The sequence below is a fragment of the Sphaerodactylus townsendi genome, linkage group LG07 (assembly GCF_021028975.2).
Source record: "Sphaerodactylus townsendi isolate TG3544 linkage group LG07, MPM_Stown_v2.3, whole genome shotgun sequence".
Lineage (NCBI taxonomy): Eukaryota > Metazoa > Chordata > Lepidosauria > Squamata > Sphaerodactylidae > Sphaerodactylus > Sphaerodactylus townsendi.
The window spans coordinates 104,932,566-105,001,844 of record NC_059431.1 but is presented as its reverse complement, the minus strand read 5'-3'; the positions used below and the strand labels follow the sequence as shown (position 1 = coordinate 105,001,844).

The window sequence follows — 69,279 nt, the reverse complement described above, 5'->3', positions numbered from 1 at the left end:
CTGCACATAAATTGAACAGATAGGGATATGAAATATATAAATTAAAGTAATGGAAATAAAACTACAGTAACTCATTACAATGGTTTAAATTATTTTGATCTACCTTTCCAGAATGTCATCATACATGTGAGTTTTAGACACTTACATTAACTTTTCTTGTCCATAATATAATATCTAAATGGCAGCTTTAATAATGAATGAGTCCATCGTTCTCTTGTAGATAGATGTTTCATGTGCTTGTAAAATTTCCTTTTTTTCTTAATCAGCCAACATTTCCCACAAGAATCAGGTAACTCTGAAATGTTGATTCTGTTGACAACACAAGATTTTTAAAGCAATATTTGTATTTTTAAAGCAATATTTGTATCTCACCTTTTTCCTCGATGGGACCCAAAGCAGCTTACAAAATTCTCCCCTTCTCCATTGTATCTTCACAACCTTGCAAAGTAGATTAGGTTGAGAATATGTAACTGGCACATAGTCATCTAGAAACCTTCCAGGACAGAGCAGGGTTCAAACCTGAGTCTTCCAGATTCTTGTCCAGGAGCAGCAGTGGTGTAGGAGGTCAAGAGCTCGTGTATCTAATCTGGAGGAACCGGGTTTGATTCCCTGCTCTGCCGCCTGAGCTGTGGAGGCTTATCTGGGGAATTCAGATTAGCCTGTACACTCCCACACACGACAGTTGGGTGACCTTGGGCTAGTCACAGCTTCTTGGAGCTCTCTCAGCCCCACCTACTTCACAGGGTGTTTGTTGTGAGGGGGGAAGGGCAAGGAGATTGTCAGCCCCTTTGAGTCTCCTGCAGGAGAGAAACTGCAGGAGAGAAACTGCAGGAGAGAAAATCTTCTCTTCTTCTACCCACCATACCATTCTGGTTCAATGTTATTACCTTAATCATCAGCTCAGTCTTTTTATGACAATCTTATTATTTTTAAGCCAGCATAGTGTAGTGGTTAAGAGCCGATGGACTCTAATCTGGAGAAGTGAGTTTGATTCCCCATTCCTCCACATGAGTGGCAGACTGTGAACCAGATTTGTTTCCCCACTCCTACATTCCTGCTGGGTGACCTTGGGTCAGTCACAGTTTTCTCAGAACTCTCTTAGCCCCACCTACCTCACAAGGTCTGAATTGTGGGGAGAGGAGTTTGTAAGCCACTTTGAGACTCTTTGCAGGAGAGAAGGGGGTATACATTCAAACTCTTCTTCTTCTGGTTGTGGTGGGTTTCCCGGGCTGAGTGGCCGTGGTCTGGTGGATCTTGTTCCTAACGTTTCGCCTGCATCTGTGGCTGGCATCTTCAGAGGTGGATCACAAAGAAAAGTCTGTTTCACACTATGTCTAGTGAGAAGGGAAAGTTTAGTGAGCTATATTGTCCATGTCCCAGGGTGGGAAACCAATCAGTAAGTGTTTGGGTGGAACTGGCTATACAAAGGTGAGGTTGAGTATTGTGGGTGGGGTTATCAGTCCATTTTTTAAGTACTGGTAGCTAACCTTTGCTAATTTTCAGAGTCTCTTCTTTCTTGTTGAAGTTCTTACTGTTTGTGAATTTCAATGGCCTCCCTGTGCAGTCTGACATAGTATCCTTCCGAATGGTCCAGAATTTCAATGTTCTCAAATAAAATGTTATGTTCAGTTTTGTTTAACACATGTTCTGCAACTGCAGATTTTTCAGGATGGTTAAGCCGACATAGTTTCATGCTCCTTAATGTGAGTCTGAATGCTGCATTTTGTGGTTCCTATGTAGACCTTTCCACAACTGCAGGGTATGCAATGGACTCCTGCAGAAGTGAGGGGGTCTCTCTTGTCCTTTGCTGAGCGTAGCATCTGCTGTATTTCCTGGAAGGTTTGAAGATGGTTTGTAGGTTGTTGTTTTTTCATCAGTTTCCCTCTGTGATTTCCTTGAGGTATGGTAGAAATATTTTTCCTGTGGTGGGCTGTTTCTCCTCAGTCCTCTGGGTTTCTCTTGGTCATAAAGCTCTTCTGATTTCTGTTGAGGAGTAGCCATTAGCCTGTAGAGCCCAGTTGAGATTATTCGACAATACTTCTTCTTCTTCTCTTCATCATAAAATAACAAAAGTGCCTTCAAAGTGCCTTATGTGTACCATCTCAGACTTCCTTCCAAAAACCTCATAAAGTCGGTCAATACTATTATCATATTACAAATGGAAGACATAGGACAGGGTAGGAATTTTACACCTTAGGATAAAGTTATGGATTTACTGCTTCTGCCAGCATGGCCAATTGGCCATGCTGGAAGGGGCTGATGGGAATTGTAGTCCATAGCATCTGGAGTGCCAAAGGTTCGCCACCACGGACATAGGATATCAGAGAGCACCAACTGCAGCTGGATCCACACATCTTTCGATATTCGACTGTTGCCGTCATTCTCCTCTTGGGTTTTCCCATCCAGGAACAAAAATCCAGGACATGATTACAAAAGTGGAACATCCAGCAATGTGTGCATCATACCTTTGTGGCAGAGGTGAGATTTGAACCAGGAACCTTCAACTTCACAGCTCAGTTACTTTGATTTAAACTGGAGTAGCCATCACTGATCCTCTCCGTTTCACAGCAAATCCAGCCAAAGGTCCATCATTTTGGTGATTTCTAAATTGCTTTTCTGTTGTTGAAGTGTGTTTTTTTTTAAATTTAGACCAGGGCTGCTTCCATACCTTCATGCCAGGAAAAGTTCTGCCTGTTTAATGTCTCTCTAAGCATAGAAACAGGGACAGTATGCTGTAGATTAGCATGAAGTGGCTCGTTTGCTTGCTGCTTCCAAGTCACGACCTGTTTCAAACTAGAAAGAAATCTAGGCTTTTTTCAATTCAGGCAAAGTTTTGAGAAGACTGCAAATGTATATTCTTCCATTTCATTCATTCAGGATCCCACAACATTTTGTTTGCCTGTCTGTTTACCGTTACTAGGTATTGGGATGTTGATGTCAGTCCATTTCCCATGGATCTTTTCCCAGTTGCTGATGTCTTCCCCATCTATCATTTATTCCCTTGGCTGGCTCTTTAATTTCAGGCAAATAATTATCGTATTGTTTTTACAATGAGTTGTGCCATCTGCTAGCCTCAAATGCTCCACTAAAAGCGAAATCCCCTGGTCTTTGTGATACTTTTTCATTATTTCCTTCTACTCTGATTTTTTTTTTGTAACCATGGCTATAATTTCAGAGTCCAAATTCTGCTTTCAGTTACACCAGCATAAATCCAAACAGGTTTTCCAAACAGTTATTTGGCATACATTCTCAACACCTTTCTCCAAATAACTGAGGAATGCATGTTAATTTATATGTAATAGACACATTATGAACAACAGATGTCCTAAATCAGAATACTAAGTAAGTGTAACTTGTACTTTTGATATGGTACCTGGGGCACAGGGTTTATTTATGTCATTAAAAAAAAACTAGTGACACACTTCCAGTGCAACCCTAAACATTGCTACAGCTTTCTGAGTCTGTTGAAATCCATGGGCTTAGAAGGGGGTACTGCTTATGATAAGAAGTTTTGCTCTGGTTTAGGATGCAAATTATGACATCCTTTCTCTATTCCTCTGGTGCACATTCCGTTTGCCAGCACTCGTTCAGCAGCTCTGTCCGTTCTTGAACGATGCAATTTCCACCATGCTGGAGAAGTTCCGCTGTGATTTGGTCCAGACCAGCCACTTTGTTGTTGCTCCTAGAGGGCTTTTAAACAGAAGCAGCAGTCGCCATATAGCAATTCATCCAAATTCCCAGCTGATGATCAACGGAAATAGTAAAATGTACATTTTTCAATATTAGTGCTCAGTACAATGGGTGACCATCTTCTTTGCAACTGCAGAGCAGTCCAGTTCAAGATTTGAAATGTACAAAGCTCATAGGCTGCAGTCTTCAAAGGAATACTGAAACTTCGGATGTCTAGCATGACAGTCTCCTTACTCTTTTTTTTTTGGTATATTTAATCTAAATTTTAATACTATTTTAAATGAAATTGCTGAATGTTTTAAAGTGAAACCATTTTGATATTATATAGTGATTTTATTGTTTGTCATACACGATTTTTTTACTGTTAAATCTTGAAAACTTCAAGGTAGCCCAGTTAATCCTGAAATCTCACTTGCCCATCTTGAGAGTAGGGTTGTGCTTTCTGGGCAATAGTGACACTTATGGGATTCTTCCATACTTACCAACCATCAGGGAATCCCAATACTTCCTCATTCCTTCTTTAAGGATGATGTTCTGCCCTCCAAGTGAATCTTTTTTGTGCCCTGTACTTGGCTAGGATAGGCCGTTTCCACACGGAGGCGGAAGGGGTCGGGTCTGTGTAATCCACGCGGACCTGACCCCTCTGGGACCGTTTGCATGGACGGTCCCAGAATCGGCCGAGACGACGGCTCAGAGCTGCGCCGTTGTCAGAGTGACTTACTGGTCCTGCAGCCCTCTGGCACGTCGCCGAGGCCAGGGGACACGCCCCCCTGCCCTGCGCGACCGCTCCAGGGTCGCAGGGCAAAGGGGGCATGTCCCCAGGCCTCGGCGAATCACTGGAGGGCCACAGGACTGATAAGTCGCCCGGTGGGGGGGGGGAAGGCGCCTGGAAGCCGGCGTTTCCCAACAACCGCAAACTTGCCACGCAGCAAGGTTGGAGGAAACGCCGGCTTCGTGATGCCGTCGAGGTGAGTCGCGAGGGCGGCGCTGGCTGCGCGTAGCAGCTGCGCCCCCAATGTTAATGAATGGCTCCCTTGGGGACGGGCGTTTTTTGCGCCGGTCCCCAGAGCTCCTAAACCACCCGATAGCGAGAAAGGGCCATAGAGTGGGGGAGACACAAGCCAGGTTCAATAGTTCATACAATAGATTTATTACTTAGGAGAATTAAGACCCTAACTCCCCCCTTGGGTCTGTCTAAATCAGAGTACTTGCTTGTCCTGAGCAGATTTGAAGCTGCAGACTGTGTCTTCTCTTGGTTGCTTTCAAGAAAGTCCACGGTGTCTTGCTTCCTTTTAGTTCCTTCAGTCTTTGTCTGATTCTAATTGCTGTTAACCTTAACTTGTGCTCTCTATATCACCATAGACTACCATATACTACTATGGACCACCATATACATCACGAATATTACAGTCTCCAGCTACCCTTGGCACCTTGCTCTGACTGACTGACTAGAGCTAAAACGGGATTGCTGGGTAAAGAAGGAAGACTGCCTCTTGAGAAATGTCTTAAAGGGACAGGGGATAACTAAAATTCCCTCCCTTAGGAGACTTTACAATGAACTAACCCCATGCTAACTATGGGGAAACTGAAGCTTATTGGGAAATAACAAAAGCCTCTGTGGGGGCATGACAGATGTTGTTGCCCTGACCTGGATGGCCCTGCCCAGCCTAATGTTGTCAGATCTTGGCTGCTAAGCAGGGTCAATCCTGGATAACACTTGGATGGAAAACCACAAAGGAAGTCCAGAGTTGCTCCACAGAGGCAGGCCAAGGCAAGCAACACTTATTGCCTTGAAAACTCTACTGTTGCAACTTGATGGCACTTTCTACCATGACCAAGGATAATCTGTGCTCAGTGCTCATGTATAAGTGAGAGAGAAGCAGAATCCGTATTTTATAGGGCCTTCCTTTGGCAGAAGCACACAGTTGGGGAATAACTGAAAAAGGGGAATTCCTGAAAAAAACCCTGTTTTTAATTACTTTGTGTTTCATTTTCTAGGTTATGTTATTACTATTCGTCCCATAGTTTTGCATCTGGTCTTTTATGGAAGATCTTAAGCACAGACAAGGTCTGTCTGAATGAGCTTGAAATCAAAGCGTACAAACCAGCCAGGCTGAAGGAATTTTAAATTCAGTCGATTTCAGTAAGAAGGGCCAAAGTTCATGCAGCAGTTTCATAGAACTTGGGCTGGATCCTCATACACCTGGATCCTCACACATCTGGCTAAAGTCCTTTTCAGACATTATGGTAATGCATTATGGTAATACACTGTGCCTGTTATACGCTGTTGTACACAGTGCATAACAGACTTCTCTCTGTGATACACCTCTGAAGATGCCAGCCACAGATGCAGGCAAAATGTTAAGAACAAGATCTACCAGACCAGGGCCACACAGCCCAGAAAACCCACAACAACCTAATTGCTAGATTGTTCACAGGTCTTGTTTATGCTTGTCGAAATTGTACCTGCCTGTCAAATCATATTACTATTGCACCTGTTCACCTGTTCAGGCAATACTACAGTGCATATTGGTAAAGTACACTCCTGATACCTGTGGTTCCCAGGTTACTGCAATGTGGCACCTGAAAAGGCCTTCTTATGAATTTGGGTTACTATGTTTTGACTTAAGAACACACTAGAAGACTGTTACATACTTAGTGTATGTGTAAATGGCAACAGAAAATATAATAATATATAAGACAGTGCTGGAGTGTGCATCGTGGGACAGTTGTTTATGGTACAGTGAGGAATAAATTGTGAAATGTCTGGGAAACAACTTGACTACGTTAAGTTTGATGATGGTGTGGAGTGGGGTAGAAATGAAGCAGAATTGCTAAGCAATTAATACAATGCAGCTTTCTCCTCCCTCCCCACTCCCCTGAGAAATGGCAATTTGAGAAAAGGAAGTAATCGACCACATCTCACCTCAACACATTTCCCTCTCAAGTTTCCAGGATGAAGACAGTGGTTTCATAGCCTACACTTCCCTCCATGGGAACAGTCCCAAATAAACATAAGAAGCCATAGAGACGGAAAACGTTCAGGGTCTATGATTCACTTACTGCTGCCTGAAGGTCAAGAAGCTTGCACAGGAGTAGGCTGGGCCATTGTTCCTGAGCAGTTGGCAACCCTAGGAGGACCATTCCAGTTTGCCTTAATGCTTTGTTTTAGGCAAAAAAAAATGTTGGCAACTCTAGTCAGGGGTGTTAACAACTTTACTTGAACCCAACCCCCTATGATCTCACAGGATTTCAGTTGCTGTTTTCTTAGCTTGTAATGTGTGTGGCTATCTTTCAACATTTCCCCACTCACCCTGACCCCCACTATGCAGCAGCGCTGCTTAACTCTCAGTCTTAGCCCGGCATCATCCTAGCAAAGCCTTGTAGCCGGGCATCCCACGACCCCGCAGCTCACTGTCGCGGGGTCATCAAAAGGCGCCCGTTTTTCTTTCCAAGCATACCAGGAATGCCGCGCGCTGAGAGCGTGACAGCCCATTTAGCGGCAGCGAGGAGGGTGGCTAGCTTTAGTCACCACTCCTGTCGTGGGGAGTGCCCTGGGACCCCGCACTTCTTGAGGAGAGTAGCGCAGGGCTTAAGCTAAGTGGGGGAAAGCCCTTTGCTTCTCCATTGGAGGTAGGATATGAACCTTTGTCCTCATTGCCTTTATGTTTTCAGCACAGTAAAAGTTAACATAGTAAGGAAATAAGAACAACCCAACAATGCCCTTGAAGCTGAAAGGGCTTTTAACAGGATGAATCAAAAGCAACTCAAGGGAGAGGGGCTGAAGACTGTCATTTTGCCTGCTACTATTTTTCACAAATCTAACATCTCAAGAGGGATAGGAAGGTTAGGAGGAAATCTCAAGGAGAACTGCAGCATCGCAGTTACTTGGTACCTCCTTCCAGTGGTGGGATTCAGCAGGTTCGCACCACTTTAGCAGAGCCGGTTGTTAAAATGGTGCTTGTTAACAATAACAAACAGTTGTTAAATTATTTAAATCCCACCACTGGAACCAGTTGCTAAATTATTTGAATCCCACCAGCAGTGGCGTAGGAGGTTAAGAGCAGGTGCATTCTAATCTGGAGGAACCGGGTTTGATTCCCAGCTCTGCCGCCTGAGCTGTGGAGGCTTATCTGGGGAATTCAGATTAGCCTGTGCGCTCCCACACACGCCAGCTGGGTGACCTTGGGCTAGTCACAGCTTCTCGGAGCTCTCTCAGCCCCACCTACCTCACAGGGTGTTTGTTGTGAGGGGGGGAAGGGCAATGAGATTGTAAGCCCCTTTGAGTCTCCTGCAGGAGAGAAAGGGGGCATACAAAATCCAAACTCTTCTTCTTCTTCTTTATCCCGACTGCAATCCATTATGCATTTGCTGTGCGGAAGCGGCCTTTGTGTTCCTTCATCTTGCTTCGAAAGTAGCTGTTGGGAATGACTTTTTTTCTACTGAGAACCACCATCAATCAGAATAGATAACACTGAGAACCAGCGTGGAACCGGGTTTGTTTCCCTGCTCTTCTACATGAAGCCTGCTGGATGACCTTGGGCTAGTCACTGTTCTCTCAGAACTCTTTCAGTCCCACCTGCTTCACAAGGTGTCTGTTGCGGGAGAGGAAGGAAAGGAGTTTGTAGGCCACTGAGACTCCTTATGGTTGAGAAAAGCAGGATATAAATCCAAACGCTTCTTTTCCAGAGCTAGAGGAACCATTAACCTGACTCTGTATAAGGCAGCTTCATATGTTCAGGTTATACCCAAACCATCCTTCACACACCGCCGCTGCAAACCTTCCTCAAAAGAAGAAAAATTAAGCTGCAGACTTCATCAATCGTTAACTCAATTTCCTGGCATTCTGGTGTATCAGCAGCTTCCTGCCATCATGGCATTCGTGCAGTACGTCCCTCTGTTCTCCCCCCACTCACCGCAAGCACTTTTCAATCCCCCGCCTGCCATTAAGTGCTGTCAGAAATAGAACAAACCAGGCAGATCACCCTCTGTTTCTCATACTGCCGCAAGATCAAGGGACAAGGTCAAGAGATGTCTCTCCTTGTCCGAGAGAAAGGGAAGGAGGCACGGTGAAGCTCTAGTGCAGAACAGCAGCAGCAGCAGCGACAGGACACGAGCAGCAAACAAGGCAGCGCATTAAAAACACCAGCACATTTATTGTGATGCTTCGTCAGTCAGATGCATGGTGTCTGCAAGTTGGCAAAGAGAGGGAAATCTGTCAGGGTGTTGCAGGTTGGCCTCTTGTTATAATCTCAGTTGTCGTCGTGACTGGAAGGCCAAGTGCTTCCCAGCTGTCCTCCCCACTGAGGGTGCCAAACTATCCCTGATGCTTGGAAGCTGCACAATGGGGATCATGGTGCTGGAGCAGGGAGGGAGAACACCTCCGCCAGGTTGTCGTCAAAAGCGTGGAAAGACATACCCAATATGGGTACCTCATTTCCTCCTCTTCTGGAACATACAGCTGCACTGGGGAAGATGAATGTGACTGGGGAATCAGTGTAGAGCAGAGGTGGGATCCAGCAGGTTCTCACAGGTTCCCGAGAGTAGGTTACTAATTATTTGTGTGTGCCAAGAGGGGGTTTCTAATTGGTGATTTTGCCACGTGATTTTTGCCTTAGTTACGCCCCTCCTCTCACCAGTAGCGTGCAGAACTTGAAGCAGTCTAGCAGGAGGTACACCGGCGTGCGTGGCAGCCTGCGCCTGCGTGCATTTGTTTCCCGCCCAAGGACCGGTGCAGCGGCTGCGTCCTCACCACAGCCCCGGGCAGCAATGCCCCGCCCCGGAATGCCCGGCCACATCCCCATCGTGCCCCGCCCAGCCCCATTGGTGCTACACCACTGTTTGAATCCCACCACCATGGGAACCTGTTACTAAAATTTTTGGATCGCACCACTGGTGTAGAGGTGAGGCCCTCCTTTTCCTCAAATGCTGTATTATCCCAGTACATACTGTTCCTTCCCCGAGATGGTTTTTGCAGCTAAAATATTAGAGATGTCAGCTTCCAAGTGGGACCTGGGCATCCCCCGGGAATTACAGTTCATCTCCAGACAACAGAGATTAGTTCCTCCAGGGGTCTGCAACCTGTGGCTCTCCAGATGTTCATGAACTACAATTCCCATCAGCCCCTGTCAGCATGGCCATCTGGAGAGCCGTAGGTTGCAGACTCCTGTCCTTGATAAAATGGATGCTTTGGAGAGTGTACTCTATGACATTGTACCCCACTGAAGTTCCTGTCCTCCTCAGGCTCCAACCCCAAATTTCCAGAAGTTTCCCAACCTGGATTTGGAAATCCTCCCCTCCCTACCCCACACTTGTGGCCTATAAAATATAAATCTGGGGATCTGATCATGGATCTACATCATCCTATGCATTTGGGCCCTCACTGAATCTGAACGCTCAGGAAGGAAATAATGTGTTTCTGTAAACCTTTTTGAAGGCCCCATTTTAAGGTCTAGTTCAGAGGCATGGATGTCCTTTTTTTTGCAGCGCTTTTAAAGACATTTCAGGAAGCAATGAGGATTAACTGTGCCAGGGGCATACCACCACCTAGGGCAGTGGTGGCAAACCTTTGGCACTCCAGATGTTATGGACTACAATTCCCATCAGCCCCTGCCAGATAGGCCAATTGGCCATGCTGGTAGAGGCTGATGGGAATTGTAGTCCATAACATCTGGAGTGCCAAAGGTTCGCCACCACGGACCTAGGGGGACATATGGAGTCAAATGTCCCCAGCTGCAGCTATTTAGTCACATGGGGGGGTGATATTTCAAGGAATAAGGAGAAGATGCTGGGGGGAAGAATTAGGACTAATAAAAGGAAACACTTCTTCACACAACGTGTGATTGGTGTTTGGAATATGCTGCCACAGGAGGTGATGATGGCAACTAACATGGATAGCTTTAAAAAGGGCTTGGACAGATTTATGGAGGAGAAGTTGATCTCTGGCTACCAATCTTGATCCTCCTTGATCTGAGATTGCAAATGCCTTAGCAGACCAGGTGCTCAGGAGCAGCAGTCGCAGAAGGCCATTGCTTTCACATCCTGCACGTGAGCTCCCAAAGGCACCTGGTGGGCCACTGCGAGTAGCAGAGTGCTGGACTAGATGGACTCTGGTCTGATCCAGCAGGCTTGTTCTTATGTTCTTAAGATTTCGATTTCTGTTTTGGACCCAGAAAAAGAGGAAATACTGCTCAATAAAGCAAAATATGGGGCAAGACATATCTAGGAAGAGCTTATCTTGATTAGTGTGGAAACATAATGCTTAAACATCTTTTCCTGAGGGTAAACTGTAGTTCTCTCTTAAGAAAGTTAAGGAGAACAGTATACTGAAGAACATATGTGTAATTTGAAGCCTAAAGAAAGGAACTAAGAAAACACCTTCATCTGAAGAATGGAACTAAACTGTAACAAAATAATAAGCTAGCAACATCAGCTGCTTGTGTATATAATATCAAGAAACCTGCTTTACTTTTAAGTTAATTCTTACTTTGCCAAAATATTGTTGTTGCTATAACTAAAAGCTTATTCTAGTTCATCCTTTTAATGTTACAAACCCTCTGGTGTCTTATTTTGATTTACGATTGAGGAAAGGGATTTTTATTTTGTTTAAACAGCAAAAAACTCTGTTTTACTGGAAGGTGTCCAAATCTGAGTCGAAGAAGCCCATTTTATTTATTTTATTACAAAGGTGGGGAAAAGAGTGAATTATCAAGAAAAGTCAACCCTCATACGCTACATTTTATTTAAAATCTGACAGTCAAGAGACTGCAGCAAACAGCAATTGGAATTTTGAAAGGAAAAATCTCCTGAGGGTACGAGTGGGCAGAGGGTACTTCACAAGGTCCCTTCCAGCTCTATATTTGTATATTTCTAATGCCCATTGTTTGCACCAACTGAGTTGTGTGGCCCTTTAGCTCCAGCTTGTAGCATCATAGGAGCCACACAGTGTGGCTTGCTCCAGGGTCATTTTTACCACTCTGTCTGCTGTTTCCTCTGTCGGTCAAAGGTCAGTACAGTCTGCAAGATTAATTGTTCTCCCACCAATTACAGTGGAACCTTGTTTTTTGTTGGTAATCCGTCCGAAAAGAATCGATGAAAAGCGAAACCGATGAAAACCGAGGCAAACTTTTCCATAGGAATCAATGTAAATCCAATTAATCCATTCTAGGCACTCCAAAAAACACACCAAAATCACATTTTTGGTGAATAAACATAGTGTTTAATGCTGAAAACAGAAACAAACAATCACACGAGGACCAGCTTCAGAGCCAGTGGACCCATGTCGCACCAGAAAGCTGTCCAAAGAGGTCTGTTTCTGACGCCTCTTTAAGATGTGTCTGAAATGGGGCAAGACATTGTCATTAAACAAGTTGCAGACACGGCCTGCAACAACTTTGTCGGGGTGATTTTTCTCCACAAATCCCTGCACCTTACTGCAAATCGCTGAAAACCGAAGAAAATCGATGAAAACCAAGACACATTTTTCTCTGAAAAAATCAATGAAAACCAAAACCGATGAAAACCGAAGGCAATGAAATCCGAGGTTTCACTGTATGTTGAGTTGCCTGTTATGGGCAAATTTATATTTAAATCTGTCTGAATGTGGCTTAAAAGCCTGTGTACCATAGGTTGCCCAAGGCTTCAGTCTTAAGCACTTAGAAATCCCATTGGTTTCAGTGGGAGAGGCCACCGCTTTCTTAAATCCCTCTTTGTAATCAATAGGATTTAAAAGTGGCTAACTTGGCTAGATAGTGTTCGGATTAAACTAATCCTGTTTGGAACTTCAGAGTCATATCCCACATCAGCTATGCCCACCCCGATGTGTAATTTTCTAATATAGTTTATTTCTAGCATCCCCTTAAAATTATTAGCCTGCAGTGCTCAATTTTGAATGCCATTAGTTAATGTTCCTTCCCTCCGTATGGCGCTTCTTGCCGATACCTTTCATAAACCAGCCTATAATTTTGTCAATCTAAATATCTTAGTACTCTGTGGGTAGCAATTAACCTTTCCCCAACGAGCTCATTTATCACGTTAGGTTGCCTGTCGAACAAAATATCTGGAGCCTGCTGTTTTCAAATAAGATCTGCAGTACACCGGAATCACTGAGAATGATCTATAGAAGTTGATTACGCTCACATCTCATCAATTTCTCAATCAAGTATTGATGTCCTATTGAAGTTCAGCATGCTCAAAGCTCATTGATTTCCCAATCAAGTATTGATGTTCTGTTGATTGAATAGTGCAGGAATGTGTTTACCCATCTCTGGATTGTACCTGCTGTGTTCAGACTGCATCTATCTAACACAGGGGTCTGCAACCTGTGGCTCTCCAGATGTTCATGGACTACAATTCCCCTGGCAGCCCCTGCCAGGGGCTGATGGGAATTGTAGTCCATGAACATCTGGAGAGCCACAGGTTGCAGACCCCTGATCTAACTGTGTGCAATTATGCTGTAACAAAAGTGGGAACATATTTCCCCTTCCCCACCATCTCCACTCTGACACCCCATAACCTGCTCACCTTCCTCGCAGCCTTCTGCTGACTTACACTGCCTGTTTTCGTCCTCCTGTTGTGGTGGCTGATGCCTGGCAAATGGCAGTTTTCACATGACATTTTGGGCTACACTGTCACTAAAATTCTGGCCATTTCTTTTCCCCAATGTTCAGATGTTTGAGATAACATGGGGGTAGGGGATTCATCCCCAAATTAATCTTTTTTTAAAGGAAAGAGTTGGATTTTTAAAAAACTTATTTGGAATTCCTCCAGGTTTGCAGAACCTTTTACTGACATGGTGGCTTGGCCTGCTCTGCAGACTGGGATGATGTCATGAGGACTGCAAAGAGGAACTGTGTCTGTCTGTCAACAGCAAAATAAAACAATGTCCACTGGCACCTTAAAGGGCGTTTCTGCACGGCACAATTATACCTGGTTAGAATTGGTTTCTTACAATCCAGGTCTGTTTTATCCCAGTTTCTTCCTTCGCATGGCTGCTTGTTTCTGTGAAGTAATCGAGTGAAGACTGGGAGGGAATACTCCGGTTTGTTTTGCATGAGCCCAGGTCTTTTGTATTTACATCACAAGTGTATCCGCATATGCCCAGTGTCCCTCATTCTAATTGGCTGTTATTTTTGAGTGGCAGCTTGAATTAATGTCAGGAGGGGAGATCGGGGTGGGGGGAGCAGGGAGATCAGGAAAAATAAACTGGTTCTGCTCCCATGGTGTTTGCACGATAGCAGGCTCACCCCAGGATTTTTTAAAAGAAGCATCAAATTGGCGATTTTTGAAAATCCCAAGATGAGGGAAATATCGCAGGGCAAACCCGCTTTAGGATACAGAACCGTGTGAACTTCTGGGCCAGACCGGGATATTTTCCTCGCTCAACCCAGGATATTTGGATTGTGCAGAAGTGACCAAAGACTAACAGCATTTATTTCAGTGTGAGTGTTATGAGTCAAAGCTCACTTCTTCGGATATGTGAAGGAAAATCATGCTGGAATGCAGAAGAGTTCACTTGGTGAAACAGGAGTACAGCGTGAATTCTATCATGAACGTTTCTAGTGTAAATTCTCAAAGTCAAGGGGAAAGGGAGGAGTTCAGGTAGAAAAAAATAGGTGTGAATCCTGCCATAAATCAATGGAATTAGCAGTTACACTTAGAGGATTATGGGAGAGATTATAGCTTTGAACAGATGAACAAAGTGAGAAAGCTGGATAAATAGGGAGTATAACTGCTTAGGGGGAAGTAGCTCTTGTACATGAGGGTCAGCCCACTATTAGGTGTTGTGATCTTTTCAAAAAGGTGGTCTTCCACAAACAGGCTCCAGTGGATTCCTACCTGCTAAGTTGTGAGCTCTTATAGAGTCATCATTTTTGGTTGCTTTTTGGAAGGATCTGCTGCTAGTGTGCGTGCGTACAATGCAAAGGTGTGAGGTAGGGACACTCAGCAGAGAGTCCCTTTATAGCCCTCCATTGCCCTCACTTCCCCCTCAGTTTATCTTCCAGTTTTCTGCATCATGCGCTTTTCCTCAAGAAAACTGATCTTTTAAATTTGGGGGTGCTGTGTGCCTCAAGGGTGGGGGAAGAACATTAGATTTTTAAAGGCCAGACAGTGCAAGTCAAGATGGAGGAGATGACAGAGAGTATTTTCAGAGAGAAGGAATCCTACAGAATTTCTTAGACAGCCTTCCAAGTCCTGATGCCTAAGGGTACAATCTATTCACTCACAGGAGTAAACCCTATTCAATTCTATGGGGCTTAGTTCTGAGTTAATAACATAAGATTGACTGTACCTTCTCCTTTCTGTCTCTGTTGGGCATTTTCTGTGGTGTTTTTCCAATCACACTAATTTAAAATTGTAAACTCCTTGGCGGGAGTGCCATGTTCCTTTTGACTTGTTAACCCATAAAACACTACAACTATTACAGAAGAGCAGCTATGTTTTATCACAAGTGAATCCACTAAATCATGACGGTAGAGTGATCTGAAGGGTCACTGCCTTTTTCCTGATCATTGTGAAATGATCTAGAATGGTGAGGCAATTCATAACTCATAAATGAGCTGCCCTCTTTCTGATATGCTGTTCTGTGACAGTTTGAGAATTCATCTACAAGTTGTGCAGAACCCACAAGTTCAGGATCCAAAATGTAAAGTATTACTTATATTTGGGTGCTGTGTGGTTTCCGGGCTGTATGGCCGTGTTCTAGCAGCATTCTCTCCTGACGTTTCGCCTGCATCTGTGGCTGGCATCTTCAGAGGATCCTCTGAAGATGCCAGCCACAGATGCAGGTGAAACGTCAGGAGAGAATGCTTCTAGAACACGGCCATACAGCCTGGAAACCACACAGCACCCAAGTGATTCCGGCCGTGAAAGCCTTCGACAATACATATTACTTATATTGTAACTGATGTAGATGTATGTTTTAACTTTATGCATAGTGGAGTGCACTAGTATGAAGACATTGTGGATTTTCTTGGTCTTAAAAATTCCTTTCGTTGCCTAATTAATACCACACCGTTTCATGTTGCATTGCCTTAATTTTGCATTCTTAAGCATTGTTTGGATCTAAAGCGCTTTCTCCATGCAAAATTCCTGATTTTTAAAGAACCCCATGCTGACAACCACGGCTTAGAGCTGATTTAAAGCATGATATCATTGTTTTCCTTGCAGTAAATAATGGAAGAGAAGGGCAAAGAAAAAATATTTGTTTCAGCTGTGCAAGTGTAACCCCTATGCCCAGAATGGGTTGGCCCAGAATGGGTTGACCCAGTAAGGGGGTGGAGACTCGGAGCAGCAGAGAGGCTGCAAGAGCTCTTTTGCAGAAGAAGCAAGGCTACCAGACTCGGACCTTGATTTCTATAAGCCCTTAACACCTTGTTAAGGGTTTTCTTTTGTGGTTGTAATGGGTGAGAGTTCTCCTGGAAACCTTCATCATGTTGCAACCTGTTCATCAAGCCCTTGGAGTCTTCAGGAGCCAGCCAACTTGCAAGAAGAAATTGGACTTGGCAATATCAGTAGACTATAAATAGAAGGACTTGAAATGCAACCTGAACAGGACCTTGAATTGTAACGTTGAATGTTGATGTTTTAAAAGTGTTAATTGTAAAGAAAAGTAAACCATTTTGTTGTTTAAATTTGGTTCTTTGCAACTCATTCCAGGTTCTGCCCCACAGAACCCACAGAACCCACAGAAGGAGGTTACACAAGCATGAAATGAAGTGCCCAAGCTAGCAGGAAGGAAAAGGCAGAGGACACAGTGAAAGAATTGTGACTGCAGTTGGGATCCCCCCCCCCCCGCCCCCGTCCAACTACATACAATAAAATGGGTGCTTTTATCAAAGCTTGTGGGGTTTTCCAGTGTTGAGTGGGACCAATGCTTCCTCCCTGAATGTTTGCAGAATGAGTCCTCGATCAAATGTCAGCCATCGTTTCTTCATTGTGCCACATTTTGATTGCGCTGCAAGTCTTCACAAATGTGTTATTTCACTGGGTTGGATTTTTTTTTTTTTGACAATCTAAGCAAAAGGCATGTTCTCAAAGGTCACCGTAAAATCTTCATGGACTGAGAACACGCTCGCATCTCACAGACTTTATACTGATTTAACAATTTCAGCATTCCTTTCTGATACAATTCAATAAGCCTTTATTGGCATATACACAATATTTCCAGTTAAAATATAGGTCCAGTTAAAAAATACAGTTCCAGTTAAAAGTGAATAGTAAAAAACTTCACGTTTGTCATACATTCAGTTTACAAACTTCTGACAAAAACTTTGCCACTATAAGGCAACAATGAAAATCCTGACAATTTAAAAGCATAACTACTTTATCTGATTCAGTATAATCAATCATAGGGTCTGTAGCTTGGGATAGCAGGCTGGATCGGAGTTCTTGGTATAATACGCAGTTCAGGAGAATGTGTGGGATGGAATCCAGCTGTCCTATGCTACAGGTACAGAACCTCTTATCTCTTGGAAGACCTTTAAGTCTTCCTCTATGTAGTGGAGATGGCATGACGTTAAATCTAGCCAGCATATAGGCTCTCCTGTGAATGGGATTTGTAAGCGCTGTAATATAATAGGCTGGGTGTAATATAATAGGCTGGGAACTGATTTAACATTTGTTCCCTATTTTCAGGGGGAAATGGGAATTGTAGTTCTGCAAGAGAGGCTAAGGAGGGTCTCTAATAGAGACTCACTTTTAGCAACTCGCTTAACTACAGTTCCCAGGATTCTTTGGGGAAAGTCCCAACAAAGATAAGACAAAACCAGTATGTTAGTGTAACTGTCACGTGACTGCCTTATGCTTGTCATTTACTTTAGACCCATCCAGTTGGGTGAGGGGAACCATACAAATACTATCTCTAAATCAAGCTAGGAGGCAGAACAACTGCCTTTCCAGATGTCAGCTCTTCTGTCCAACTGCAGTTTTATTGCTTATGCTTTACTAAGACTGCAATTTTCTATAGAGTTACCTCAGGGGTTAGGTTGGGGTCACTACAGAGGGTTGCACTGTAAAGCACTTTCCCCAGTCCCAAGGTGCAGGTGAAAGATCCAATACAGCATTATTATTCATGATAAGCAGGTCTTGGCCTGGAGAATGCCTGAATGGCAGCTCTCTTCATAACCCAATTACACCATAATGGGAAAAAATGATATCCTTACTGCAGACCTGGGCATTATACGGCCTGCGGGCCACATCTGGCCCGCCGGATGACCCTGGCTGGCCCGTATGACAGACCTGGCCCTGGCCTAAGAGGACCTGTTTAGAACCGGGCTGCTCATTCTTCCGCTAACCCTCCCCCTTCCCCCCTCACCTTGCAACTGTGCCGGAAAGGGCCTCTGAGAAAGGCCACTCCCCTCACGCAGTGGCTTCTGGGGCGTTCCCCTCCTTTGAAAGCCCCACAGAAGCCAGTTGCCTTGGCTGCCGGCTTCTGCGTGGCTTTCAAAAGCACCTCCTCCCCCCGCCTTGCTGGGGAGCGAGGCACCTTTGAAAGCCCCGCAGAAGCCGGCAACCAAGGCAACCGGCTTCTGCAGGGCTTTCAAAAGCACCAGTCGATGAAAAAAGTAGGTCAAGGGACTTAAGTCTCCCCACTTGCTTGATTGTCACAGTGGACAACTATGCAGGTAGGTTAAGCCTGTGATTCTTTGTGCCAAATAGTGTTGTATGCAGAACTGTTGCCACTGATTCCAAGTTGATCTGTGCACCTGTCTGTCACTTATCAGCCCCTATTATGCAGAATTGAGTTCAGCCTTTTGGCCCGGCCCTCCACAATATTTTCTGTTTCTTATGCGGCCCCATGGAAAAAATAATTGCCCACCCCTGCCTTACTGGGCAATCCAAAGGGAGAAGGGGCTGAAGCCACAGTGGAAGTGGTGGAAAGGTTGCCGTAGCGTCCATGCCACCAGCATCAGGGAAAGTGGCACAGACACTGGTTATCAAGGGATTTATCTTGGTGGCCAGTTGCTGTAGCACCCAAACCTGGAAGCTGGGCCCTGTGGTGGCTGGCCACCACCTCAAATGCTCACACTGGTATGGAGGGGGCATTCTGGGGGCTTTCCTGAAGGCTGAGCCAACTTTAGCTGGCTCCCAGTACATTTGCAGCCCAGGAATGCCCCCCTCTCAGTGGCACAGACTTATGCCACCAATAAAGGTGACATAAGTCATTTTTTGCTATGGGATTTCCCAAGGGAGAAAGAAGTTGCTCCTTCTCCCCTGGCACTTGCACCACCAATTGGCTCTTTGGAGACGGCAGAGTGGTGCCATCCCTGGACATCTCTCTACTGCCACCGCCACCCCTTTGGGTTGGGCTGCCCATCAAGGGCCAGTGGCATGACAGCTTGTTCCTTAGTAGTGTATAAAGAAGAGAGCCAAACTGCTATTTTTAAAAAATGAAGCACGTGTGTTGAGAGAAGAAAAGCCATCCTCAAGCTTGTTGAGCCTGTTGGCAGTTCTGGAATTTTAAGAACAGGTAGTCTGCCACCCCACAAAATGGCTGCCACTGGGACAGAGACCAGTCACAAAATGTTGGGAGGTTCATAGTCAAGGGTCCTCCTATAATGAAAGCAGCTGTTTTCAAATGAGGGCTCCTAGGAGACCTAAAAGTGATGTTTCTGGAGCAACTCCTCCTCTAACAAGGGGGAGGAAAACCAGGACTGACTATTTAGTTTGAGGAAGAAAACACTGGGGAACTCATTGGCAGGTGCCATGTTGGGACCATTGTCTTAGGGGAACCAAAGTCAACCTTAACAGTTGTGTAGAAGTACTGGGATACTTGATTGTTATAGCAGTTTTGCCCAGTCATACAAACATGATATTGAGTGCCGTAAATAAACCTCCTAAGAGGTATACTGCAAAAAATATAACTTATATTTATTGAAGTAAATTCTGTTCACATTCATATTGCCGTTGAAAAGAAAGAGACGAGGCCTACCACAAATGGCCAGCTGACCAGGTATCATGTGTATGAGAGTATGAAGCATTGTTTCTACAACAGAGACCTGCAGATACATGTGATTCCATGGAAAGCCATGTGGAGAGTGGGAAGAACCATAGACACAGAGGTCGATTCTGCACTTGCATTATCGACCTAAGTTCAAGCTGCGTTCGACCTAAGTGCTCCACACAACCACTGGGATCGACGTGGTTTTGTACCAGCTTCGCCCTGTGTAACGGTCAAATTTCCGACTCCAGTTGGGAACTACGACTTTTTCAGGGAACCACGCTCGAACTCAGTAAAGTGCGGAATCTCTGGTGCCAGGAGGCCCCCATTCAGCCAATCACAGCTGAGTGTTTCGGGCATGTGTACAGCTGGCCAATCAAAAAATGCCACCTTTGTCCCTCCATTCCTGTGGCAGTTTTTTTAATAACGTGTGTGGGGATAGACGGAACATGGCCGTAGAACAGTAGCCAATTGGAACAGAGCGGCAAAGAGGCACAGGATGATTCCGCCCTCCGAGCTGGGATCAAGCTGGTTGCAATGGGGAACAACAATGGCTTCGACCTAGGTCAGTACCCTTCTCAAGGAACTGGGTCGAACCTATTTTACTCGTGTACGGAATCGCCCAGAGAGAGAAGAGGGGTCAGAGTGCAACTCCCAGGTTAAGACAAAGAGAGGGACATGCCATTCAAGGACATAGCACTTATACACAGTGAAGGTGATGGGGCTGCCACTGTCCCCCCACCTTCATGTTCAGACATACTGAGTCACTAACTCCAACAACAAGAAGGGATTTTTTTCAAGTATAACTTATTATACAGAGAAGAGAAAAGCTCAATTTACTGAAATTCCTCTTCTGCATAACAAGCAGAGAAATATGCTGAGTTCATTGGGGATGCCTTTAAAATCTTGTTGTGCATGCTGCTCACATAGTAAAAATAGGAATTTTTGTCTCCATTTCTGGATTTCTAGGAATTAAGTCCTGAAAAGAAAGTGAAGTAGAGGCATCTTGACATGAGTGAGTCTGCAAGCAAATGCATGTAAATACGCAGCAACATGAAATGTGTTCTACTTAGTTCCTACTCTTTTTAACTACATCTGTTCTTATTACAGCTGTAACAGCAACTAAATTCACACGATAAGATTAAACGCTTCAGAACCACTCTTGGTTTCTTTAAAAAAAGGGTTATCTATTTACTAACCCACCCAGCCAGCTTCAGAAATCACTGCAGGACTGGCTACTGCAAAGTATGGCATGTATGGCAGTCAGAGAAAAGTTTTCCAGTGATGGGGGTAGGGGAAGCTTGTGCAGCAATCCTTGGTGTGAAATGTTACAAGTACACAGTAGCATTGCTCTATTTTCAGTGGTGAAATATCAGAGGGAATGTCACTCTCATTGTTGTTCTATAACACTGGCACATAACGTTATCCCTTCGCTGAAGACGTCTTACGCAGTGTCAGTCTTATTGCCAGAAAGAAGAAAGAAATCTATTTTTAGCTAGACTGGCTGTTTTTATTGACCTAGAATGACTCTGTTCTCAAAGTCTTACCTTGCTTTTAACTTCAGTTTCAAAACCAGATGTGGGGTGGGCCTGTATTTTTTTTTTCAAGCGTGAAAGTTTGGGTTTAATAGTCAAGACTGCTGCTTTAAAATTGTAAGTGTTGTTTTACAGAGGTTTTTTCCTGAATTTGCAGCAAGGGAAATGGTATATGAGTGTTTTTACCTGCACACTTCATTAATTAGCAAAATGTGTTTTCAGAGGACACAGGAAGCAGCCATTTTAAAAATTGTGACTGGGGAGCTGTTTGAGGAGAGTGTGTCACTGAAGGACTGTCTCCTTCAACACTATCCAGCCCACCTGTTAAGATCGACCTCTCAAGCCCTCTTCTCCATGTCCCCCACTTTCACAGGTGGGTGGTGACTAGAGAGAGGGTCACACCTCATCTGTGGAACACCCTCTCCCTTGAGACTCACCTAGTGACTACTTTACTTTCTTTTAGGCATCAGGCCAAAACTCATCTTTTAATTCGGGCATTTAATGAGGGGCTTTATCTTTCCAGATTTCTAATGATCTGCTTCTGTTTAAATACTGATAACTTTTTCAATTTTAATTGCAAGCTGCCTCGAACAGGACTTTTGATGTGGTGGTACAGAAATTGCTTGCATAAATAATTAATATAGCTATATAAAAGGCAAGGCGTATTGGCGACGACAGTTTTCTAGAGCTTGTTGTCTTTTGTCACACAACGGGCTTTATTGCTAGTAAATACATATTGGGCTAGCAGGCAGTTGTGTTTGCTGCTGGACTTCCAAATTTCCAGCTCATCTGCAGATTTAAGAAATATGTGAAGAACTAGGGCTGTCCACTGAGGACTGGGAAATATCTGGAGGTTGGAGCCTGAGGGAGAAGGGATTTGGAAAGGGAGAGACCTCAGCTGGGTAAAATGCAATAGATTCCACCTTTCAAAGTGGTCATTTTCTGTAGGCCATTTTAATCTCTGTTGCCTATTGATCAGTTGTAATCCCAGGAGATCTCCAGCCATGATCTGGAGATCAGTAACCCTATTAAGATCCCATCAGACTCTCATGTTCCCTCTTTCCCAAATGAAACAGTCCCTTAAAACCCGCCTAGAATTTCTCACTGCAGATGGACAATCATATTTGAACTGCAAGTTTAGCTTCAGCTCCGTACAGGCAGAAGAAATAGAATGTGCTAATTTTCAGGAACCAGAGAACAAGCTCTGATTCCTCTTTTTCCATGAATATTGTTGGCACTTGCAGAGAGATGGGAAGCCACGTTGTCGGCAAGAAAAGGACGTGCCAAGGGGGACTTTATTTTAATTTCATTAAAAGCTTCTTCTAAAGTTCTCATTAATCACCTGGTAATTCTTTCTCATTAATCTTTCCCACTGCAGAGGAAATGCAGTTCTGGGGCCCCCTCATCTTTAAATACAGGGAAATTAATATTGCGTCTGCTTTCCAAAGAACAGGCAGCAGAACAGCCCAATCCAGATGAGGATGGCAGGCAAGGACGGTGCTGCTCGGGGGCTGCCCCACCCTCTAAAGGGCTTTCCCGCAGCACAGGAAGTTAAAAGAAGAAACTCTTCTGCGAGAATCCCCCGTAGGGGATAGTCAGTGGTGGGATTCAAAAATTTTAGTAACAGGTTCCCATAGTGGTGGTATTCAAACGGTGGCGTAGTGCCAATGGGGCTGGGCGGGGCACGACGGGGGTGTGGCCGGGCATTCCAGGGGCGGGGCATTAATAATTTCTGTTACTGTAAAAAACTCTTGCTGTAAAAAAAAAGTTCCTAATTTCCATCTTTCTGGTATCTTTCTGTCCATACCATGTCTGGTATCTTTCTGTCCATAATTTAAACTCATTATAGCAAGTCCTATCGTCTACTGCCAACAGAAACAACTACTTCTCCTGTAATTGACTGCCTGTCAAATACTTAATACTTTCAAAATACTTAATTTTGTTTCTAGAAATCAAAAGAAGGATACTTTCCTTAAACAAGGAACTTTACCATATTTCTAAAACATGCTTTTAAAACAGCCCAACAGGGAGAATTATCCCGTTTTCTACCTTTGCTAACCAGCCACATAGGAAACAACAGGACTTTATGGGTTTTGGACCTAATGGAATTTCTAACGGAAAAGCAGACCCAATTAGTAACCCCCTCTCGGCACACACAAATAATTAGTAACCCACTCTCGGGAACTGGTGAGAACCTGCTGGATCCCACCTCTGGGAATAGTGAAGATACGCCCTGAAAAAACTGGCATATCTCCGAGGCTGGCTCTGCTGGCACACGGGACTGGGTGGGTAGTGGAAGCTGACCAAAGTGCTACCATGCTCACACTGTCAACTTCCCTGCTGCCCATGTGTTTCTTGAGAGCCCTCTCACCACCCGCATATCCAGCTGCATACCCATTGCCCAGTCAAGCAAGGGTGTCCAAGGACTGGGAGGACTGGAAAGTGAGCAGGTGGGTGAGGTAAGAGTGGATGGATAGTCAATAAGGCAGAAGAACACAGGTGGGCAGGGAGGTGTGAGTGGGGAGCACAACAGTAAACATAGGTGGGTAGCCGGGCCAGGCACCTTCTGCCTGGGTCCCACTGAAACTTGGAACTGGCTCTAATTACATAAGAACATAAGAATTAGCCTGCTGGATCAGACCAGAGTCCATCTAGTCCAGCACTCTGCTACTCGCAGTGGCCCACCAGGTGCTTTTGGGAGCTCACGTGCAGGATGTGAAAGCAATGGCCTTCTGTGGCTGCTGCTCCTGAGCACCTGGTCTGCTAAGGCATTTGCAATCTCAGATCAAGGAGGATCAAGACTGGTAGCCATAGATCGACTTCTCCTCCATAAATCTGTCCAAGCCCCTTTTAAAGCTATCCAGGTTAGTGGCCATCACCACCTCCTGTGGCAGCATATTCCAAACACCAATCACACGTTGCGTGAAGAAGTGTTTCCTTTTATTAGTCCTAATTCTTCCCCCCAGCATTTTCAATGTATGCCCCCTGGTTCTAGTATTGTGAGAAAGAGAGAAAAATATCTCTCTGTCAACATTTTCTACCCCATGCATAATTGTATAGACTTCGATCATATCCCCCCTCAGACGTCTCCTCTCCAAACTAAAGAGTCCCAAACGCTGCAGCCTCTCCTCATAAGGAAGGTGCTCCAATCCTTCAATCATCCTCGTTGCCCTTCTCTGCACTTTTTCTATCTCTTCGATATCCTTTTGATACATCCACCAAAATGTCTCTGAAGACCAATGAAAATATTTGGAGGTAGCTGAAGGAGAGGCACTGCTTTTTTCCTTCAACTTCTGATAAACCTAAGTTCTGTTCATTAATGTCCCGTGCAGTGGTGGGATTCAAATAATTTAACAACTGGTTCCAAACTTCCGGTGGTGGGACTCCGTAGTGGGATTACAACCAATTCTCTGAACTTGACAAAAAATTAGCTACCGGTTCTACCAAACTGGTGCGAATAGGCTGAATCCCACCACTGGTCCCATGCCCTTAGAAAGCTTTTGGGCCTTCTTCATCATTTGTGTCTAGCTATTTGCATAGAGATTTTCACTGGGCTTGAATGCCACATTGTCAAAAGGTTATTATTTATTGAAGCTAGTAAAGGCTGAAGAACTTTAGCCAATAGTATTCCTCTGCATTCGTTTTTTGAACTTAGTTGCGCCGGCTCTGCACCAGCGATGGCATCCTCCCTGGGATTTGGTAGAATTATCAGCAGCACAGTAAATTGCTTAATGAATTATCAAGCCGAGTTCCATTTATCAAGAGAAAAGAACTAGTAGATCAGTCAAGCCAAGTGAGAGGTGACCTTTTTTCCTAAGCTTTTATATTACTAATTGTTCTTTAATGGGCATTGACCACTAGAAGATGTTTGCTTAAATCAGCATTGATCGCTGGTGGCCCTTAGTTACTGGACAACGTCCAACTGCTTGGGTGGGGTGATGGACAGGGACGGTGTGAGGAGGGAAATCTAGCCAGCAAAGGAGAGAAAAGCCTAACTAGAAGCAAAGCAGTGTGTGTTCAGGTTGCCAACCTCCAGGTGGAGTATGGAGATCTTCCAAAATTACAACTAATCTCCAGAATACAGCGATCAGTTCTTGCGGAGAAAATGGCAGCGTTTGAGGGGAGGAGGTGTACTCAACGGGATTATACTCTGCTGATGTCCCTCCTCTTCCCAAACCTTGCCTTCCCCAAGTCCCCCCCCCAAAAAAAATCTCTAGGAATTTCCCAATCTGGAGTTGACAGCCCTACTCTGTGTGTGTTTGTGTGTGTGTTTATGTGAGACTAGCAGGGCACCCGTGCTTCGCTACGCATACTTCATCACAGCCTCTCTATGAATTTCGAGGTGACATTCAGCATACTTCTTTACAGCCTGTTTGTGAACTTTGGGGTGACATGCACCACATTTCCTCACAGCCTGTTTGTGGACTGACAGGTTGGTTTTCACATATTTTGCAGCAGTTTCCTGTAGTTGTCTTTTTCTAATGCAATGTGTAAATCGCTTTCTGTGTTTGATTCCTCTTCTTCCTTTCTTCCAGAAGGAACAGGTTTGTATGCGTTGTGGAGGGCTGTGTTAAAATGCACTTGGCGCACCATTGGATCAAGCGTGCTTGTTGTTTGGTGGGCATTAGCAGAACATTGATGCGATAAATGGAGTTAGAGCTTCAAAGGGCCCTTCATTAAAATGTCCTGTGAAATGAAGCTATATATATAAATGCGAAATACCACTGACTGACTGACTGACTGACTGACTGACTGACTGACTGACTGACTGACTGACTGACTGACTGACTGACTGACTGACTGACTGACTGACTGACTGACTGACTGACTGACTCATCAAAAGAACTCAAAAACCATCGAAAATACCATGTTGAAGAACATGAAACTCGTGGTGTTTAATTGTCAGCCTTAGAATGTTCATGCAGATGGCCAGAGTTGAACAGTAAATATCTAATAAGTTGAGTGGAAGTGAATATTTTGGAAAATCCTTTCTTAGCGAGCACCTGAAGCACATAATGAACCGGTGTGTCAAATTTCAACGTTGTAGTTTCAGTGGTTTTTGAGTTCTTTTGATGAGTCAGTCAGTCAGTCAGTGAGTGGTATTTCGCGTTTATATATATAGATACAATGGCTTGCAGGTTTTTCAATAGGAAAGATGATTAATGCACCCTTAAAGAATTAGGGACTTGCTTGTTTTCATTGCCACCACACTTATATTAATAATTACTAGATACTGTGAAATTAACAGGTGAATAAAACTCCCCTATGAAAAACCTTATCCTGAGCAAGGTGACCAGTCAAGGAAATGGGAGCATGGGGTCATAGCATTTTAAACTGCAGGCAGAGGAACAAGGAGAGTGGCCTCACAGAAATATGCCACTCCCTTAAAAGTTTTGACTTTATTTTTTTTTAAATACAAAAACAATTCTTTTGGATTTTACTAGAGAAAATAAGAGAGAGAGAAATGGAAAATATACATGCTGCATTCTACCTGGTTTCTCAAGCCTTTTCTTCGCTTCCAGCATTCTAGTCAATGAATGTTATTAGCATGGTATCTTATGATGTAATTGCCTAAGGCTTCGAATGTCGCAATGACACACTTCTAGCCAATCACTGCCAGCCAAGCGTATGTGGAACTGAGTCCTGTGTGGAGATTGGCCCACAGCCTCCCCTGCTGCCCCCACCCACCCCAAACACCAAGCCAGGCCCAGCAAGGCAGCAGTGACTTGCTGCCCACCGCCCTACCTGCCCCAGCACCAGTCTCCCCATTCCCCCACCCACCCGGCCTCCCCCCACCCCAAACACCCCAAACACCTTTCTGCTGTCTCTACCATCCATTCTCCCTTTCTACCTGGGGCTTCCTCTCAAAATGCGCCCGTAGTGCCACCTGATTCTTCTTTTCTTTTAAATGTCTCTCAGAAGGCCAGAGGCCTATAGGGCCATGGGGTCACCCATGTCCCTAGGCGCATGCCTTTCAGTCACGTGACAAAACGGCATGTGCCCCAGCTGCCCACCACTGAGCCCCGTCCCTCTGAGGGGGGTTCCCAAGCTCCACCCTCCCAGCAGGCTGCCTTTTGCCCTCCGCAGGTTCTGAGGACAGCAGGAGCCAGCCTGCAGAGAGGCGGGGGCGGGGCTCGGTCTGAACTCCGCCCCGAGTCCCACCCCCGAACGTGGGGGGCACAGGGGCAGGGGGCGCCCAGAGGAGGTGTTGCCCACAGGCACCGTTTCCCCTCGATACGCTTCTGCAGAAGGCCATCATATCTTTGAAGACTTAACACTTCAGGCTTCATCCTCAACTGCAATGAGATTTATTTTCACATAAATTTCAGTTTCATATAAAGGCTTCAGTTTCGTGGCTCTGGCTTTCCTCCTTTCTAGGAGGATGCTAAGGTTGATGTCTCTCAGAGGGGGTCTGGATGTCCCAGAATTACAACTGATCTCCAAATGACAGGGGTCACTTGCTCTGAGGCAAATGGGTGCTTTGGAGGGTGGGCTCCATGCAGTGGTGGGATCCAAAAATTTTAGTAACAGGTCCCCATGATGGTGGGATTCAAACTGTGGCGTAGCGCCAATGGGGCTGGGCGGGGCACGATGGGGGCGTGGCCCAGGCATTCCAGGGGCGGGGCATTCCTGGGCGGGGCTGTGGCAAGGATGCAGCCTTGGGTGGGAAACGAATGCACGCAGGCGCAGGCTGCCACGCACGCCGGTGCACCTCCTGCTAGACTGCTTCAAGTTCTGTGCGCTGCTGCTGAGAGGAGGGGCGTAGCTAAGGCAAAAATCACGTGGCAAAATCACCAATAAGTAACCCCCTCTCGGCACACACAAATAATTAGTAACCTACTCTCGGGAACCTGTGAGAACCTGCTGGATCCCACCTCTGGCTCTATGGCATTCTATACCACACCCAAATCTCCAAGAATTTCCCAGTCCTGAACTGATAACACTAATGGTGGCCTAGAAAGATTTTTGTTGGATCGGTGGCACTTCTGCACCCACATGATGATGAGGAAGGGCATAGGGATGGGTTGATGAGGGGCCATACTAACAACAAGTTGTTTAGGGATGGGGCATAGCAGAGGTGGCTTTTCCTTCACCCCCTGTGGACCCAGCTACCGTTTCTCCCCTACCGTTGGAAGAGGAATGATACTTGACTTCAAGCTTCGCTGTATGCTGTACCTCACTTGCTGGCACGGAGAGAAAATGATCTCACCGCTGCTTTCGAGCAACCCGCTCCTAAATTCAAAAGCAATCTCATTTTATGATCCTCCAGTGCCACGTCTCTTCATCATGTCAGCCTGCGTTTCTGCCCTGGGTTGTTACATTGATGGATTTTTAATGCTTAGCATTTTTGCTTCTCGTTCGCCAGCATTACGATTCCTGTGTCGTACACGCCTTTACAAAGAAGTTACTTAGAGAAGCTGACTTCCCATCACCACCCCAAGTGCAGGGAAATCTACCTGTTGTTTCCTTGCATCTTCAACGCCAAGGTTTTTGCCATCCAAGCAGCCTTTGATGGTGCAGCTATGTTTCCTTCGCTCTGGGTACAAATCCAGCCTAGCGTCCTTTGTACATGTGCACCAGCACCAAAGTAGATGTGAAGAAACATTTTAATATACCGTTCTTGTTGTTTTCTAAAACAATAAAATATCCCACTTTGTTTCAGGTAGGGTCACTTGGCCTACTTCCAAATAATAGAAGAAGAAGAAGAAGAAGAAGAAGAAGAAGAAGAAGAAGAAGAAGAAGAAGAAGAAGAAGAAGAAGAAGAAGAAGAAGAAGAAGAAGAAGAAGAAGAAGAAGAGGAGGAGGAGGAGGAGGAGGAGGAGGAGGAGGAGGAGGAGGAGGAGGAGGAGGAGGAGTTTATATCCCCCCTTTCTCTCCTGCAGGAGACTCAAAGGGGCTTACAATCTCCTTGCCCTTCCCCCCTCACAATAAACACCCTGTGAGGTGGGTGGGGCTGAGAGAGCTCCAAGAAGCTGTGACTAGCCCAAGGTCACCCAGCTGGCTTGTGTGGGAGTGTACAGGCTAATCTGAATTCCCCAGATAAACCTCCACAGCTCAAGTGGCAGAGCAGGGAATCAAACCCGGTTCCTCCAGATTAGATACATGAGCTCTTAACCTCCTATGCCACTGCTGCTCCTAATAGCATGAAAAATGGCTTTACTACAAGAGCAGAAGCAAGTGGTATCTGGGGGGTGGTCCCTAGGGAGGGCAGAGTTTGAGGAGGATGTGATATTCTAAGATTGATGTTCTAAGAATTCCACTTACTCTCTGTGATAAAGATGACAGAGTCTAGGGGAAATTCCTAGAGCAGCCCTGTGGAGGGCATTTCCCCACACTCCCCACTGGAGCAGGTGTTGCCCCAGGTGCCATTCCCCCCACCCCACACACACCTCTGTCCTTCTCCCACAGTCACTCTGCAGTTTTTCGTTTAAAGAGGAGAGAATGAGGTTTATATTACTGCACTACTTTTTTCATCATTCCTATTACCCATCTCCTCCCACTTATGACTGTATGACTATAGCCTGTGCTGGCATTTTATTTTACATTTTATTTTATTTTATTTTATGATTTTACATTTTATGTTTTCATTACTATTGATTGTTTCCTGATTGCTTACTAGACCTATATGACAATCATTAAGTGCTGTACCTTATGATTCTTGACAAATGTATTTTTCTTTTATGTACACTGAGAGCATATGCACCGGAGACAAATTCCTTGTGTGTCCAATCACACTTGGCCAATAAAGATTCTATTCTATTCTATTCTATTCTATTGTATACAAGATGAAGGGGAAAACAGCAGGAGCCATAGGCTTTGGGCCTGTATTGGTGTCAACATCATCTAGATGTTCCCCTTTATTACAGCGATGACAAACTACCCATGAGGAGAAAAAATTCCCATGTGGAATTCCAGTTTTGGAGGCTGGAACTATTTCAACCCAGGCACCCCATTCTATCCGCACCCACCAGAAACTGTTGCTAGAGTTGAGTCCAAAATAACTGTGACTGCTAACAGAAATGAAATTCTGCACGGGAAATTTTACATTTTTTGTCCTCTTAAGTTCTCGCTTCTTCCTCAGACAAAATCTGTTGGCTGATGCAGTAAAAAGTTGCACGTCTCAGATTTTCTCCTTCCTTCCTCAGCAGTATTGACTGGCTGAAACGTGCTTTATTCTGTCAAGATGGAGTCCCCGGGCCAAAAAGAAGCTACCACAGGGCCGTCCTGCCTGGCCTAGTGCCCACTCTAATCCTCAGAACAGGCTATCATCTTGCTTCTCAATCTCAGTTACCACTTTAAAAAAAACCATGCTTAGATACTCCAGACAGAATGAAAATGTTTTACATAATTTGACTTCGCTTGAGTGAAAACTATTATGTCACACAATCCCTTAAAGCACATTTTGCACCCCGATCCCTTTTGCATCCATTTCAGCTGGTGGATGGTTTCCCGAGCAGCGCCTTGGTCTGTCTGCTTCTCTGTCCTTGCATCTTGTTGGCAAGATTTTAAACGCTCTTTAAACTGCGGAGTCATCAGAGATTTGTTTCTAATATTGAAACAAATCAATTGAGTGCAGCTGCGTGTGCCTCTGCCCTTTTATGTCACGTCTCAGAGGTTAATGTTGTTACTTGCCTGGTCTGTTAACATTATTGTGCCTGGGTTTTTTGTGTGTGTGTATGTGTGTGTGGGTGTGTGTGTGTGGGTGTGTCTGCTGCTATTTTTGGACACTGGGCTCATAATACTAAAGATCTTACTCTGTTGTTGAATTACAGCATTAGAAGATGTCAGCTACCAATACGTGCCCGGCCGTGCAAGCTTGTGCTTGAAAAAAACCATAGCGCTAATAATGTCAGATACCCAAATAAAAGGACTGTAACATTTGGGGAGATATCTTACAGAGCAGCAGAGGGCTGTTCACCCTCCTACTGATACCACCCAGAGGCTCCTAATGATACCACCCAGATTTTGTGAAGTTTGGTCCAGGGGGTCCAAAGTTATGGACCCTCAAAGGTGTAGCCCCTATCTTCTATTAGCTCCCATTGGCAACAATGGGGGATGGGGGCACCCCCTTTGGAAGTCCATAACTTTGGACCCTCTGAACCAAACCTCACAAAACCTGGGCGGTATCATCAGGAGAGTCTTCTAAAGATACCCTGAAAGTTTAGTGCTGCTAGATTAACAATTGCACCCCTAACAACAGATACTCCCCTCCCCAAATTTCCCCAGATTCTCCTTTTAAATCCACCACTTTCGGCATGGATTTAAAGGGAGAATCTGAGGTCCACAATTTAAACATTGAAAGTGATGCTGTTTCAGGGTGGGGGATAATCCACTCCAAAACAGCATCACTTTCAATGTTGTTTTAACTGGGAACCCCAGATTCTCCCTTTAAGGTGGATTTAAAAGGAGAATCTGGGCTCCCTAGTTTAAACACCATTGAAAGTGATGCTGTTTGAGGGTGGATTCCAGCATAACAGCAGCTACTGTGATTTTGCACCGGGGGGCGGATGGGGCAGGGGAGTCTGCTGTCCCAGGCCTCGGAGAGCTGCTTTTATAAGCACTGAGGCCAGGGATGGGGCTTGGGGAGGCATGGCCACACCCCCAGGGGTGGGTGGGGGCACCCCTCGAACCCCCCCCCATAAAACATCTATACCTACATCACTGCGCCAATCCAAGTCCCCATACATTGGTACTCCTCAAGTGCTGCCAGGGTTGAAAGGAAGCTTGTAGTGCCAGGTACAGAGTGATCAAAGTGGTACCTCCCATGTTCTGTTTTAGTCCCGCCACCCAAGAGACAATACCAGTCCTGGATGATCTTAGGTTATAGTGGCCTCAGTTTGACTTCCTGCTATTTTTCTTCCCTGTCCATCCCTTCTGTTTTTTGTATTGTCGAAGGCTTTCACAGCTGAATTCAACTGGTTCTGGTGGGTTTTCCAGGCTGTGTGGCCGTGGTCTGGTGGATTTCGTTCCTAACATTTCGCCTGCATCTGTGGCTGGCATCTTTAGAGGTGCATCACAGAGAAAAGTCTGTTTCACACTGTGTCTAAGTGAGAAGGGAAAGTTTAGAGTGGTATATTGTCCCTGGGACATGGACACTTAGACACAGTGTGAAACAGACTTTTCTCTGTGATACTCCTCTGAAGATGCCAGCCACAGATGCAGGCGAAATGTTAGGAACAAAATCCACCAGACCACGGCCACACAGCCCGGAAAACCCACCAGAACCTTCTGTTTTTGTCCTCAAGTGTCCACATAGGCAAAGAGAATGTGGGCACTGGATGCAGATTTTTTTTTCAGCTACCTGGGAGGTCTGAGCATACCTGTGCAGTCTCCGATTTTGAAAATGCAGATGATGTATCTCAAGAGCTTTGAGAAGCTACAGTTGTGATAAGATCGTTAATATCCTTTCTGGGTAGATACGCTGGGTGAATGAATAGTAACTGTAGTGGTAGGTGGGCTCTGCATAACCTTGGGGAAAGGCGTAAAGTACCTGGAACCAACCTGTTTATATATTCAGCCTTCATGGCTGTACCTTGCCAGCCCAACCCCTGTCTTGCTGAGGGATCAGATATGCCTTTTTCCTGGGGATTATTGCTGCAATTCCTGAAACAACCTTCTTTTTTCCCGTGATCTGGCCAGGTTTGCAGATAGAGGCGTAGCCAATTCTTTTTATGTTGGCTGCAGAAGGTACATATATTTCTTGCATGTTTAAATGTTAATAAGGAGAGAAATTTGGAAGGCAACTTTTAGTGTAATAATGGGGGGAGGGGAATAGCCACATGGGGCTGGCCCGGGGCTGTTTCATCCACTTAACAGGGTGGGGCTATTTTCATACCATACTAGATACATCATTTGATAACAATAAAGAAAAAGACAGCAATCTGGATTTGAAAATAACATTATAACAACTCAGGGTTGCAAACCAGTCTCTCAAGTAACGTTACATTTATAGGGCCGAGAGTCATAGAATAACTCATTTTTTCTTTCTGCTGTCTTTGCATCCTCTCAGGGTTTGGATGAAGACCTCTAAACCACAGGTGTCAAACTTGTGGCCCTCCAGATGTTATGGACTACAGTTCCCATCATCCCCTGCCAGCATGCTGGCAGGGGGTGATGGGAACTGTAGTCCATAACATCTGGAGGGCCGCGAGTTTGACACCTATTCTCTAAACTGCTAACCAAAGAGTTGATCACCAAGATGCAAATACAATTTCAGCCTTTGTTCAGCTTTACAAATGTTCTTCTCCATCACTTTCTGGGGTTTTGTTTACTACTTTCCTCCAGCCCTTTTCCAATTGAACATAAAGCCACCACATTATTTCCTATTCCCCTTGTCCCCAAGTGGAAGGAAGTTCCAGGGGCAGCTCTTTACATAGTTCGTTTCCTTGCAGACACAGCGCTCTGGAGGGTTGTGGTAGCTTGTGTACTGAATAGCTATTTTTGTAGGTACAGGTGGAGCAGAGAGGAAGTAATGCAGGCGACACTAGTTCCTAAATAAACATCATTTGGTAAAAACAGTAGCAGGCCCAGTTTCTGGTGGTCAGCTCCAAAAACCCAGCTACATTTAAAACTGTGTAACTTTATCCCCAGTTCCCCCACTCAGTGAACTGTGGTTTGTCATGCATTCCAGTGGCTTTTGAGACTTCGCTAGACATAAAAGCCATTAAACAAACAACTCCTCTATGAAAGCTACAACTAAAATATCCCCAAACAGCTGAGATACACTTCTTTTCTGAGTTAACAATGGATGGTCCACTTCATTCTTGCATCATGCAGAGGAACAGTAGGCACCTTCCTCTGTAGGTGGGCCCTTGGAGCTCACAGAAACGTTTAATTACTTAATCTAGGAATTTCTCATTGCACATATTTCAGGAATTTCAGGCATATGTAGAAGGTTATTTCCCACATTATAAGACAAAGCATAACACAGTGTCTGTAACTGAAACTTTTCTTTCTCACACATGTTAGGATAATACGTCTTCCAGTGTTTTATTTGAAACTGTGGAATGCTACTCTGATGACAGTTTTATGCATCTTTATTCCTCCCATTCCTCCTGCCAATCATTTGGCCTTGTAACTGTCTGATGATCGCAAAACCTGGACCAGAAGTGAAAGGTTATGATCAGAATGCAGCTTTCCACACACATCCATTTCCAGGATCTTCATCTGTCTCAGTTAGAAGTCAACATAATTCCACACAGAGGTATCGCCTGTATACATTAGTACATGTGTGGGTTTTGATCCTCAGCTGGTATGAATGTTAAGTTAATCGGAGTCAAGACAGTTTACCTCATCCATGAAACTGACAGTGTCCTATAAAGCACACATGGACAAACCCATCATAAAATTTTATAGGCCAGCTAGCATTATGAGAGGATGAACTAAAACTAAACAATCCATGACTGATCCGGCCGTTAAAGAATATTCCACAGCTTCCTTCCAACATTAGAAGATAAATATAGTGACCAATTACAAACTGTCAACTTATAGTAAGAAGGGCACTATACAACCTTCATCTAATTGGCTGTAGTACTTGTTTGGTTATCTGTGGAGAAATCCCTTTAAGGGCGGTATATAAATTAAATATCGAATCGAATCGAAAAAAGGAACTCACATCCATTTTTATCTCTCTGAAGAAATATCCCTCCACACATTGCTCAGAGATAGGCCCTGCCTTGGTAGCAGAGCATCTGCTGTACACGCAGAAGGTACTAGAATCAGTCTCGAGTATATCCGGTTAAAATTATCAGGTGGTAGGTGATGGGCAAGACTTATTGCTGAGACCCTTCAAGAATTGCTGCTAGTAAAAGTAAACACTCTTGACTTTGATAGACCAATGGCGCCACTTAGTATAAAGTAGGGATTCCCAAAGTGGGCATTACTGCCCACCTGAGGGGGGTGGATGGAAACATCAAGGGGGGTTGGTGAGGAATTTGGGGGCAGTAGCTGGATGGCAGAGAATTTTGGGGTGGTAAGGGGCAGCACAGGGATTCCTGGGCCAGCTGACAGGAAAAAGGTCTTGTCCTTCCATCTTGGTGACTTGGTGAGTTTTAAAGGAGATGCAACAGCACTCTCCTCACTGGGTAGTCCAAAGTGGGGTCAGGGGGAACCAAGGCAAAGAGCCCATCGCTGCTGCTTTCCAAGGCAAGATTTGTGTAGCCCCAGGGAAGGAAGCCAAGGCAAAGAGCCCCATCTCTGCTGCCTTGCACATCAAGATTTTTTGCAACAGCACTAACCTCACTGTGTAGCCCTGAGAGGAGTGGAAGCCAAGTTGCTGCTCCTTTGCAAGTCAAGATTTTTTTAAAGGAAAAGCAGCCTGGGGTGGGGGGAGCTTGGGGGTGTGTAGCCTGGGGGTGGGGGAGCCAAGAGTCCGCAGAGCCCTGTCTCTGTTGCTTTGCAAGGCAAGATTTTTTTGCCACAGCGCTCTCCTTGTCGTGTAGCCTAGAACCCAAGGCAAAAAGCCCCATTGCTGATGCTTTGCAAGGCAAGATTTTTTTGCCACAGCACTCTCCTCATCATGTAGCCTAGAACCCAAGGCAAAAAGCCCCATTGCTGTTGCTTTGCAAGGCAAGATTTTTTGCCACAGCACTCTCCTCGTCGTGTAGCCTAGAACCCAAGTCAAAAAGCCCCATTGCTGCTGCTTTGCAAGGCAAGACTTTTTTAAAAGGAAAAGCAGCAGCATTCTCCTTGCTGTGTAGCTGGTGGGTGGGATGGGGCAAATGAAGGCAAAGAGTCCGCAAAGGCATTTTTATTAGTCATTTACATGGTTCTCTAAAAGACCTTTCTGACCACTACCCTGCACTGTGGAACAAAGTCAGAGGCTGATTATGCACGGATCTGCTGTGCGATGGGGGCAAATATCTTTTGCAGCAAGATTTCTTGTACGGACCTATTTCCTCAAGCCCCACTTTCACTTCCTATCCTTGCCATGGCAAGCGAGACCACTTCTAGCATGAATTTAATTTTGCCTTGCCACCAGAGCAGACAGATATGCCAGTGAGCACAGCCTTGCCCTAGTCCTCTTCCCTCTGCCCCACAGCCAGCCTACCTAGCTCCACCCTCCCCAGTCCCCCACACAGCTGTCCACACCTTCCCCCTCACCCCCATCCCATGTTGTCAGCTCCTTCCTGCTTCTCTAAGTGCTTATATCGAGATTTCAATATAAGCCAGTCTCTTTCTGGCTCCAACCCCACTCTATTCCCACCCTCCCCAATGATTGGGAGGGCTTTTTAAAACTTTATTTGAAACAAGTCTCTTTTAAAAAACAAGCCTCTCTCTCTACTGCAGCAGCAGCAGGAGAGAAAGAGTGTGTGTGTGTGTGTGGAGGGGAAGGGAAGGGAAGGGAAGGAAGGGGGACTGAATGGTCTAGAAAATTTCTCTGATTTCTGTGATATAAATCATAGAGGTATAGGGAAATTCCTTAAGCATCACCATGGATGCAATTTTCCAACTTTTCCCCCTCCTGTTCCTCAGTTTCTCAAAGATGGAGGATTGGGGTCATGGCAGGGGCAGGTAAATCAGAGAGTGTGAAAAAGCAGAACTGTAGGTTGTGGCAGCTGTATAAGCTCCAGGCCTTTGAAGGAAGTTTCTCCTGAGGCAATCTCTGCCACAATTCCAAGAAACTGTGTTTTAATGTTAGCCAGATGGACATAAGAGATTCTTGCCATATGTCCTCACCAAAGACTTGTGGACCTTTTAAGATACTCCTGCAGAGTTCCAAGGGTCAGACTCCAGTCTGATAACCACGGGCTTAGTGCAAATGTCCTCTTGATGTGCTAGTGACTAGATATAGGAAACTCTTTTCAGGATCCTGCTAAACTCCACCCTCCCTGGGCAGAGACACCCCCCCCCCTCCCCCAAATCTCCAGGCATTTGCCCAGGCGCTGCTGGCAAACCTAAATTTGTCCATTATTTAATTTTCTTATGTTTTAATGTGGGGATTTTGAAACATGAATTGGATTGTTATTGCATAAGCATTTATTGTCATTGCGCACGCACCACGAAATTTACAGCAGCATTCCTCGATGCACACAATTTCAGACTCATACCCCATCCTCACTTTCCCCTTCCTCCACCCATCCCTACACAGCCCCAAACACATCAACACGAAGCCGCGGAGTTTAGCATAGCCACAGCTTTAGAGTAGAAGCTGTCTCTAAGCCTCTTTGTCCTAGTTTTGATAGACCTGTATCGTCTGCTGGATGGTAACAGTTCAAAAAGAGAGTGTGCTGGATGAGATGGGTCTCTCAGAATATTTTGGGCTTTCTTTAGGCTTTGGGAATTATAGAGTTCTTCCAAGGAGGGGAGAGGACAGCCGATAATCCTCTGTGCAGTAGTGATCACCCTTTGGAGCGCCTTCCTATCTGTCACTGTGCAACTGGAGAACCATACACAGATGGTATGTTTCTGTCCTTGGAATCTGGTGTGGCATCTTTAGCCACCTAGAGTCTGAGGAGATGGGATATAATCCTTTCAAGAAGCATTATGGTGAAAAGAGCAATATTTCTCACTAAAATTACTCCAAAATATACAAATGTCGAATTGCACATAGCTTCTCCGCTCCCTTACAAAATAATGCAAAACAATAAAAATGTTAAACTTCAGTATTAAAATGGTCTGAAATAAATTTGCACCTGTAGTGATAACTCTCATTTTGTTGATCAGGTGCATCTAATAGAGCCACATTAGGAAAACAGAGAAATGTATAGTCGATAACAGATGCAAAATATGCAAAGGATTATATCCTATATTTTATAGCCTATATTTTTAAATAAATGCACAAATGTGGACAGCACTGGGCTACACAGATTGAAGCCTTTTTCCACATTGCCGCTATAGAAATGATGGTAAAGAATGGGGTCGCGTCTGCAAATTCTCTTCTTTGGCCATGCTAAAGGTGCTGTATCAATAGCTCAGGAAATATAAGCCTGCTGTTTATTCACAGCGGAGATGAAAGCAGACCGCAGAAGTCCTGCCAGCTTCCTTAACGCTCTCGTGACTTTCGGAGAAAGACTTCCTTAACGGGGAGAGAAGGAATTCCAATCTAGAGTAACTCATGGGTCAGTGACCTTCCTCCTAAAGTTGCACAGAAGAGGAGCCAACGACCCACGGTCCAAATTGCTCTGCCATTGTCGGCCAGCAAACGTGTTTGGGACGGACATCAAGGATAAGGAAAGTTAGACATCCTATTTCATATGCATTGTTATGTACAGACATGTCCTTAGTGCAGACGGCTGTTTGCAGGTCCTCAGTGAGGTGGAAGGGAATGAACTGTCAGTCCATGCTACTGACAGCCCTCAAAACCAGTCCCAACCAATCAAGGGACTTGTGGTTTGGGCTAAAGTCTGGTGTCATGTCCAACACCATAGTGACATCTGGTGGTGAAAGTGCAGACCGCATCCTAGTTGATTTTTGAAAGAGGAGGGGGAGGAATCTACTGTAAAGCCACTTCTGAAAAGAAAAAAAAAGGAGCCATGGCAATTTTGCCTCAATATTGATCCGTAGGATGCAGCTGGAAATGTCATGGGCAGGAGTCAAATCATAAAAGCTAAGCCTGCAAATTTAAAGAATTGGTTAACGCCTGTTCTGCTCACGCTGGTGGTGGCTACTGAGGTGTGTTCCAGGAACTGGCAGAGACAAAGGATCCCTTTGCTTAGTTCAAGAAGCATCATGGTGAAAAGAGCAATGTTCCCACTAAAATTACACCAAAATATGCAAAGGAATATATCCCATACAGCAGTGCTGAGGGGGGTACCCTGTCAATCCCTAGGGTCTTGAAAACTATAAAGTGGCAGGCAGTGGAGTACTGCCCACGGGGACAGGTGCGGTGAAGTGACCCCGAGCGCAACGGCAGGGGGGTGCAAAATAGCCCGCTCTCCCCTGCGCCAACCCAGCTTGGAGGAGAGGCGCTTAAAGACAGAGCCAGCCTGCTTCCAGGAACCAGCCTGCTGCTGCGGCGCCCATCTGAACTGCCTTCTTCCCTCCCCAGGCCCTTGGGGGCAGGGCTCTGGGGTGCTGCGATGCCCATCCGAGCCATCCCAAGCCCTGCCCCACGTTTTTGGCTACAGTTCACCACCACCACCCTTCCCAGTTCCTTCACTAAGTACTGCTGCAACTCGTTCGGCAGGTGGAAGTATTCAAACTTCAGTCAGTATTCAAACTTCTTGAAAATACTAAGAGCCCAGTGATCAGGGACTGACCTCTGATCTAATATCTATAGAAGTCATCAGAACTGGGTAAAAGAAGCAGGTGCATTTTTCCTCCCTCTTTCCAGACAAGTTGTACCTGCCAAAAACGCCCTCCACATCGACTCCATTTGCACAGGCTAGGCTTCTCGATATCACTCTTCTATATCCCTGTGTCTAATTTTTGTGATTTTATATTTACACACTCTTATATATGTCTACCAATATATGATACCCTTCTTTCATCTAACGAAGGGGGGGGGTCTACTTCACCAAAACTTCATGTTGCAATAAATCTTTAGTAAGTAAATCAGTAAGAATTCTATTTCAGCTGACCCTTGTAACTTTACCTAGCGCAAGAGCAGGGACAAATTGGATTATGTAGTGGAGCTGGATGCAAACTTCTGAGACCACTGGGATTGCTGTTGCTCACATTAAAAAGATTGTTGTTTGTCATCTAGCAGAGCAATCTTTACAAATCACTATTATATCTCCCACCAATACAACAATAATGATAATAATCTAGTGCCTGAACTAACAGTTCTAACTTCTGTTCCATACGTAAAAACATAAGAAAAGTCATGCTCTATCAGACCAAGGTCCAGCAGTCTGTTCACACAGTGGCAAACCAGGTGTAATTACCAGGAGTAATTGATAAAGGGTGGAGGAGAAGAAACATCCTTGTACTTCTTTATTAAATCATTCAGAAATATCAATTCTCCCCCTCTGTTCATAATATTAACAAACGGCTGCTACTATATTAAGTACTTTCTAAGTGACTCCATGGCAAAGAGGGGTAAACTGCCGTCAAAAGCTCTGCTCACAACCTGAGTTCAATTCCGACAGAAGTTGGTTTCAGGTAGCCACCTCAAGATTGACTGAACCTTCCATCCTTCCAAGGTTGATAAAATGAGTACACAGCTTGCAGGGAGTAAAGTGTAGATGTGGAGAATGCAATGGCAGATGACTCTATAAACAAATCTGGCTAGTAAAAATGAGAAAAGTGTGGAAAATAGGGAGAGAAAGTTAGAAGAAGAGAGGGGAGTGTTTTATCTTGCTGCAACACATTAACTACAGCTTTGAAAGATCTGTCTGGCAAACTCGTGGAGCTGCTGGATGCAAGGAAATGAAGAGGGAAAGGATAGACTGATGGAGACAACTTCCTTGTTCGAAGGCTGGCAATTACTGTAGCAGCCATCGACCATGCTGGCTTTTCTTGCCTTGCTCCAATGCCGGTTGGTTGATGGGCTTAGCAGAAGGATATAAGCAAGTTTGCATTCGTATCGCAGAAAAGCGGACCTAGACAATAGTCAGAGTGCCTTTTACTGTGCTCCGACCGTCCTCCCCTGTGCCTTTGGTGGGTGCAACCAGAACTGCTTTAAGAGTAAAATAAAGAGAAAGATGAAGGAGGAGGAGTTTGGATTTATACCCCACCTTTCTCTCCTATAAGGCAGTGATGGCGAACCTACGGCACAGGTGCCAGAGGTGGCACTCGGAGCCCTCTCTGTGGGCACGTGCACACAGAGTTCGCCACACACACACACACACATCTAGGCTGGCCTGGGTCACTGAGCACGGGCCTGGTGCCTGTGCTCCAGGTGGCTGCTGCCCGAGGGGGGGCGCGGAGAGTAGGCAGAGATGCTAGAGAGGCACAGAGCAGTGCGTGCGGGACTTGCAGGAGGCTAGAGCAGGCTGGCCCCTGCTCGATCAGGTGTGGTGGAGGAAGAGGGAGCCAACCGGTTTTTTCTAAACTAAAACCTCAGCATTGCCAGGTTGGCACTTTGCGATAAATAAGTGGAGTTTGGGTTGCTATAAGGAAACTCAAGGTGGCTAAGGCTTACAAGCTCCTTTCCCTTCCTCTCCCCACAACAGACACCTTGTGAGGTAGGTGGGGCTGAGAGAGTTCCAAAGAACTGTGACTAGCCCAAAGTCACTCAGCAGGAATGTAGGAATGAGGAAGCACATCTGGTTCACCAGATAAGCCTCCGCTACTCAGGTGGAGGAGTGAGGAATCAAACCTGGTTCTCCAGATTAGAATCCACTTGCTCTTAACCACTACACCACGCTGGATGTAGAATGACACTGGCTACCAGGGCCTGCCAGCTGACATGGGCCCCAGGAATTTTGTCCCCCCAGCACCCACATCGGCAGTGCAGCTCAGCTGTTCCGTCTTCATAATTTCCTCGGTGTTTTTTCTCTCTTGCATGGGGCCAATCCACAAGTACAAAAGCAATTAAGTAGCAGAGAAATCTTTTTTCTCCTCATAGTGGTAGGGTTGCCAAGTTTTACATTTCTATTTATGACTTCACCAAGTCTTTGTGCAGCAGCACCCTCTGTCAGGTTCTTCCATAGCGCCACCCACTGCATCCCCCACCCCAGCTCAATTGATTCGCATCCCCACCTCCTCTCCAAATTCTACCTACCCAATCCCCTTTGTGATGCTTGCCTCAGCAACCCCTTAATAGACGATGTTCATTCCAGTGGACCCCCCTCAACAGAAGTGATTAAATTGCAACAACATCTGCCTGAGTCCAAACTCGTCCTGGTTTGGGAACAGCAAGTTCTTGGCTGTTCTTGCAAAGCCCCAACATTTGGGATCAGTTGCTTCAGAAGCAAACAAAGGGGCAGGATCCCACCGATGAAAAGAAGGAAGGAAGAAGACACAATTGCAGTTAAATATTTATTCTGGGACTCTGTGTTTTGAGCAATTGCTCCTCCTCAGAAGCATAGTACTCAGAATACACATTTAACAATACCAGTAGACTCTTTCTTTCTTTGTTGAGGAATCGAGCTAATTTGTTCAGTTTCTCCTTACCTTCTTTTTCAGACATGAACAAATATTTCCGGGAGTAAAAAAATCTTTCTCTTTCATGTGTCTGTGGATATTTTTAATAGGATCATGTATTCATGTCAGTGTGAGACAAAGTTTCTGGGACGCTGCCCCACAGACCACTGCAAAATTAGAAAACTTTCTCTGGGCCCCTTGAAGAAGGGTAGGGTACAGACGGACGGACGGACGGACGGACGGACGGACGGACGGACGGACGGACGGACGGAGAGAGAGAGAGAGAGAGAGAGAGATGGATAGATAGATGGATAGATAGATAGATAGATAGATGGATAGATAGACGGATAGATAGGCGGATAGATAGACGGATAGATAGATAGACGGATGATAGATAGATAGACGGACGGGCGGGCGGGCGGGCGGGCGGGCGGGCGGGCGGGCGGGCAGGCAGACGGACGGACGGATGGACGGATGGATATCGACGGACTAATTTGACCATTTGACAGACAGACAGACGAACGGACTAGACAAGACATTGACAGATAGATAGATAGATAGATAGATAGATAGATAGATAGATAGATAGATAGATAGATGGATAATTCCTACACAAAAGAAGTGCTTCCTTCTGTGTGCTCGATGGGTAACAATCATCAAAGAATAATTAAAAAGCTAACTACAGTGATTAAACCACTTCAGTCTCTTCCTGCCGTTGGCTACCTAAAGCCCACTTGAATGAAAGCATATTAGGACTTTTTGGAAGGAGGCCAGATTTGAAGCTCTCTCTGTGTGTGTATGTACAGTGCTGTCAAGTTCCCTTCAACTTAGGCAGCCCCATAGGCTTTCAAGAGACATTCAGAAGTGGTTTGCCATTGCCTGCCTCTGCATTGCAGCTTTGGTATTCATGGGTAGTCTCCCACCCAAATACAGGCTAGGGCTGACCCTGCTTCGCTTCTAAGATCTGACAAGATTGGACTTAGCCTGGGCCATCCGGGTCAGGAGCTCTTGTGAATTTCAAAGAGTTTTAAGACTCACAACAAAGGGACTTCTGTGGTTCCTTATAGGTTTCACTGACGTGTCTTAGCGTTGCATGACGAACTTGAAAGGCAATTTGCCCACCATTATTAATGAAATACATGCAAATTCATCTTTCCTGTACGGAACTACAGGGACTGGAGAGCAACTATAATCCCTCCCCCCCAAGAACTGAAGAGAAAGGAGGGGAGGTTATCTGGAATGATTCCATTTTTCACTTTGTGAAATCAGTCTGAAAATCCCCACAAACTTTTTTAAAAACACCTTTTTGACTAAAAGCAACAGTAGGTCCCCCCTCCCCCCTCGTGAATACATCCTAGGAAGAAAAACCACTTTGGGTACTTTTAAAGCTATTGTCTTGTGTCCATCAGAGCTGAATCAAGTGGATGATGTAACTGAACACCTCCAGTGCAAAATAAGATATTTTATTCCTATATTATCATGTATTATTCCTACATTATCATTCCTACATTATCATGGAGCAGCAGTGGCGCAGGAGGTTAAGAGCTCATGTATCTAATTTGGAGGAACCAGGTTTGATTCCCAGCTCTGCCGCTTGAGCTGTGGAGGCTTATCTGGGGAACTAGATTAGCCTGAGCACTCCCACACACGCCAGCTGGGTGACCTTGGGCTAGTCACAGCTCCTTGGAGCTCTGTCAGCCCCACCTACCTCACAGGGTGTTTGTTGTGAGGGGGGAAGGGCAAGGAGATTGTAAGCCCCTTTGAATCTCCAGCAGGAGAGAAAGGGGGGATATAAATCCAAACTCTTCTTCTTCTCTTCTATTTGCCTTCCCCCCCCCCTTTTTTTTTTAAGCCTACACAATTTTGTAGATTGTTCTGCCCCTTGCTGGCTGTTGTACTAATGTATATGGAACTGTGTGAGTTAGGAAAGTTGGCAGGGCTGATAACTGGTCAAGCGTCTGTTCATGTCCTTCTTTCTTCTCGGACTTCTTTCTTCTATTTCCCAGCCCATCCCTGCGGTTTCAACCATGTAACATCAGCTTTCCAAATTGTAAATATGTCACAAAATCTCCCCTTCCAGAGAATTCAATTTTTCATGGGCCATGAATTATTAATGCCCTAAAGTGTTCTCCTAGCGGCTGCGTGCGTTTTCGGTTCTTTGCTCTTTCCTCTTCCCCCTCCCCCAAACACAATCCGCCGTTGCAGTTTTGACTGCGCCAGCAAAAGGCCTCGCTTCTTGCGTCTTGAAGTGCCCGTCCAAGTTTACCACAAGGGTAGTGTTGCAACAAGGCCCTTTACACAAGCTCTTTTGCTGCCAGGAGACAGATCAATACTGCTTAAGATGTCTTTCAATAAAGATCTCGTTTTGCTTTGCTATTTACAAATGACGCAGAGGCACAACAGAGTAAAAATCAAGATTATCTCATACAGATCCATTTGACTGAGGTTCAGAAGTACTCACACAACTCAGCCTCATGTGCATGTCTTTGCCTACAAATGAAATTCTAAACGCTCTTTTGGAATCCTAAGAATGCAAGATTTGTCTCGCTGGTCCAGGGCAAAGATCCACCCATTCTAGCATTTCGGTTCCAGGAACCCCAGAGCTGAACCAACCCACAAAAAAAAAGAGAACGAACAAGGAGGCCAGGTGTGCCAAACAGCCTAGAGGGTCAGGCGTTCCAAACAACCCAGCTGCCCCCCATGCCCACCCTCGGGGGGGTGCCCCTGACCCCCATGGACAGCTGACATGCAGGACTCAGTCTCCCCTTCTACTGGCAGGAGACAGGGCAAAGTAGGCCCTGTTTGTACCACTAGGCATGAAATCGACATGCATTGATCATCATAAGAGAGTAGGACAGGTAAGAACATAAGAACAAAAGAACTAGCCTGCTGGATCAGACCAGAGTCCATCTAGTCCAGCACTCTGCTACTCGCAGTGGCCCACCAGGTGCCTTTGGGAGCTCACGTGCAGGATGTGAAAGCAATGGCCTTCTGCTGCTGCTGCTCCTGAGCACCTGGTCTGCGAAGGCATTTGCAATCTGAGATCAAGGAGGATCAAGATTGGTAGCCATAGATCGACTTCTCCTCCATAAATCTGTCCAAGCCCCTTTTAAAGTTATCCAGGTTAGTGGCCATCACCACCTCCTGTGGCAGCATATTCCAAACACCAATCACACGTTGCGTGAAGAAGTGTTTCCTTTTATTAGTCCTAATTCTCCCCCACCCACCCCCCAGCATTTTCAATGATATATTTCACTCTCCTGCCTCTCCAAGGTGTATTGAGGGTGTGTGTGTGTGTGTGAGATGAAGATGGCTTCTAGTGTGCTCTGATGCCTGGCCTAGCCCTGTTCCAGGGGGGTGAGGAGAATGGGCAGCATCTTCCTGCCTCCCCCCCCCCCCTTTTTTTCGCCTCCCTGTGATGTGGGGTGCGAGGGACACTGCTTGTCTGCCTTCCCCTGAGGGCAGCGTGCCTTGAACGCCAAAAGCACCCTTGCCCAGTTCTCCCCAAACCTTGGGCTGTCTCTGTAAAACTGATATCCGCAAGCATTTCCAAAGATGACTTTTATCGATTTTGAACATTGCTCTATATAGTTTGGATTTACTGATCTTTTGTTTTTCTGGCAAGACGACATGCCGTCCAGAGATTTACGTGAGGCGTCCTCCATAGGCTGATGACACCCAATTCTGTTTCGCTGTTTCCAGTGGAACCAGCTGATGCCTGTTTTCTGGCACCTGCCAGACCCGTTTTTAATATTTTGCTCTGCTGATATTTCAGCGATGTTGTTTGTTTTTGAGGGTTTTAAAATGATCATGGGTCTTCTTCTGATAATGAAAGGGCATGGTGGAGGACCATCCCTCTTTCCCTCTACAGGATGTATAATTGTATCCCCTGCTGATCCTGATCACTCCAGCCACGCGTGGTTCTCAAAGTCTAAAGTCACTGAAGAACACTTTCTGTCTTTATGATCTAGGGTACCAACAGAAACCCTGTTGTGACAACCTACGCAAGACCCCTTTGGAATCCATTTATGTCAGGGGTCTGCAACCCGTGGCTCTTGAGCCACATGCGGCTCTTTCAGCCTTATACTGCGGCTCCGCATGGCCTGGAGGTCGGAGGGTAGCGTGGGCATGTCCCTCCAGCCCTCCAGAGCAGCACTGGAAGGAAAGGTGAGGGAAGGGGCCGAAACAGAGGCAGCTCCGTGCGTGCAGGCGCCACTTTTCGCATCCCCTCCATTCACCTCTCCTTCCAGCGCTGCTCTGGAGGGTTGGAGGGACATGCCAATGCTGCCCTTCAACCCCTGGAGGTTGGAGGGTAGTGTAGGGATGTCCCTCCAGAGCAGCTGCCATCCCCCCTCTGCCCCATGGAGCACGCAGCTGCCTGCTCAGTTGGGCAGAGGGGTTTCCCTGTCCGTCGCCTACGCCTCTGCCTCTCAGCGCTGGAAGGAAAGGTGAGTGGAGGGGCCGAACCAGAAATGGCTCCATGCGGAGCCATTTCTCCAGCTCAGTAGTTCTTTGGGGTCATGGAAAACGGGTCCAAATGGCTCTTTGGGTGGTAAAGGTTGCCGACCCCTGATTTATGTGAACTGAGGGCTTGCAAACCTCAATGTTAAGTAGCCAAACCTATAATCCTCTGTCTAGTTACTCCCGGTTAGACCCATTAAAAAAAATCAAGGAGATAACTTCGGGAGACACCGTTGCAGGGGTTGAGGGTTTCCCTCAAACAAATATTCAGGCCTCTCCGAATCTTAAATTGGGTCCGTCTCTTTTCCAATGTTCTCCCCTAATCAGTAGCCATTACTAGGCACAAGTTGGTCAGAGGTGTGGTGAGGAAGAGTTCTACCCACGCTCTGTTTCTACTGGGGAAGGGGGTTAATGGGCCACTTCTTGGGTCTCTGCATGAGTAAGCAGGTGGGTGTTGTTGGCCTCTCAGCCTTTGAGTACTTGGCCATTAAAAATAATTTGCTGACTAAAATTATAAGGGGAAAAGCTAGAGGGTGGGTGGGGAGAAGTCTGCTTTCTCCAGCTGCAGCTCAAGTCAGAAGGTGTCCCACCCCCCGCTCCCCACCCCCCACATTCCACCACCACCACCCCTCACAAAATGGAGAAGTGAATCAGATTAAGGCAGGAAAATGAAATGAAAGGAGACTGCTAGAGTTACGAGACTTGGCTAAAGTGTGTGGCTTAGGCTATAAAAGGACAGGGGAAAAGAGCCAGAAGGGAGAAGAGCTTGGGAGACATGCCAAGGAGCATTAGCGGGAAATATTTAGCTGCTGCGGACAACTTGGAGGCTGGGTTGACAAAGATGCTTCGTCAGGAGGAAGGAAGAGGGCAGAGTAGAAATGTTGTAAAGTCTTCTCTGCTGTTGGAGAGGCAGAAAACTGATCAGTGGGCAATGAGGGCAAAATAAAAAGCACAGGTCAGTGAGGCAGAAAAATGAAGAATACAGGTCAGTGAGGGCAAAAAAAAGGAACATTGGGCAGTGAGGACAGAGAAAGGAGCACTGGGCTATCAGTGAGTGTTTTCTTCCTCCGTAAGCGCAAGAAACCAGCCTTCACCATTGTCAGGAATTTAAATTATCTGCTCTAGAAGAATAAGAACTTGTAGTTTTGTTGAGATGGCAAAAAGGCAGGTGCATGGACTGTCATGCTTTTGTGGCATTGCTGCTGTTTTAGTGAAGTCCCTCGATAAATAATGTTAAAGCTCAAACTCACATGAATATGCATTGCAAAATCAGGGAAATCTGAAATGCTCTTGTTAACTGAACTTAACAAGGCAGCAGGGCAGTGTCAGACTTGGAGCTGAGACCCCGGTACAAATGGCCACTTTGCCACGGAAGCTTGCTGAATGACATTGAGCCCTCTCAGTCTAACCTACCACACAGGGCTGTTGTGAATATTAAAGCGTGGAGGATATTGTCAGTAGCTTTGTATGTGCATTGGGGACAAAATTAAGGTACAAATGTTTAAATAAGACATTCCTGCATGTCCACAAATGATTCAGAAGCCCCGATACAATTGCATTTAAGCTGACTTTAGTCTTTTCTAATGTGCATAGTATCAGTGGGAGAAGGGATTACATGCCTTTGAAATAGCATGTGTGAATTTTCCAACTGTGAAAAATCCAGAAGGGATGTGTGAGCCTAACATGTACTAAGACTGCTACTGGGACCTTCTAGATATATAAATTGCTAAATATCTTCCAGCAATCATAAATTTCACAGTCCCACGCCACATTTAAAGGTTTATTACAAGACCAAGAAGACCGTTTCTTCTCCAAAGCATTCCAGACTACTCAAAAGATGCAGCTTTCACTGTGATTGAATTGCTAAGCATTACCTTCGCCAGCCTGAGTTTCAAAGCAATGTCAAAGATTAAATAGTAAGAGAACCTCAGCTACCCCCAGAAGAGGGCAGTACTTTTCCTTTTCTTCTTTTGTGCACACAAGTTGAAGCTATGAAGAATCGTTGTAAGAAAAAAGGAATGTTTTTCGTTACATAGCAGTGCATTACTGTGGAAGATGGACTCGACTGACACTTTTAATCGGAGCTTCAAATATTCAAGGAAATAAATGGCTGCAATACTCCAGCACCAAGGGACCAACGTGTCTGCATTTGCGACTCCCCAATTTTGGAGGACTTAACCGTAACACAGTATTTTGTCCATACTGGTCCTTGAGCTAAGTTTTGACAGGAATATGATCCAGCATAAATTTCTACTTGGATGCTGAGAAAATCATATTTCTACTGTCTGGAGTCTGGTGCATGTGTATCAGGAGTTCCCGTTTGGATTGTAGCAAGGAAAATAAGGTTTAATGTGGCACTGAAGGGATCAGCTATTTAGTTTTGATACAGTTTAACTTGTTCTATTTAATTTTAATATTCTCCTTTTCAACGTATACCATATGCTTTTGCATTGTCTAAGCATTTGTGTCATTAGATATCTGTTTTATCAAATTTGTAATGGCCAATGGCTACACACAATAAACTTTTACTTACTTGCTTACAGCAGCTGCAATCCATCAAAGCTCTTGTGCTTCTACGTGTACCTAATCTGCCTGTGTTTTCTTGTGATGTGCCAGTTGGTCCCGCCCAATTCTGAGAGTAACTTTTGGCTATAAGAGTGTAAGGGGTTTATCCCAGGCAATGTTACAGAGAACCTAGAGACGGGAAAGATACGCATGAAAACGCTACTTCGGGGTTCCTCAGAATGGTACCTATAGTCACCAAGGCACCCAATGACACCTTTCTTCCTGCCTGCCAAATTTTTGGGAGAAGTGGGAGGGGCCCAAAGATATTTTTTGCCCCACAAGGCTTCCAGTTTTCCATTTCAGATTTAATTTGCTGTGCAGATTTTAAAAAACATTGCCTCAGCAGCAGCAGCTATCACAACACAAAGATTGTCACTTGTGTGACTGAAGGTAAGCTGTGGGGGCCATTGTGTCAGAATTCTAAAAGTGCCCACAAGTTGAAAAAGGTTGGGGACCCCTCCACTATTTCAATGCTTCTTTGTCAGTAACCTCCATTCTGTTTCTTCACAGATCTGTAGGAGCTACTCATCACTTTGACAGCAGAAAGGCTGTGAGTACATTTTATAAACAAACTATCAACTCTCAATTCCTTTTCCAAATCTTTATTATGTTTTAAAGTTTGCTTGTTTAGATGTTTCCGATCAACAGAACATCCAATAACACTGAAAAGCTCCCCCAACATTGTTTCTAACATAATGCAAACTGTTAGTGGTTTGTGAATACCCCTCCCTCATGATATCATGGAGGCGGAAAGGTTAGTGCAATCCCAAGAACTAGCACTAGTAATCAGAGCAACCAAGATTAAGGTAGCAAGGTACAGTTTATGGTGACGATGAATCTTCAAAGGTCAAAGTGTTTAGGCTGCAACCAAGAAATCGCTAAATAGTGATGCCAAGTTGTAAGCATCCTGGTTTCAAGTGAGATCTTGTGCAACATCAGATGGTCATCGATTTCAGTGGGTTTAGGTGCACTTGAGTCTGCAATTGATTGAGAACTTATGGGCTGGCATGCAAGAGTAACCCTCTACATGAACCAAACCCCTCAACACAAAAGTTACACAACGCTATTTCCATCTGGGTTGCCTGGCCATCGCCCATAACTGCTACATCCTTGATTAGCGTGGAGGCCTCCCCATTACAGGCTTAAAAAGAACTGGGCCTTCAACCTCTTCAATTTGGTTTTCATTTGTATGGCACCCCTGGGACCTTCCATGTTCCACACAGATGCAGCCCCTTCTCCTGCCATGTTCCCTCTCGCTCATATTAATGCAGAGCTGCAGAACTCGTGAATCAACAAGATAAATACATCAGCCAAGCACTGTGGACTGTTGGGTGCTGTTCTGGGAGATTTCCAAAGGCCTTCAGCCACCATACAAAACAAATGGGGTTGTGTCTTAACTACCCAGGTCACAAGTTACATGAGCTTGTATTAATGGGAGAAAACAGTGCAGAATCCTAGGAGATTCTATCAGTGGCGTAGCAAGGGGGGGACACAGGGGAGCTGGCCCTGCTCCCAAGCTCCACGTTCATGTGGAGTTCGGCAGGCATGGGAGGGGGGAGCGATGACACCCAGGGTTAGTCCCATGCGCCATTTTATAAAGCAACACCCCTGGACTCCATTCTGTTCAGAGAGAGGGCCCCCAAGGATTTCACCATTCCTTTTTAAAACTGTTGAGAGAAGGTGAATCTTAACCATTTTTTTTACTTTAAATCAGTCTCTGGGCTTCAGCATATGCATGCCAAGTGCTAATGCATTTTATATTTCGTGCTCAGCATTGGGAAACCTGAGCCTGCCAAGTTCCAACTAAAACTGCTGATGCCAAGGGGATTGCCAGTATGCAAACATGCTGAGCAACAGAAGCACTCACATCTATTCATCTGGTTTTCTTTGGGGGGGGGGTGTTTTGGCATAGAAGTCAGACCTGCTGTAATCACAGTCAGTGCAAGGGTGATCACCTTGCCACAGACCATGCAGGCTTCAGAGCAACCAGATGTTTAAACACTCCCTTACTTCTGTCTTTTATATTAAGACACACACACCTCCCATCTTGAAGCTCTAAAAACAATAGTTTGCATGTGGTCTCCATTCATACACAGAAATGAGACCTTATCTTACCAAGTGTCTAATTATAAGGGAATATGTATTGTCGAAGGCTTTCACGGCCGGAATTACTAGGGTGTTGTGGGTTTTCCAGGTTGTATGGCTGTGTTCCAGTAGAATTTTCCCCTGACGTTTCGCCTGCATCTGTGGCTGGCATCTTCAGAGGATCCTCTTCAGATCCTCTGGAGATGCCAGCCACAGATGCAGGTGAAACATCAGGAGAAAATGCTATTGGAACACGGCCATGCAACCTGGGAAACCCACAACACCCTATAAGGGAATAGGTGGTAGCTTATTTTCTTATACTTTTAAAGGTCATTCAGAAATCCAACAGGTAGAGTGCGCTCTCTCTCTGTGCAATCTGCATGCTGCTTACATTCTGGTCCTCACATACTGTGTGCAGAAAATACACAGGCTGTATTTTTTTCTTGCCATACAAGCTCCATTAAGCTGCTTTCTGTGTTTTCTAACCCAGACTCTCTGAAAGGTGGTAGTTGGTGATTCTGCTGCAGTTTGGGTGTATGAATATGAGATTTCTGCTCTGTGGGCCAAAAAGTGAACAGGACTCCTAGGCCATGCCAATCCAGAAGCCTTGTACAGCCAGCCAATCAAAGTGGACTATATTCCTTTCTGCATCCCAAACAGGGCTCTGTAGTTTAAGCACACCCAGTCCTGTGTATTTCCTGAAATTTCCAGTTCAACTCCCAGACACTGTGCATTTTGATCGCATGCTTCCACCAGGGGTGGCATACATTTTCCCTTCTATCCACACAATGACATCCCTGTGAGGTTGGGTTAGGGCCGGCTGACAGAAGAGACTGGCTCATGAGCAGTCAATGAACATGGTAGCCAAGTAGGGATTTGAACCCAGGTGTCCCCGTTCCTAATCCAAGACCCCGATGACTACATGACCCTGGGTTATATCTGGCACCCTGCATCCATAAATGACATTAGGTGCTCCGAAAAGAGGGAAATTGGCATTCCTATTTAAATGTACCTTTGCAAAGTGAGACCTTATTCCTCTGAGGTCAAATTCATGAATTATCAGAACTTAGTCCTAAACTGCTCAGATAAAGCAGTGAGCTAGGACAAAGATGTAGCACTTTCTCTCAGCGGCTGGCCTCTACCCGGGCCAGGGCCTTTGCAGCCCTGGCCCCTGCCTGGTGGAACACTCTCCTACCAGCTGTTCGGGACCTGCGGAACCTTGGTGAGTTCCGCAGGGCCAGTAAAACTGAGTTGTTCCACCAAGCCTTTGGAGAGGCTGGCCGCGGATTGGCTGCCCCCTTGTGAGGCCCCTGCCATATTTCGCCATCCTCGGCAATGCCATTTTCACCTTTGGGCGCTGCCGCCCCCTCTCGGTCTTAGGAACGGGTGCCACCAAAATGGGATTTTTAAGCTGTCTCTGTTTAGAGATTGGTACGCTGCTTATTGAATTTTAAGGGTTTTTAATTGTTGTTTTAATTATTGATTATGGATGTTGTTGTTGTAAACCGCCTAGAGCCCTTCGGGAATGAGGCGGTCTATGAAATCCAAATAAGTAATAATAACAGTGGTCTACCCCAGATCAGCAATGCTTTCAAAAAGGATATCGAAGAGATAGAAAAAGGGCAGAGAAGGGCAACGAGGATGATTGAAGGATTGGAGCACCTTCCTTATGAGGAGAGGCTGCAGCGTTTGGGACTCTTTAGTTTGGAGAGGAGACGTCTGAGGGGGGATATGATTGAAGTCTATAAAATTATGCATGGGGTAGAAAATGTTGACAGAGAGAAATTTTTCTCTCTTTCTCACAATACTAGAACCAGGGGGCATACATTGAAAATGCTGGGGGGAAGAATTAGGACTAATAAAAGGAAACACTTCTTCACGCAACGTGTGATTGGTGTTTGGAATATGCTGCCACAAGAGGTGGTGATGGCCACTAACCTGGATAGCTTTAAAAGGGGCTTGGACAGATTTATGGAGGAGAAGTCGATCTATGGCTACCAATCTTGATCCTCCTTGATCTCAGATTGCAAATGCCTTCGCAGACCAGGTGCTCAGGAGCAGCAGCAGCAGAAGGCCATTGCTTTCACATCCTGCCTGTGAGCTCCCAAAGGCACCTGGTGGGTCACTGCGAGTAGCAGAATGCTGGACTAGATGGACTCTGGTCTGATCCAGCAGGCTAGTTCTTATGTTCTTATGGTATGGAAAGGAACCACATCCAAACTGTGGTTCTACTTTACGCAGATGTGACCAGCAGTTAAATCCTGTTAATCAGCCCTTGAATGCTGATCACATCAAATGCCTCAGAGGATGCATTTTCCCCACACCATATATCTTTCCCAAAGGGGTTGAAGCAGCCCTTTGCCAGACCGGGCCAGACTCCTGCTCACTGCAGTTTGGTTTTCAGCATATTTGTGCTGCTTGTTCATATGGGTAGTCCAGAACTTGGATGGTTCATAAACACACCATCTGGCTGAACCATGTGGGCAGATGTCTTTATATTGGGAGTAACTTCGAAGGGAGTAACTTGGGAGTAACTTAGAAGGGAAGAACATTCCCTGGCAAAACCCCAAGACAGAAGCGATCACACAGACAAAATGTAGACTTCACTTAATCAAGGCATTTGTGCTCCAGGGTTAAATAGGCTCATAATTTATACTAAGTATTAGTATAAAAAAACGCATCCGACAGTGACTCAATTGGGTCATTCGGATTTTTGGATTAGTATTCACTGAATACCACGTTTTCCTCTAGTACATTCTGTTGCTAAAACCACATTAAGACCACCTATAGACCACGGCTTACCCTACAAGCTCTTTTTGCAGTTTGTTTTCCCCTTCCCTAGCTGAAGTCAAAGGGCCTTCAAGTAACCCTGAACACCAGAGTCCAAAATTCCTGGGCTGTGAAATTTCGGTTCCTTTCGACCAGCTGCCTCAGGGCCTTCGCTTCTCTCTTGGATTGCTCAAAACTTGGTATCCACAAGTCTTGTAGGGCCGTTCTGTGACTATGCGAAGATGAAAAATCAAACCCTCCAGGTCGGGGGCAGCTCAAGTGACTGGCTTCTGCATTCCACCTTCTTGGTAACATTCCCTGGCAAAAAACACAGAAACACTAGGTTAGTTTTATTAAGCAGCATGCAATATGGAAGACATAGGGCGGAATCAGTACTTCGGCACAGTGATATCTTAGTCTCATGAGGCTGGGACCCAACTCAAACTCTAACCATGGAACCCGAATCTAAATTTCTATGGTCTGGGCCAAGTGAGAGAATCTGATACTACACAGTTTATGGTAGTAAACAAGATGCAGATCTGATTAGTAACCAGGATAGGAAGCTGCTAAGAGTCTGTAAACACATTATATATATATGCATTTTCTCCACACCATATATGTGTGTGTGTGTGTGTGTGTGTGTGTGTGTGTGTGTGTATATACACACACACATACACACATACATATATAAATATATATAAATATATATATATATACACACACATATACACACATATATATATAAATATACACACACACACACACATACACACATATATATGTGTGTGTGTGTATGTATGTGTGTGTGTGTGTGTGTATGTGTGTATATATATGTGTGTGTGTATATATATATGTGTGTGTGTGTGTGTGTATATATATATATAAACATTATTTATGTATATATAAACACATTATATATATATAAACACATATATAAATACATATATAAACACCATTTTATATGTGTGTGTGTGTGTGTGTGTGTATATATATATGTATGTATGTATGTATGTATGTATGTATGTATGTATGTATGTATATGTGTGTATATATGTGTGTGTATATATAATGTGTTTATTTGCTATATTATTTGCTATAATAATAATTTACTACTACTAATAATAATATATAATTTACACACACACACAAATTTGTGGGAACCTCACAAATGCACATGGATCATGCAGACCTGGAGAAAAAACATAATGGGTAGTAGGCCATATGTCAGTTAAACTCTAGTAGCAGATTAGCATCTGCCTTTGTGGGAGCTCTTGTGCGTCCTGCAGAGCCCAAGTTGGTCTCTGTAGCCAAAAACTGTATTCTGGATCTGTGACTGAGAACCTGTTGCCTACTAGTAGTGGCTCTGAGGAAAGTTGGTACCTGACAGGTCTGACACAGTGCCCTGTGCATCCACAGCCTGGTTGGAATCAAGAAGACAGGTTTATCGATTACCTTTGCTTCTCGCCTGATGTTTTCCCACACTTCAGTACACACCATGCACTCAAAAGCATCGATGTAATTGTCCTTCATGATATCCTGCACTCCCCAAGTGCGTTCTCTCATAGCAGTGAGCAATCGTTCATTGGAGATGTGGCCTTTTAATTTCCACTCGAGGTAGGCCTCGTACTCCTTGTCGTCTGAATCCAAAGCCTTGATGTATGATGCCAGCTCCTTGGGGTGTGAAAATCCTGCTATCAGGATAGCACTTTTATTGCTGGGAAGCCAGTCCGTGATGCTGGGAGAGCCGTAATAAACGGGGACCACTCCCAGCTTCAGCGGTCTCCAAAGCTTTTCAGTGATATAATCTTCACAAACGGCGTTCTCGAAAGCCAGGACAAATTTATACTGAGCAAGTATCTTGTAGAAATTATCACTGTCCATAAATGCTGGGTTTTTCAGATGCTCCGGGAGATCTCTGTTATGCAAACAGGCTCCGTAAGAGTCCACCTCAATGTGGGTCATTAGCTCCTTTACATAGGTATCCCTGTCAGAAGGGGGATCACAGTCAGACTGCACGTAGACGAGGGGGGCAAGTCTCTTCCTCAAACTGTTCTTCTCTTGCAAAGAGGTCATATACCTCAGTGACTTTAAGGCTTCGATGCTTTCAAGGTACTGGGTTGTGAGGGGTAAATGTGAGTGGCGGCTGAACGTCGCCGTGTAGTTGAACAAAGTGATAGTTGGCCTCTGGAAGAGTTTATAGTTATTTTTTGGTGACTCCTCGTGGAAAAGGGCCCAGTCATGGTGGTCTTTACGGGGAAGAGGTAAGGCATCAATACTGAAGTCTGTGCCTAGATTTTTTTTTTAAAAAAGAATAGCATTTCTTTATTAATATCTATTTAAAATATATTTCAAGGTGAAAAAATAAAATACAGAGGGGCATAAGCATAACCATTTTATTGTCATTGTGCACGCACAACGAAATTTACAGCAGCATTCCTCGATGTACACAATTTCAGACTCATACCCCATCCTCACTTTCCCCCTCCTCCACCCATCCCTACACAGCCCCAAACACATCAACACGAAGCAGCGGAGTTTAGCATAGCCACAGCTCTAGAGCAGAAGCTGTCTCTAAGCCTCTTTGTCCTAGTTTTGATAGATCTGTATCGTCTGCGGGATGGTAACAGTTCAAAAAGAGAGTGTGCTGGATGAGACGGGTCTCTCAGAATATTTTGGGCTTTCTTTAGGCTTCGGGAATTATAGAGTTCTTCCAAGGAGGGGAGAGCTCTAACATTCAAAGCCAATAAGCTTTTTTTTTTAATGGCGCGAAACCATCTCAAAAGACCATCTTTTCTTTTGACTTTTTTAAAAATGTGTTTTTGCTGTCAAGTTGCAGCCAAGCTATAGAGACACCCATAGGGTTTTCAGGGTAAGAGGCATTCAGAGATGGTTTGCCATTGCCTGCCTCTGAGAAGCAACCCTAGGCTTAGTAGGTCTCCCATCCAACTGAAGTCATCTACTTTTCTTCTGCATTTCCAAACTACTAGACTTGTGAAATGCAACAATGAAGGCTGGAAGATTTGGGGGGGGGGGGGGAGCACCTCTGCAGGTTTTCACCAAGGCTGTTTCCCAGGGGTGAAGCGATGGAGAACTGTGCCCAGGGCATGTGTGCGCCCTGCACCTCTGCTACGCCCCCATCTACCCCCACCCTGGAATGCCATGCCACACCCCCGCAGGGGTGCACACCCAGTGCATCGCGCCCCCCATCCCCTTGGTGCTACGCCACTGCTGTTTCCACACACGTTAGATAACACATTCTCAATGTATTTTAGCATTTGTGACAGGATTTTTCTATATAAAACAGGAAACTCCAGTTGCAAAAGATTCCTAAAGTACTTTGAAATTGCACTGAAAATCTATTATCCAATGTTTCAGGAATGGGGGCTTTTAGGCAAGAACATAATGCAGCATACTTTGCAGTACATCTAATGGAGAAATACCGGACACAATATAGAAAAATATACTCTAAACCGGGGAGGGATGGTCACTATATTAGTGGACACTTCTGATTTTACATGACATTAAAAACAAACCACGAGTAAATTCCTCCTGAGCAAGAAAAATGGAAGAACTCGGAAGATAAAGACTTTGTAAAAAGAAACTTTTTGTAAACCTATACTTTCAGGTGAAAAGTATGACAGATTCACAGTGGCGTATCTCATCAATCTCAGTCAAGAAGATGGACAGTCTTTACATATGCAAGAGGTGGTAAGAATATGCTCCAGAACAGAATTGGATGGAGAGGAACTAATACTCCTATTAAAGGCACAATAGAATTTCAATTATGGGCACATTTCAGATTTGAAGACAGGAATCTGTCATATATGGCAGTGAGGGAAGGGTGACGGGTTGTCCTAATATAGGGATGGACAAAAAGCATCTTCTGTTATATTGCAGGTGTTTGCTAAGAGTTTTTCTTTTAATGCAGATAGCCAATCCTGCTGAAACAGAGAGAAATTTTGTTAGTCAAAAACATCAAGACGGTGGAAACCAGGTGCCCAGGGAAAATGCTAAATCCATTTGTTGTGGTCCAATGATCCACTTGCCAGTTTAGTGTTCCAAGCTCATAGTAGATTCCTTCTTAGAGAGAAAGGGGGAAAAAAACGTAAGAATGCACATGTGGAACATTCGCCTTCATAGAAGAGCATCTATTTGGCTGTGAACAAATATTGAGCTTTATTATTGATGTCGGTGGGGAAACAACCTGGTTCTAAATACGTCATATGATGGTCATGGAAAGTGCCATTAAGAAGGGTATTGTTTACCCATGGTGGTTTTAATACTTCTCTGAGGCTTTGGTTTTTAATCTTGTATGTGAACGTAATAAAGAAACTACTATCTTTTTAATTTAGGCTAGCTCAACCTTTTAGTTTCGGGGGGGGGGGGGGATTGGGTTTGATCCATCCTTACTTGAGGAAATATGGAATACAAATTAAGAAAGACCAACATCCATTGGTGTCATCTCTTCCAACAGAAAGAAAAAGAATCCAACAAATTATGCCATAATGATTTCTACCACCACTTTCAGGAATTTCAAATCCAAGCTCACTGCTAGTTGGCACCAGGATTGCTGAAGAGAGCCCAGAAGCAGACTCCTCCTGTTCAAAACTGCACTGCTGGGTAGGACCCCTTCTTCTTCTCATCAATAGAACAGCAACCAAAAGCCACTCACCTGAAGGAAGACTTCCCTAGTCAGAAATTAAGCCTTTCCTGGCAGCTTGGACTATGGCACTTGTCAATGAAACACTACATGAAAAGAAAAGGATGGTTGGGAACGAAATAACACCCATAAGACGAAAACAGGATCTCTCATTTCGCTTAAGGCCTCCATTTTGCCCTCCTTGCAAGATGGCTCCTATGATTTTTCTGCAATGTGTATTTTAAAAACATGCCTCTGAACTGCTTAACTAGAAAACAGAAAAGGAAGAAAGTCATGCTGCATCTGAAAAAATTAAAGCAAGCCAGCTCCTTACCATAGAAGAGAAATGCTTTTGTCATAGGATTGTACTGATAGGTCCTGTTGATAGTAAAGAAGCAGGCATCTTGACCGCACTGACCAAGCCGTCCGGTTTCTCCTGTCAGTGGAGACCACCAAACCAAGACAGGGTGGCTATCTTTGTTCATGATTGTCTTCAAGGTGCTGGGAAATTCTGGTTTCTTTACTGACAATATTGCATCTTTCTGGTGTTCTTCCTTATTGAACGCACTCTTTTGTGAAACCAAGCTTTTTGATTCCATCCTTTCAGACTTTCCAAGTTCCACAACCACCTTTCAAAAATAGAGAAAAATCCAGATTATCTGTGAAGCTTTTTCGCATTCTCTTTTTCCTCATCTCAAAGGCGTTGTTTCTTCGGGGTTTTAAAAAGTTCCATATTTGTTTTGCTCCCTTAAGAAGAAGAGAAGAGGAGTTTGGATTTATACCCCCCCTTCTCTCCTGTAAGGAGACTCAAAGGGGCTTACAATCTCCTTTCCCTTCCCCCCTCACAACAAACACCCTGTGAGGTAGGTGGGGCTGAGAGAGCTCTGCAGAGCTGTGACTAGCCCAAGGTCACCCAGCTGGCGTGTGTTGGAGTGCACAGGCTAATCTAGTTCCCCAGATAAGCCTCCACAGCAAAAGTGGCAGAGTGGGGAATCAAACCTGGTTCTATAGATTAGAGTGCACCTGCTCTTAACTACTACGCCTCTGCTGCTCCTTCAGTAATTGATTCTGTATCATACTCATTTTCATCAAGAGTAAAAAACTGCTGCTTAAAGCTGCAGAGAAATAATCTAAATTTAATCTTCTGCTATATCAAATTGACCATTAGAGGGATTAAAACACAAGCAGAACATAAAAGGAACACTGAAAAACAGGAACGTCAAGACAAGCAAAAAGAGAACGTGGAAAAATACATAAGGTTAAGTATCTTGACAGACAAAGATAGTTTGAAGAACTAGCAGACAGATGACATAAGCCAGTCAGTTTTTTTCTGAATGCCCATCTGGGCAGTATTTGTGGTTGCCTGGACCTATAAGTAGCTCAGATAACACACAGCTGAATTCAATCTGGAAAGGACTACCGAAGCCATAGGCATCTTTAGGTATGCTCGGATCACAGAACGCATTGCACTCCAGCTGCCGCACCAATTTAATGCGTGAATACGTGAAAGTATTAAATGCTATAAAATATACATACACCCACCACCAAATGAATAATGTGCACATTTGGTGGTGGGTGTATGTATAGTCTATACTTGATAGCATTTAATACTTTCACATATTCATGCATTAAATTGGTATGGCAGCCGTTCTGTGATCCTCTGATATTGTGCGTGGCGCCTCATCCCTCCCATTTCTCATCTTAGGTACCGTATATACTTGTGTATAAGTCGACCCGAATATATGTCAAGGCACCTAATTTTACCACAAAAAACTGGGAAAACTTATTGACTTGAGTATAAGTCTAGGGTGGGAAATGAAGCAGCTACTGGTAAATTTCAAAAATAAAAATAGATACGATCGGGCGCTATTTGGAGGTCTTTGCCACTGACCCCCCCATCTCACCAATCCCAAGGTCTCTGCACTCTGACCTCTTCCATCCCAAGTAGCTTGTCCCAGCTCACCCAGGTTGACTGGTTGTCACCCACCGAGAACCAGGGGCTGGCAATCACATGAGAAGAAGGCAGGAGAGCAGAGAGAATGTGGGCTGAAAGGGGAAGGCAGAGAAGAAGGCAGAGGAGAGCCAGAAGCAGAGAAGGAGGCTTCAAGAAAGCGGCTGAAAGGGGGGGAGGCAGAGAAGAAGGCAGAGGAGAGCAAAGCTGAGAAGGAGGATGAGAAAGCGGCTGAAAGGGGGAAGGCAGAGGAGAAGGCAGAGGAGAGCGAAGCAGAGAAGGAGGCTGAGAGAAGTGATGTGGCTGGAAGGTGGGAGGCAGAGAAGAAGACAGAGGACAGCGAAGCTGAGAAGGAGGCTGAGAAAGCGGCTGAAAGGGGGGAGGCAGAGAAGAAGGCAGAGGAGAGCAAAGCAGAGAAGGAGGCTGAGAAAGCGGCTGAAAGGAGGGAGGCAGAGAAGAAGGCAGAGGAGAGCAAAGCAGAGAAGGAGGCTGAGAAAGCGGCTGAAAAGGGTGAGGCAGAGAAGAAGGCAGAGGAGAGCGAAGCTGAGAAGGAGGCTGAGAAAGCGGCTGAAAGCGGGGAGGCAGAGAAGAAGGCAGGAGAGAGCGAAGACGGGAGAGGGGGAACGCCACACAAGAATTAAGTGGGACCCTCACTCGCGTATAAGGCAGGCTTTTTCAGCAGAAAAAATGTGCTGAAAAAGTACACTTATATGCGAATATATAAGGTATGCTGCCAGGACGGAACACTAGGCCGGGAAATGCAGAAAGGGATCTGTTTAATTCGTCTTGGGCTTTGCTACTTAGTATTCAGTTTGCCTGTTTCAAAAGAAGTTTTTCTTCCACTTTAAATTAGGCAAGCCATAGTACAGTCCTCATTTGGGGGAAAATGCCAGCCTACCTATCAGAGCTGTTGTAAAGATTACAGCCCAGTAACGCACACGGAGCATTACGCATTATCAAAGAAATGCATGCGTGCAAAATATTAGCATTTTAAAAACCCCTCTTATTTTCTTTGTAAAAAAAATCAATTATATATGAATTACTGCTGGGTGCACTGGCGTCTCCCCTCTACTTAACCACATCATTCCTCCAGCCTACTTCGTTAAAGGGCTCATTTCAAAAGAGACTTTTGAAACATCTTGGCAGGCTGAAACAATCAGATTAGAAAAGAATTCTGGGGTTTTTGAACATCAGGGCTTTGAAGAACAACAGCGTGGGGAGGGACATTATAAAAACTCTGCATGCATCCCCTGTGCCATGACAATCCATTACATTTGGCCCGAATATTTTTCCATGTAACAAATGCAGAACTTAAACTGATTAATTAATAGCGTTTAGAAACTAGCGAGCTGTGGCCTCCCACTCTTATTTTATTCTACGAATCAATGAAACTCCCATGGGGTAAATTATTTCAAGGTTTTATTGTTCTCGTGAGATTACAGTCAAGTTGATTGGATGGCTGTTTTACCATTAATCATGCTTTGAGTGGCCAACTTATTACCGTATTTCCCCCAAAATAAGACCTACCCTGAAAATAAGCCCTATCAGGCTTTTTGGAGGAGGCTTAAAATACAAGCCCTACTCCAAAAATAAGCCCTACCGGTAGTTACAGATCAGGATGGTGTGATCCAGCAGGGTGCTCCCTGCCAATGAGGATGCAGCTTGCATCACACATGACAGGGAAGCAACAGGGCTGCTGAGAGCCCGACTTAATGATTTGTGAAGGTACCGTATTTCCCCTAAAACAGTGGTTCTCAACCTTCCTAATGCCGTGACCCTTTAATACAGTTCCTCATGTTGTGGTGACCCCCAACCATAAAATTATTTTCGTTGCTACTTCATAACATGTGTTTTCCGATGGTATTAGGCGACCCCTGTGAAAGGGTCATTCGACCCCCAAAGGGGTCGCAACCCACAGGCTGAGAACCACTGCCCTAAAATAAGCCCTAATGCATCTTTTGGTGCAAAAATTAATATAAGACCCTGTCTTATTTTGGGGGAAACACGGTAAGTGCCCCCCCTCCTGTTCTCGTTTCTGTTTACATCTTTTTATTGATGGAGCCAGCAGTCTTCCCATTTAGGGAGGGTTTTAAAATGGGTTTGCTGGGCGCCTGTTTTCGATTTTAAACTTTGTACTAACCACTGTTTTTAATGGGGATTTAGTAATCTATTTATATTGGAGTTTAATTGTTTAGTTTTGATTGTGTTTAGTTGTATTATGATTTAACTTTGTTGTACACCGCCCAGAGCCCTTCGGGGATAGGGCGGTATATAAAACTAAACAATAAATAAATAAATAAATAAAATAAGTAGCTGCTGCAGCTGTGCAAACGTGAGCAAATGAACCTTTCTGCAGTCTTATTTCACCTAACATATACATAACAAGCTGAGCATGTAACAGCAGCTACAGTAAACCTCTAAGAAACATCCAAATTCCTCGTTTGCCAATTCCATTGCGCGCGCCTGATGTGACCTTGTGTCGCTAATGCTTAAGTTAATCCAATTTCCTTGTTAACAAGTGTTGTTATGGATTGGATCCAACCAGTTTTTCTGCTGGTGGGAAAGAAAGGAGGAATCCTTTTTGACCACCTGAAAAAGCTATTCCGAGAATCATGAGACCTACATGAAAAAAAAAACATGAGGGACAGCAGCTGTAGTATGGAAGGGAATCAGGTGAGATTAAGGCAGGCCCTTTCTGCGCAGGCAGAATAATGTACTTTCAATGCATTTTGCAGCTGGATTTTACTGCGTGGAATAGCAAAATCCACTTGCAAACAATTGTGCAAGTGGATTGAGAGTGCATTATTCTGCATGTGCAGAAGGGACTTGAACGAAAAAGCTGGCTGGATCTAACCCTATATATGTTCTTTCCTGCTGCCACCAACTATTTAGATACAAAGCTCTTTTCAGATGTCACGTCCACGTGTGCCCACTACTCTGCCGACATACGCTGTCAACCTGTTGTTTGAACAGGCAGTGGGTGTGTTTCACATGCACTGGGATTTTTCACAGTTGTCGTTCATGGGTGTCACAGTTACATGCACATGTAAAATACACACATCAAGGGAACTGCGTGTATTGAGAACAAATGTAGGTAGCACATGGTTCCCATACAGGTGGTTGCTGGGATTCTGGTACATCTGGAAATGTAGGTAGCACATGGTTCCCATACAGGTGGTTGCTGGGATTCTGGTACATCTGGATATTACTAACTTTTGAACTGGGCCATTATATTTAAACCTTATAAAAATACAGACTATTTTTGTCCAGCTTAAATACTTGATTACGGTGTTTCAGTTTATATACTCATTTGAACTACAACTCTCTAAACCAAATTTTAATAGTGTCATCTTTGACTGCCCAAAGTAAATCTGTTTACTCAGATTGGCCCATTATCTTTAATGAAGTGCCAATTCTAGTGGGAGTTTTTTACATACAACTATACAAAATTGGTCACATTTTCACACTATAAAAACATATAATTTTCTACACAATAAACTGGAGATGATCACTGATTATCTTCCCCTTCCCCATGACATCTCCTCTTCAATTCATGATCATGTGAATGCCACTGTTTTACACCCCCACAAACATATTTACATATTTATACTGCACTTGGCACACTGTTTTCCCTTCCTTCATGTTATCCTACAACAACAACCCTGCGAATTAGGTTAATGTGCATGTCACACGTATGTGTGTGTGAGAAAGAGAGAGAGAGAGTCGGGCCCAACTTCACTCAGCAAGTTTTCAACGTAGAGCAGGAATTCGAACCTGGATCTTCCAGATTGTAACAACTACCCTCCTGCTACTATTGGCTCTTCTCAATAAGAATCGTGCAGTGGAAGAACAGTGCAATGGGAATAAAGATTTAAGGGTATGGGGTGGTAACATTTAAGGGTATGGGGAGGGGTACACAGAACAGCTTGCACCACAGGTAAAGGCTAACTAATAGGGAGAAAGGGCTTGAGTGAAACCTCTCCTTTCTATGCTGAAATTCTCCTGGTGTTGCCAACGTCTATGCCGACTTCAGTCCTGACTTGGATGGCCCAGACTAGCCTGATCTTGTCAGATCTCAAAAGCTAAGCAGGGTCAGTCCTGGTTAGTATTTGGATGGAAGATCTTCAAGGAGTGCCAAGGTTGCAGGTGCAGAGGAAGGCAACAGCAAACCACCTCTGCTAATCTCTTGCCTTAAAAACCCAGCAAGAGGTTGCTGTAAGTTGGCTGCGGCGTCATGGCCCTTTACATGCATATGCTGACTTCACCCTGTCCTGGACAGTCCAGGCTAGCCTGATCTTGTCAGATCTCAGAAGCTAAACTGGGTCAGCCCTGGTTGGATGGGAGGCCACCTAGGAAGTCCAGGGTCGTTATGCAGAGACAGATAACGGAAGACCATCTCAGTTCATCTCTTGCCTTGAAAACCCTGGGGGGTCCCCGTGATCCAGCTGAGATGGGATGGCACTTTTCACCCCCACCCCATCCACTTCCTTCCTTCCTCCCTGCCAACCATGACATATAGCAACTGTATTCCTTCCTTCTATCATTTTTCAACTTGCTGTCCTAAAGATTTTTGATACCTGCAGAGTGACGAGAAGGAAACAAAAGGTCATCACGCAGAAACAGGATGCCCAAAACCTCTTCTTCCTGATTGCGTTCATTCCTTAACATTCAGGCACGAAGAGCAAGCATTGATGGTTCAGGGTTACTCGGCATGTTCCACACGAGGAAGTGATCCAGCTGGGGATCTCTTTTCAGTTGGGTACCATCAAGGACAGAGATCCAAGCTTGAGGTCAAAGTGGATTTCTGATCTCCCATCAACAGCGAGGCAGGTTCTGGAGCCCAGGATTCCTTGGAAGTGAACACATTCATCCACTAAATCAAAAAACATAATTCTGAATTACATTTTTGAGATCTGCCTGAGCATATTCAGTCATAATGAGGGCAGTCTGAGACCCAGAATGCTTTTTGAGACTAAAAACAGAGAATTTTGGTTTGGGGAGCCTGAGAATCTTAGTTTTCTTTATGTATAATTTTTTTTTCTTGATGTATAAAGAAACCAAATCTCAAGACCAAAAGGATTGGCATGAGAGGATGGGGTCATAGCCAAAATCTTATAAAATAAAGATAGCAGGCCCATGGAGAACAGTTGCGTTTGGTCCTCTGAATAATACAAACTAGGAAAATAACATAAATTAGGGAAGCAATGTACGTAAATTCTGTAAATTTACATGAAGCACAAAACTTGCCCAATTTCTGGGATCAGAATGTGGGGCGAAATCTGAGTTTCCTTCCTCCTCTTTTATTCGACACTGCCTTGTGCTGAGTCATTGGGTCTACTAAGGTCTGTTCAGACCGGCAGAAACTCTGCGGTTAGACGTATTTCCATCACCTACTTTTTTATTTCCGCTAGAGATGCCACAGATTGGACACATAACCTTCGGCATGCAAAGCAAATGCTCTACTTCTGAGACTTTTCTGCACGGCCGGAACGATTCTAGCACAAAATCCCGGTTTTGTTGATTAAGGTATATATTGGAACCAATTCAACTGCAGCAGCCGAAAGGAGAGAGATGTGAAAGTCGGCGCCTTAAAGTTGCCAACTTTTTTTCTTCCCTGTTTGCGGTGTCGGCGCAGCAAAATAAATATTTCTCAGTCAAAACTTTTCCTTGGGTGCAGATACAGTAGAGAGGTGGGGGGAGCCTGCGGAGTGGATTTAGAGGCCATCCTTAGCAGTCACCCCCTTCCAAATTCACTAAAGTTTACCCATCTGAAAAGGGGGCAACTTGGCACGGGAGGGCCCCGTAAATTCCTCTCTGCAGGCAGTTCTTATTCAAAAGGGAAGTTGCTAGCTTTTTTGGTCAGCTTCCAACTGGTCCAGCTCTTAGGCCCCTTCCGCACATGCAAAATAATGCGCTTTCAATCCACTTTGCAGCTGGATTTTACTGAGCGGAATAGCAAGATCCACTTGCAAACAATTATCAAAGTGGACTGAAAGGGCATTATTATTCTGCATATGCGGAAGGGGCCCCAGATGGAGAATGCATTTGCAGCGCTTTTCTTGGGAGTGGGGGTGGGGGGAGAGAAAATAATGGGGAGGGTTGTTTGTTTGCTTGATGCCAAAAAGCACACGAGGAGGACCAGCGCTATTAGCAATGGATGGAGATGCTGACCTTATCCTCCCTTCGTTTTTTTTACTTTCTCGTTTAGGTCTCAACGGCCCCTTTTCATATAATGGCCGCATTAAAAAAACAAATTCAGAGGATGGCGAACAAACAAGCCCTTCAAAGATGATGCAGTCGCAGCGGTCCCATTTCCGGCTTCCTACGCATTGCAACCTCCTAGATCTACTTCTGCCTATGTGTATGCGTGAGTGTGTGCGTGTGAGTTTTGGGGAAAAAAACCCGAAATACTCACCGCCAGATAAACTGTGCATCTCGCTGGTTGTTGCTAGGCTCTTTATACTTTCAGTTTGTGCATTTGTCCCCTCCGGATTTTCAAGGGCAGGGCAAAACCTGGAGTGGATCACAGATCTGGCACGATCTGGGAGCAGCAATGCAGGGAAATCCGCGTTCCGGGATTACAAGTGCCCCGTTTGGGGAAATGGGCGCAGGAATCATTCATTTTTTTTTCTTTCTTCCTGATATTTGCAAAACAAAGTTCGGTTTGTTACATTGAAAAGGTGCATCGTTTTATTAAAAGCCATCGCTGGCTGGAAGTCCTGGGAGGAGATCTCAGCATACACACACCCTTTTAATGTTAATAAATTAAAGGGAGGGAAGGAGGAGGCTTCTACAACGATTTCAGAAAACTCATTTTAAAAGTGCATTAAAGCCTGGAGTTGCTATTCTGCATTCGGGCGGGATCACTGGCCCCTTCCACACATGCAGAATAATGCACTTTCAATCCACTTTCACAATTGTTTGAAAATGGATTTTGCTATCTCGCACAGCAAAATCCAGCTGCAAAGTGCATTTCATGTGGATTGAAAGTGCATTATTCTGCATGAGCGGAAGGGGTCTACTGCATCATGCTAAAGCAAGTTGCCAATTTGGAAAGAAGTAGCGTCATATACCGTTCAAACTTGGGGGCATGAATTTTCAAAGTCCGCCCGCATTCAACTTAAGTGTAACTGCACATTTCATGCGACAGCGACGCTAAACGTTTCTTTATTTTAGACGTTTTAACTCTGCCTTCTCAAAGGTGAAGCCGGTTGATATTAAACATGCTATGAAACAATTACATCAGATATAAAATGCATGGTATTGATAACTTTAAAAAACTTGACAAATTCGGCAAACAGTTCAAAAAAACCCATAAAGGTGGCCTGTTCCACGCTAGTGGCTTAATGGCTGAGCTAGGATCTAGGAGTACTGGGTTCAAATTCCTGGTTTGCGAGACAGGGTAACCTTCAGCCTGTCATGCTCAGCCAAACCTGTCTCTCGGGGTTGTTGTGCTGTGCGAAATGACTGAGGAAAGAATGATGTACATTAACGGGTTCATGTAGAAGAGGGTCCACTCTGCAAGAGTTTTCAATCGGGCTGTTGCATGGCAAATACGGGTTTTCCAAAGTGATGCCTACCCAATGATGTTATGTCACGCAGAAGCACCTGGCTCATACCAAGGCGAGGATCTACTGTTTAAAATGGTCCTCCCCTCTCCCTCCCTCCACTAGGGTGGGTGGGCCATGTCCAGTTGCCGGGCCCCCTCCCCTCCCTTCCCTTGCATGTCACCCTTCCCCCCTCTCCCTCCCTCCACTAGGGTGGGTGGGCCATGTCCAGTTGCCGGGCCCCCTCCCCTCCCTTCCCTTGCATGTCACCCTTCCCCCCTCTCCCTCCCTCCACTAGGGTGGGTGGGCCATGTCCAGTTGCTGGGCCCCCTCCCCTCCCTTGCATGCCACCCCTCACTCCCTGTCCTTCCCTTGCATGTCACCCCTCCCTCCCCTCTCCCTCCCTCCACTAGGGTGGGTGGGCCATGTCCAGTTGCTGGGCCCCCTCCCCTTCCTTCCCTTGCATGTCACCCCTCCCCCCTCTCCCTCCCTCCACTAGGGTGGGTGGGCCATGTCCAGTTGCTGGGCCCCCTCCCCTCCCTTGCATGCCACCCCTCGCTCCCTCGCACCCTTGCATGTCATCCCGCTATGCTAATCTTGCTGAGCGGCATCTCTCCTTTAAGGCCAGTCTCAATCTCCATCCGCACTGTAGGCTTGTATCTGGAGACCCAGAGCTACTAGGATTGTCTTTAGCCCCGCTGATTAGTTCTGAGGCAGAAGCCTGTGTGAGTTCAGACTTTACCTTTTGGTCGCTACCTGCCCACCCAACCCTTCGTTCATAAGCCATGCTGTCAAGTTTGAACAAAACTCACTTGGCAATACAGTAGAGTACTGTATACAACAGAGAATCCTGCCACAGGGTCTCCAAACTTGTTGAGCCTATGTGCACTTTGGGAATTTTGAGAATGGGACATACGTGCCCCTACAAAATAAATGGCTGCCACAGGAACAGGGACCAATTATAAAATGTTGGAAGTTTCCAAGTCAAGGGTCTTCCTGTGGCAAAAGCAGCTATCTCCAAAAGGGGCTTCCTGCAGACCCAAAGGGATTCTTGTGAAGCATTTCCTTTTCCCAGTAAGGTGGAGGGAGGATTGCTAGGCCTCGTCTGGTAACTGTTGGGAGACCAG

At 45.1% G+C, this 69,279-nt stretch overlaps 1 protein-coding gene across 2 annotated transcripts; it reads right to left on the bottom strand.

Moving 5' to 3' along the window:
- Positions 1-53,340: 53,340 nt before the first annotated feature.
- FUT10 (fucosyltransferase 10) lies at positions 53,341-67,167 on the bottom strand. Of its 2 annotated transcripts, none has more exons than XM_048504177.1 (5): positions 67,021-67,167; positions 65,183-65,478; positions 58,989-59,283; positions 55,468-56,303; positions 53,341-54,333 (listed from the first exon to the last, which is right to left on the bottom strand). In XM_048504177.1, exons 2-5 carry the CDS (start codon positions 65,261-65,263, stop codon positions 54,106-54,108), a joined length of 1,440 nt encoding a protein of 479 aa, XP_048360134.1. In that variant the 5' UTR covers positions 65,264-65,478; positions 67,021-67,167; the 3' UTR covers positions 53,341-54,105. The 2 variants fall into 2 exon arrangements, with proteins under 2 accessions (XP_048360134.1, XP_048360135.1); XM_048504178.1 differs by having other exon boundaries at positions 65,183-65,454; positions 67,021-67,050.
- Between the last annotated feature and the right edge of the window lie 2,112 nt (positions 67,168-69,279).

Excerpts from the sequence above, each read along its gene's own strand:
- FUT10 (XM_048504177.1), bottom strand. The coding sequence starts at position 65,263 with ATGAACGCAATCAGGAAGAAGAGGTTTTGGGCATCCTGTTTCTGCGTG. Across the intron at positions 59,284-65,182 it reads TCCTTCTCGTCACTCTGCAG|GTGGTTGTGGAACTTGGAAA; the intron begins GTATCAAAAATC and ends TATTTTTGAAAG. Across the intron at positions 54,334-55,467 it reads ACATCAGGCGAGAAGCAAAG|GGAATGTTACCAAGAAGGTG; the intron begins GTAATCGATAAA and ends GTTTTTTGCCAG.